Below are 72,089 nucleotides of genomic sequence, written 5' to 3' on the forward strand. Positions count from 1 at the left end.
TTTAGGCCTTCACACGTGTCAGACGATGTGCTTTTACACATTGTGAACAATCAGTCTGATATGTGTCCTCCTAAAGCATCCAGAAAGGGCCAGTAGGGGATCAAGCTGTGGGCAGACAGGAAATGCAGAAGCAATAGCTATGGAGGAGGAGATAAATGACACATTGAAAGCTCTGATAAAAATACCCTCATGGAGGGACACCGGGCTGGGGCTGCTTGGCAGGGAGGCTGCCAGGGTGGTGCCCCCTACTCCTCAGGCCCCCTCCGAGCCCGGCTGGGGTGGAACCACGACCAGCCAAGCCCTGGGGCTCTGGCCTTGGCAATGTTCAGCTGCCCCACCGGGCAAATCTTGTCATTAAAGCGTGGAATGTGGAAAACAGAACACTTCAGCTGGTACTTTAGTCTCATCTGAAATTCCGTGGGCATGTGTCTTATAAGCAGTATAAGCACAATTCTTAGAAGCAGAATTTTAAGCCAATCTGAGAGTCTCTGTTTTTCAATAGAAATTGCAAGCATTATTTTGACTGCTACTTGCTATCGAATGCTCAGTTCAGTTCAGTTCATTTCAGGCACTCAGTCATGTCTGACTCGTTGCGATCCCATGGAGTGCAGCACGCCAGGCCTCCCTGTCCATCACCAACTCCCAGAGCTTACTCAGATTCATGTCCATTGAGTCGGTGATGCCATCCAACCAACTCATCCTCTGTTGTCGCCTTCTCCTCCTGCCTTCAATCTTTCCCAGCATCAGGGGCTTTTCAAATGAGTCAGCTCTGCGCATCAGGGGCCAAAGTATTGGAGTTTCAGCTTTAGCATCAGTCGAAAGCTCAGTTGCTCATATGGAATGCTCAGTTGGTGAAACTGAAGGTCTTTCACTCAGAAGAGAAAAATCAAGCAGAAGAACCTGAGGCTTGCATGCTTCTGAGACGCTGGGAATGGCCCTGGCACTCCTGACCACACTTCTGGCTGGGATGTCACTGAGATCCCTGAAATGGAGCCTTCTGTTGCTGTGCCTGCCGAGTTTCCTGGTGATGTGGTACCTCAGCCTGCCAGTGTCAGTCTGCAATGTGATAGAATGTGTGAACTGGATGTACTTCTATGAGCATGAACCCATTTACAGACAAGACTTCTGCTTCACACTTCAAGAGCATTTGAACTGCTCTCATCAAAACCCATTTCTTGTCATCCTGGTGACCTCACACCCCTCAGATGTGAAAGCCAGGCAGGCCATAAGAGGTACTTAGGGTGAAAAGAAGTCTTGGTGGGGATATGAAGTTCTTACATTTTTATTATTAAGCCAACAGGCTGAAAAGGAAGACATTAGCATTAATGTCTAGCATTATCCTTAGAGGACAAACACCTCCTTTATGGAGACATAATATGACAGGATTTTTTAGACACATACAGTAATCTGACCTTGAAAACCATTATGGCATTTAGGTGGGCAACTGAGTTTTGCCCCAGTGCCAGGTATATCATGAAGACAGACACTGATGTTTTCGTCAATACTGGCAATTTAGTGAAGTATCTTTTAAATTTAAACCACTCAGAGAAGTTTTTCACAGGTTTTCCTCTAACTGATAATTATTCCTATAAAGGGTTTTACCAAAAAACCCATATTTTATACCAGGAATATCCCTCCAAGGTATTCCCTCCTTCCTGCAGTGGATTCTGTTATACAGAATCTAGGAAATGATGAGTCACGTAAAACCCATCAAGTTTGAAGATATTTATGTTGGGATCTGTTTGAATTTATTAAAAGTGGACATTCATATTCCAGAACACACCAACCTTTTCTTTTTATATAGGATTCATTTGGATTTCTGTCAGTTCAGACACATGATTGCAGCCAATGGCTTTTCTTCCAAGGAAATTATCACATTTTGGCAGATTATGCTAAGGAATAACACATGTCATTATTAATTTGACATTCTACCCAAAGCCTAGAAAAGGGAGGGATACTTTGTGGAAAGTGTTAATGTTAGACTGTGAAATTAATGAAAAACTCGTGAGAAGGTCACTGTCTGGCTTACACAAAGCTGAAACTCATGTCGAGCCTATAGACTGGAGACCGGAGGGTTACACTTGACCTGTGGTTTATTTTGACAGCAATCAAGTCAAGCCTTTTAAAGGTGATATTCAGAGTAATTAAACATCTTACAAAGGAAGGGGAGGTTTTTGTTAATAAAACTAATAGGACCAAACAATTTGAACATGACATTCTATAGACTAGAGCTTCTTAAATGGGCCTCATTGAATTATAAGCTCATTTATCCATAACAGCAAAACAGTGTGGAGTATTATTCATTGAGCAATCTAGTCAGTTCAGGGTTTTGTGTATATCTTACATGGATTACTAGTTTTTTTTGAATATATAGGTCTGTGTAAAAGAAACTGAGGTTATTTCTGAACAAAATTTAATCTGTTTTAGGTCATTTGGAAGGTATTTCAAGATGTTGCAGTATTAAAGAGTTATCAGTTATTATTTAATAATACTTAGAGTTTTGCACTTTATGGATGTGTGAATGTTTTGGTTGTTTCAATACTGTATAAACAAAATAAATTTCTTTTCCAGTTACTTCAGTGATGAGTTTATGATGAATAGCTCCATTAATGTGTAGTCATTATTGTATATCAATAATCTCTTGGACTTTGATAAATATTTCATCAAGTTAATTTAGAGAAGAATTAAAGCAAGAAGGTCAAAATTATTGTCTTATTTTTAAAAACATAATCCCCGGTGTTTTTAGATGTCACTTCATTTGTCTTATTTTTCTTCCTGGAAATCCGGAGTAATATAGAATGCCAGGTAGCATATTTCCTTTAGGAAAGGACTCTGAAGCCAAAAAAGAAAAAACGAACGTGATGGCCAGAATATCGTGAAAAGGAGTATCCTATTTCAGTGCTTGAGTTGGAAAGAGAAGACTAATATTTGAGTTGCATTGTTAACTGCTCCATGTTTTTTCTCATTAACAATCAGTTTGAGAATAAAAAAAGAATAAAGAAAAAACCCACTGTTGCTCGTGTTACTAGTTTCACATCAAGAGGAAAGCCCTACTATGTGGTCTAAAATCAGGTCTGATTTCCATGTCGTAGAGAAACACATGGTTTCATAGGAGTGGTAACGTATGTCACCTTTGACCAGCTGGTTGGTCCAAGAAGAGCACTCCTTGCCCCCATATTCTTGGAGTTGTGTAGTTTCCCATTATGTCTGATATGGGACAAGTGATTCTTTTTCTCTAGATTACATGATGGCAAAAGATCAAATCTGCTGGGAGAAAATGTAAACTTGAAAGTATATAGTCAGTTCTTAGAACACTCATACCTTTGTAATTTTCCTGTAAAAAAGCTTAATTTGAATTAGAAGTGTTGTAATGTGTGATTCCTTATAACAAGGCTGTTTCCATTTCCCTCATCTCAGACCTGATCCTGTCACACTAAAATCATAAAATAAATGAAATATTCTGTAGAATCAATCCATGCCCTTGCTAATTCCCACCCATCTGGGAGTCACTTTCTCTAAGACACAGATGGTGGTTATATTTGTGGTAGGATTAGATTTGATTGAATTTGCGTAAGTTTATATTGGTGTTTGGGAATTTAACTCAAAGAAGTTTTAAAGAGAACTTGTGAAATAAAAGATAGCGTCCCTTCATTTTTAAGACTAAAAAAAGAAGTAAAATGTGAATAATTGCCAAGTTTTAGAAGACTGTTCCTTTTCAACTACAGATTGGTGCTTAAGAGATCTCTAAAGAATTAAATGATTATGAAAAAAAAAAAATTACCCTCATGGGAATGGGCATTTGACCCTCTCCTTCTCTTCTTTGCTATTCAAGAATTTGGGATGGCAGATGAAGAGGTTAAACTATATTTAGACTCTAGATCTTCAAAGATGGTATGTACTGAAGTGAAAGTGAGTGGTAGATGATTGGCATTCTTAAAGGAGTCCTACTGTGTATGTTACGGTAGTGTAAAAGCTCAGCCACTTTCTAAACAGTTTTATCTGTTTCAAGTAAGGACAATACACAGCTATTTGGAATCCCAGATTCATAAAAAGCTCATTGCTTTATGTTGGTGCCATATTCTGGAACCTAGATGGAAAAAAAAAAAAGCCTTGAAATGCTGATGTATTGTGACATTGGGGGATTTTTGAACTCTTTCTAAGTTACACAATACAGTACTATTAAGAACCATCCATCAAAGTAAAGATGCCCCAGGGACCACCAACTAAGCAATGAGCAGTCTCTTGACCATTAATTGTGACTGCCAGTTTTTGTTCCTTTTTCTTTTTTTTTAAACTTAAAACAAAATCCAGCAATGTTCAAATAGTACCAATCATCATAGGACTCAAAAATAAGAAAAGAAACTAAAGGAAAATGATACCCAGTTTTTCTCTCGTTTGGCAACAAATAAGCTTCAAACAATTTCTAAGGAAGTTATCTTCTAATGCATTAAGTAAAGCAGAGTGGCTTTTGAAGGAGAGTGCAAAAATGGCTATATTGATTAGGCTATTGGTCCATCCTAGACGGCTTGTCCCTGTGTGTTTCTAATAACTGGCATATACCTAGATATAAAATGTTGTAGAAATTGTGGTCCCTGCATGGCCAATTCTTTACTGCCTGAGCCATCAGAGAAGCCCCAACTTCCGGATGTATGCATGAAGTCACATTTTAGTCAAGTGACATTTATACCAGACTGTTTATGCATCTTTCCAGATCTGCTCAACTCCAATCCCAACCTTGTTCAGTGGTCACTGCTACTGTAGCCTCAACTCTAAATACTGCCAGTCGTCTCATCCTCTTCCAGGGCACAGCTTCCATGGTGACATCATAGCAGCACCTATAGAAGCTCTCTTGTCAAGGTTCAACTTAACCAGACCCATGGAGCCTCTGGCTCTCTTGGCAGGTACTTGGAGTGGCCAAGTAACATAGTCTGGTGGCGTGGGTGAGTTACTCTTCTATAAGAAAATTTTGACTAATGGGAGGTAGAAGGGAGCTGACACATTCTACGTCCTTCCTCCAGATTCCCTATAAGACATTTCTCAGACCCAGTGGCATTTTTCACATGGTCTTCTCACAGATGTCTTCTGTATCCAAGTGACTCACTATGCATTTTTGTGAATTTATAGCTTGCTTGTTAATGTACCAGTTTCTAGTATTTCTTTCCCTATTTCCTTTTTCGTGTCCCTATGTTGCCCTGGGATGGCAATCTCTAGCATTGTGTTTGCATGCAAACTTTGCCACAGTCTCTCGTTTTGACAGCTTATATTTTCTGTGTTTACCTTAAGTTGGAATTAAATACAATTTATGTAAGTATGTATGTAATCAACTTTTTATCCCTAGATGTCTCCAAGCTGGGAATGCCGAGAGTACCCAGTCTGTGGTAATAGAAACGGGATAGTTTAAGTCCATTGCGTATTTAGCTAATCATTAAAGCCATTGCACCAAAGGTATAACTTTTCAAATCTTGGAACTGATGTGGTAGCTCCAGGGAAAACAAACTTAGGGTTCCCTTCTAGCATGTAATAGGGTCCTTTACTTTGAAATACAGTTGATATTGGTATTAGTTTCCTCTTCCTATATACCAAGAGCAAAAGCTCCCAGTTAGGGATACCTTGTAGGAGACTGATGAATTTGGTTGGAAAAAAGTATAATCTTGTCTGCTCTTCTTTCTTAAATGCATGTGCTTTATCAAGAAGTAAGGGGTTTCCCTGGTGGCTCAGATGATAAAGAATCTGCCTGCAATGCAGGAGACCCAGGTTCAATCCCTGGGTTGGTAAGATATGAAGAAGGGAATGGCTACCCACTCCAGTATTCTTGCCTGGAGAATTCCATGGATAGAAGACCCTGGCGGGCTACAGTCCATGGGGTTGCAAAGAGTCAGACCCAACTGAACGACTAACACTTTCATTATAAGAAGTACAGTTTCAGTATCTATTTAGGAAATACCAACGGATAAAACCTACATGAACAAAAGTTTGTTGGAGTCCTCAATAAATTTTGAGTATAAAGGAGTCCTAAGACCAGCAAGTTAATAGATACCTCCAGAGCCTAGCATAATATCTGGAACAAAGGAAAGTCTTGTAGCAGAGCCTTCTGGTGCCAGTGTGGTAGCCCTTTAGCCTACTCCAGTTAACCACTATTTTATGGTGCTTCACAACTTACAAATAGCTAATAAAGAGGCAGAAATGCCAAGTTACCATGCATTGCTATGCTTGTATATCTTCTTGCTACTAAAACTAGGGAAATTATTACTTTGAGATTTTAATGCTTCAACAATTATTTATCTAACCTCCTCTACTGTAAGACTTTATTGTTTTTGATGTTGTTTTTCTTGGTATACTAATAGTGTAATAAGTTGCTTTCAACTACAAGTAGCAAAGGTCCTGATCTAAAAGTGACAAATATTTGGAGTGTACTTTTGCCCAGTAACAAGAAACCCAGAAGTAGCTGGTTGCAGTGTTGGTTTGAAAGCTCCACAATATATTCAAGAATTACAGAGTTTTCTGTCTTTTCTACCAACCACAGGGGCTGGTCAGAGCTCCAGGATGACTGCAGTAGCTCCAAGCGTGGTATCCTCACATGACAAAGTCCAAAAGCAGAAAAGGAGACTCAGGGTCTCTTCCCTGGCTTCTCTCCTTTTTCAGAAATAAGGAAACATTTCCGCAACTTTTTTCTTACGTTTCCTTGATCATGACTGGGTCACTTAGCCACTAATAGCTAGTTGCCAAAGAGGCTGGGTAACCAGGTATCAGCCTCACTGAGTAAAGATTCTGTAGGGGGAGTGAGTACCCACAGGGCAGGCAATCTACAGTATTTGCCACAAAGGCATATTCATGTTTGTTGCATGGAATTCATGGGAATATATGGTTAATTAAAAACAGACTAGAATAAAGGATGAGACAGTGACATGGATGATGAATATTTCTTGCGATGACTGGAGTCAAGTTAAAGAGTAGGACCATATCTAGATTACCAAATCCTCAGTGAATTTGTGAGCATTTGGAAATTGAGGCAGGGGGAGGTTTCATAAGATGATAGAAATAATGACAGGCATAACATGACACTCCTGATGAAGGTGATCAGAATAGCTAAAGATCCATGCTCTATCTGTAGACAGGGCAGAGCCAGGATGTTAATACTGAGTTCAATGCCAAATTCTGAGGTCTTCTGGGAGAATAGGCAGATTCCTCTCAAATGAGTGACCAAGAAATTAGCATGTCCAGGTTTCAGTTCAGGGAAAAAAGTATAGAGGTAGTCTGTTTTGCTGTGATGTATATAGAAAACTTATTTATAGGAAAGATGAGAGTTCCGGTCAGCAGTGGACATGGTTGAAAGAACAATATCATAAAGAAGATGTGGCTTGGAGGGTGTAGAGAGAAGCAGGCAGGAAGGAAACCAGGATAAACACATGGGCAAAAATCAATTTCCGGCAAGGTTTCTACTCCAGACCCTGGCAGGAGTTCAAGAGAATGAGACGTCAAGATAAAAAGGAAGCTTATGGATACATTTAACCAGCTTTATAAGTTATGACCCTCTAGTGTCAAGTAAACCAACTGTAATTTTTTTTTTGTTCTTAAAGAGAGAGGATGTTGAACAGACTCTTGCCCTAAGAAGTCAGCTGGCCCTCGGAAAGTGACAAGAATCTAAGGCTGGTAAACTGCCAGAACTCTCCTATCTCTGTTTCTGTATGTTCAGATCATTTTTCTCTGCTCTCCTAGGCTATTGATGGAATACAGCTACTCCACACTCCACACTTCTTTTTTTTTTTTTTTTTCACTAGTTGGAGGCCAATCACTTCACAACATTTCAGTGGGTTTTGTCATACATTGATATGAATAAGCCATGGATTTACACGTATTCCCCATCCCGATCCCCACTCCCACCTCCCTCTCCACCCGATTCCCCCGGGTCCTCCCAGTGCACCAGGCTGGAGCACTTGTCTCATGCATCCCACCTGGGCTGGTGATCTGTTTCACCATAGATAGTATACATGCTGTTCTTTTGAAACATCCCACCCTCACATTCTCCCACAGAGTTCAAAATTCTGTTCTGTATTTCTGTGTCTCTTTTTCTGTTTTGCATATAGGGTTATCGTTACCATCTTTCTAAATTCCATATATATGTGTTAGTATGCTGTAATGTTCTTTATCTTTCTGGCTTACTTCACTCTGTATAAGGGGCTCCAGCTTCATCCATCTCATTAGGACTGGTTCAAATGAATTCTTTTTAATGGCTGAGTAATATTCCATGGTGTATATGTACCACAGCTTCCTTATCCATTCATCTGCTGATGGGCATCTAGGTTGCTTCACACTCCACACTTCTTAAGTTTACATTGTTATATTTCCAACCACCCACTCACATGCTGACTTAATTCCATGTCCTAGGAGAATATCTGATTGGTCCTCTTTGGTTTAGACAGGGTCTATCCAACCTCTACTAATGCCAGGGAGACAGAATTATATAAGTATGGCTTCTATGAGTTTATTCCTAAAATGGGAAGAAGGGACAGTTTAAGAGAAGAGGATTATTAAGTGCTATGCAGACACAGACATCACTGGAGAAGGAAATGGCAACCCACTCCAATACTCTTGCCTAGGGAATCCTGTGTACAGAGGTGCCTGGTGAGCTACTGTCCATAGGGTCGCACAGAGTTGGATGCAACTGAGGTGACTTAGCATGCATGCATCCATTGGAGAAGGAAATGGCAGCCCACTCCAGGGTTCTTGCCTGGAGAATCCCAGGGACAGAGGAGCCTGGTGGGCTGCCATCTATGGGGTCGCACAGAGTTGGGCACGACCAAAGCGACTTAGCAGCAGCAGCATGCAGACATCACAGCTATCTATTATAGCACTGAAACCAGAAACATTTGAAATGGTATGACTTGATATAGCTTTGTCTTCAGGAAACTCAGGTGATTACTGAGGTTGGCAGTGGGATTTGAGTCTATTCTGTCCTTACATTAGATTTCCATTTCATGCAAAGGATGACCTAGAAAGAGAAGTCAAACATGGAACAGTTAAGTCTAACTCCCAAGAGTCTGTCACCTGTGTCACATTGAGGAGGAGTTTGGGTAAGAGAGGTGAGGGAGAAATTGGAAGGAAGGGGAGAACCACACAGACATTAAGAACAGAGGTGATACTGATGCCTTCACCAACAGAGATTTCCTACTGGGCAGTCTTGCTACCACAGGGAAAAAATGTGTGGGTCTCACCTTAAGGATCATACAATATATTAATACTAAAGGCAGAAAATGGTATTTTGGAAGGGGTCAATAACTGACTCCATAATCCTGAAGGTGTGTGTGTGTTCAGTCGCTTCAGTCACGTCCCATTCTTTGTGACCCCATCAACTGTAGCCCGCCAAGCTCCTCTGTTCCTGGGATTTCCCAGGCAGGAATACTGGAGTGGGTTGCCATTTCCTCCTCCAGGGGATCTTCCCAACTCAATGATCAAACCCGCATCTCCTGTGACTCCTGCATTGCAGGCAGATACTTTACCACTGGGCCACCAAGGAAGCCCAATCCTGAAGATATCTTTTAGTAAATGCCATAGAGAAAACATCTTTTAACTTTAAATTTCCCTGGTGGCGCAACTATAAAGAATCTGCCTGCAAATGCAGGAGACCCAAGAGATGCAGGTTCAATTCCTGGGTTGGGAAGATCCCCTGGAGTAGGAAATGGCAACCCACTCCAGTAATTTTGCCTGGAGAATCCCATGGACAGATGGCTATAGCCCACTGGGCCTCAAAGAGTCAGACATGACTGAGTGCACACACACACACAAATATATTCTTAAACACCTGGGAGGAAATCATGTAGTAAGATAGCAAGAAACAGTAGGGAAAAACCCTGGATTTGATATAAGTCAGACTTATATCTTTGTGTAAGACATTGAATAGGTCAGACTTGGAATTCTAGTTAGACAACTTGAGTTACCTTGAGAAACCACTTATTTCTTTTTTTTCATAAACAAGGAAACTAATAGATTAAGATCTTTTTGACAGGACTTCACATCGTTGTGAGGATCAATTGAATTGTCATAATAGCAGGGGGGAAATAACTGAACTCTCTGCACATTTAGGAATGACCCAGAACTTGAAGGAGAAATGTTATATATGAATGAAAAGGGAAGACTGTCACTTCAGCTAATAGTTGCTTCTATAGCAACTGAATGCTCTGGGGTTGGGGGTATGGATGGTGAGTACTGAAAGTGCAGGACCAGTCTTACCCATAGCAGGTGTCAGCTCTAAAACTTTATAAGAAGTATTTTTCTTAACTGCCAAGCAGGGCTCTTTGCAGGAATTTTGGAGTCACAAAACCAAGTAGAAACACTTGCAAACTTCAGTAGTATAGATGGGACCCACTTGGTCAATAATACAGTTGACCCTTGAACAACTATGGGTTAGGAACCCTGACTCTCCCTGCAGTTGAAAATACACACTTAACTTTATAGTCAACCCTCCATACCTGTGTCCTGGATTCTACCAACCACAGACTATACTGTAGTAATAATGCCACAATACTAATAGAACTGTAATACTATTTAGTGGGAAAAAATCCACGTGTAAGTGGACCCATGCAGTTCAAACCTGTGTTGTTTGAACTAGATAAGGGTCAACTAGACAAGGACCTCACAGAGCAGCCTGATGGTTTGGGATAGAGAATTTTGTCCTCAAAGACTGAATTTGGGGGGAATAGAGAGAGGTGGAGGGAAGGGTGGAAAAGCCCACACCTGATGTCTCTGCACCCATTGTGCTCGGAAGCCTGTGAATGGGGATGATGTCCTAGAAGTAAATGCTCGGGGACTTTTGGAGCCTCCATCTGATTGATCTAGAGGTCAGCTGGGCCGCAACAGGAACATCCAAAAACAAACAGGCTTGCAGTCTGCAAGAAAGAACCTTGCCCAGGGAGATCTGTTTGCTGGTCTCAGCTCTGCCAGGAGCTATTTGGGTTTGTTCAGGTGAGCCCCTTGAGCCCGCTTAGGATCAAGCCATGCACACTTGTTTTCATTTTATATTTACAGTCAAGGATTTCAGGATCCTTGCTTAAAAAGTGAGATAGCTGGAGTGGATAGAGCTTGAAATACTCAGGCCAACAGAGTCTCCTGTGATTCTCTGAAAAGTTTACTGGCCAGAAATAGGGTCTTCTCTGAGAGTATCCCTCTCAGGCAAGTACTGTAGGACCATAGAACTCTCTTCCCAAGATGCCTCAGGACACTCTTACACCCCCCTCTCCCCACCCCCACTCCATCTTAGTCCCCTTCTAGCACCCCAGGCTGCGGTGACATGAGTGGGGTGTCCACACCAAGATGTTTGGTGAATGATCTAACCACTGGACAGGGACAGGCCCAGAAGTGCAATCTTGCTTTGTTTATTTTATAAAAGGAAAGAGGCAGGAAGGGTTGAAACAGGAGAGCTGGAGAGGCCAGAACATTATGTTTAGAATAAAGGCTTAAAACTCCACCGTGAGCCAAAAGGGGAATCCCACTCTTTTTGCATGAGCCTAGTTCCTCTTTTACATATTTGAAACAACAGTATAATTAGCTGAGGACACTGAGCAACCTCAAGGCGTTTGGAAGTCCCCTCTGGCCCCCAATTCAAAAGGAGGCTCTTGATTTGGTTCAAAGTCCTGACCATGAATGTGCTGAATCAGGCTCTGGATGCCTTGTGTCTGCCAGCAGGAATGGGACTCTTGGAGGTACCCATTAGCAGGAAGCCTTATTCACTTTCTGGTAAGGAAAATAAAGGGAATGACCCTAAATTTTGGATTATACAAGCATGCTCAGATGATGGTCTGTCAATTGCTGGTTGTATGGTTCAACTTCTGCTTCAATCATTGCCAACTCTTTGTCAATCAAGGGGCTACATCCTCATTTTTTAAAAAATATTTAAACACACAAAAAAAAGAGATGCGAAGAAAGTCAGACCAAATGAATTTAAAAGAAATCTTGCTTGAATCACTATCTAAACATTCGAAATTATGAAATTACATTAACATATCATAACCTTAGTTTCTACCCCAAATCTTCATTCTGAGTATTGTCTATATGCCCAGAGACTTATGTAGAGCAGCAAAGAAGTAAATGTTGCTTCCAATCCTTTGAGAAATTAGATTTCTTAGGGTAGAAAACCGAGGAGAAATTGATTGATCGCAGCAAGGCAACTTGAAAAGGACCCCAGTAGACCATATAAACATAGGGGTGGGCACGTGGTCTCCTCCAAACATGAAAGGGCTCATCTAGGAGTGAGTGTACATCCCTGGTGGAAGAGCAGAAACAACTGTTCTATCTAGAAGAAAAAGATAGTATCATTTGGGGGTACCACATCCAACTCCCAAGTTAACTGAAGCCCCAGAATATTGTTCAGTTGGCCAAACCCAAACAAACTTTTTGGCCAACCCAATAAATTATGAAAAGGGTAGCAAGAGATCATGATTTCCTGTGGGTACAACTGACATCACACTTTTGCTCATGTGCTCCTGATTCTTTTTTATTACCTATGTTAAAGAGTACCTTATGAGTATGCTGTTTTGTATGAATCATCCCCAGAGATGACTGTGGGTCAAGTCTCTCTGATGGTCATCTGACCTTTTGCCCATTATGGTCATTATGCCCACTTTGTTTAGAGGGTTAAGTGTGGTCACTTGGCCTCTGCTCTTCCTGGATCCTATCATCCCCATCATTTCCAGGGAGCCCAGGTCCATAACAGCATCTCTTACTGTCCGTTCCAACTTATAGAGCATACCTTTTCATCAAGGTTGGTGCCTTCTTACTACTACACTCATTATCACCTTGTTAAACAGAATGTCCTACAGACCTGGCTTAGGAACATGATTAGCTCTTATCTGTTCAGTTTCTCAGTCATGTCTGACCTTTTGTGACCCAATAGACTGCAACAGGCCAGGCCTCCCTGTCCATCACCAACTCCCAGAACTTGCTCAAACTCAAGTCTATCGAGTCAGTGATGCCATCCAACCATTTCATCCTCTGTCGTCCCCTTCTCCTCCAGCCTTCAATCTTTCCCAGCATCAGGGTCTTTTCCAATGAGTCTGTTCTTAGCATCAGGTGGCCAAAGTATTGGAGCTTCAGCTTCAGCATTAGTTCTTCCAATGAATATCCAGGACTGATTTCTGTTAGGATTGACTGGCTTTATCTCCTTGAAGTCCAAGAGCCTCTCAAGAGTCTTCACCAACACCACAGTTCAAAAGCATCAATTCTTCAGCACTCTGCTTTCTTTATGGTTCAGCTCTCACATCCATACATGACTACTGGAAAAACAATAGCTTTGACTAGATGGACCTTTGTTGTTGTCAAGTCTTTTGCAATAGATCTGTTTTAGCACTATTCCTTCCTTAATAGGCTATCTAGGCAGTTCTGCCACCTCTACTTCATTCACTGTGAGCCATCACCTTTTCTATGCTTCCAAAAGCCATCCAGTACTGTCTCCCAGTGTTCTTTCCAGGACATTAAGTCCTGTGTCAAGAGAGAGTTCATTTATTTTGACCAAATCCCTCTTACACAGATTTATATTCTTCCCAGCTGGCCCTGGTGGCTCAGACAGTAAAGAATCTGCCTGCACACTGTTTATAATAGCCAGGACATGGAAGCAACCTAGATGCCCATCAGCAGACGAATGGATAAGAAAGCTGTGGTACATATACACCATGGAATATTACTCAGCCATTAAAGAGAATACATTTGAATCAGTTCTAATGAGGTGGATGAAACTGGAGCCCATTATACAGAGTGAAGTAAGCCAGAAAGAAAAACACCAAAACAGTATACTAACGCATATATATGGAATTTAGAAAGATGGTAATGATAACCCTGTATGTGAGACAGCAAGAGAGACAGACTTTTGGACTCTATGGGAGAAGGTGAGGGTGGGATGATCTGAAAGAATAGCATTGAAACACGTATACTATCAGCTGTGAAACAGATCGCCAGTCCTGGTTTGATGCATGAGACAAGTGCTCGGGGCTGGTGCACTGGGATGACCCAGAGGGATGGGATGGGGAGGGAGGTGGGAGGGGGGTTCAGGATGGGGGAACACATGTAAATCCATGGCTGATTCATGTCAATGTATGGCAAAAACCACTACAATATTGTAAAGTAATTAGCCTCCAACTAATATAAATAAGTGGAAAAAAAAAAAAAGAAGCTGCCTGCAACACAATCCCTGGGTCGGGAAGATCCGCTGGAGAAGGAAATGGCAACCTACTCCAGTATTCTTGCCTGAAGAATCCCGAAGGACAGAGGAGCCTGGCGGGCTACAGTCCATGGGGTTGCAAGAGCCAGACACAACTTAGTGACTATACCACCACAGGTCTGGTGGACAGGAAATTAGGTAGGAACAGATGCTGAGGAGGGCAAGTGTCTTATCAGGCATGCATCTAGTTTGAGGCTTCTGCCTAGTCTTCAAGGAAGGGAGGACATTCCACCTTTGAACAAAGGGCATGAGCTACTTCTGGAAGCCCAGAGGGCTCAAAGGGAACAGAAGATTCGAGTTTCTCAAGGCCATCTCCACAGATACTCTCATTCCAAATTTCAAAGTCTTAGGTGCATGCTAATTCATTTCACTCATGTCCGACTTTTAGACCCAGTGGACTACAGCCCTCCAGGCTCCTCTGTCCGTGGGATTCTCCAGGCAAGAGTACTGTAGTACTCTTGCCAGGCCCTCCTCCAGGGGATCTTCCTGTCTCAGGGATCCAAGCTGTCTCTCTCACATCTCCTGCATTGGCAGGCAGGTTCTTAACACTAGCACCACTAATCCTTCCCTATTATGGCCTCAACTTTGGTGCAGGATTATTTTTTTTCTAACTATTTATTTGGTTGTCCTGGGTCTTAGTTGTGGCACACGGGATTTTCCATCTTTGTGGTGGCACATAGAATCTTTAAGTTGTGGCTCAAGAACTCTCAGTTGTGGCATGTGGGCTCTAGTTCCCTGACCAGGGATTGAACCCTGGCCCCCTGCATTGGGAGCTTGGAGTCTTAGCCACTGGACCACCAAGGAAGTCCCTGATATAAGATTCTTGACTAGGCAGGAATTCAAATTTTTCCAAAGCTCTGCTTCTGATAAAATTAACTCCTGTGTTTGATCTTCAGCTATAGTTTCAAGACTAGGCTGAGGCAAATGAAGCTCCTATGGTACAATTTAAGGAGATGCTCATACTCAAGGTCATGCAAGTACTGATGAACGACCTTGAGTGTAAATTTTGTGCTCTGTGGACCTCTATTACCACCCTGGCCTGGACCCTGTTCAGCTGTATCTGCTGTTCAGCTGCAGAAGATATGGGTCTTTTTAAATGTTGTTGAGGAGGCCATCTGACTCTTGAAACTTGCCTTAAAATCATTGATGAATACATCCAAGTCTGTCTGTCTTTCTTTCTCTTTCTCTTTCTTTTAGTTACTAAGTTATTTCTGACTCTTGCGACCCCATGGATAGTAGCCTGCCAGGCTCCTCTGTCCATGGGATTCTCCAGGCAAGAATACTGGATTGGGTTTCCATTTCCTTCTCCAGAGGATCTTCCCAATCCAGGAACCAAACCTGGGTCTCCTGCATTGCAGGCAGATTATGGACTGAGCTATGTGGAATGAGTGTTTGTTGCTGTCTCTACCATAACCCCTCAAACACCCAAGGCATTGTGCCAACTGGAGCGTCCCCTTCCATCTCTACCTCATTCCAGTTAGTTTTAGCAATCCCAGAGCTCCAGCATGCCAGGAACTATTACCATGTCACATCCTCAGTGCCATACAGACAGTGAGCAATCCAACTTCAGAATCCCATCCTTAGGGTCTGCTTCCTCTACCAACTGTCTTAGTTTGAGTTCCTTAGAAGCAGATCTATGGTGGGGATTCTTAAATGATTAATTGGGTGAATATTCTTAAGAAAAAGAGAATGAGGGAAGCAAGATAGAGCAGATGAAAAAGCTAAGCAAGAATGCGATTTCACTGGAATCTCACTTAAGTGCAATCCTACAGGAATGCTGAAGCATAAATTGCATCATAAAACTGGTTGCACCTCAAGGCAAGATGCTGCTGCTGCTAGTAAGTCATGTCCGTCGTGTCCGACTCTGTGCGACCCCAAAGACGGCAGCCCACCAGGCTCCTCTGTGCCTGGGATTCTCCAGGCAAGAATACTGGACTGGGTTGCCATTTCCTCTCCAATGCATGAAAGTGTAAAGTGAAAGTGAAGTCGCTCAGTCGTGTCCGACTCTTCTCGACCCCATGGACTGCAGTCTACCAGGCTCCTCCGTCCACGTCCATGGGATTTTCCAGGCAAGAGTACTCGAGTGGGTTGCCATTGCCTTCTCCACCTCAAGGCAAGGGGACTGGCCTTTTATGCCCTGAGCTTGTCTTTGGCTAAGGTCTGGCCCAGGTGAGGGGCTGGAAAGAGGAAGAAGGGATAGTGTAGACTCCTGTGAGTTTCTGTTTGCCCAGAAGCAATTCTCTGGGGAAGGAGCAGCCATGAACTTCACTGGCCAACATTCAGAGCATCTAGAGAATGGATGCACCAGCCAGTAAAGGAACAGAGCACCAAGAGGATCAAGAGCACTATCTGCCTTAGAAAAATTATCTGTTTGACTGAAACAGAGGGCTTCTATTATACCTGAGCTCCCCTGGTAGCTCAGATGGTAAAAAATTTGCCTGCAATGCAGGAGACCTGAGTTTGATCCCTCATTGGGAAGATTCCCTGGAAAAGGGAATGGTTACCCATGCCAGGATTCTTACCTGGAGAATTCCACAGAGGAGCCTGGCAGGCTACAGTCCATGGAGTTGCAGAGTTGGACATGACTAAGTGACTAACACATCAATACAAGTATACCTGGACTGCCAGAAACAGTACTAGTCACAGGACTTATTTCAGGCTTAACACTGCTGTTAGCTAGCTGGAGGACTGCTTTGGCCATGTTGTTTGACCTCAGTTTCTAAATCCTTAAAAATTAAAAAGAAAATACAGCAGACTCAGAGTTTTGCTGTGGTTTCTAACCTCATTGCTTGTGGTGAGGGGGATGGCTGGGCTATAGCATCACAGTCACTAAGACTCTCATCTGTGGCCCCCTGGGCAGGGATACAGGTAGGAGGGGATGCTCTGGCTCAGACAATGGACAGAGATATCATGACAATGATAAGTTTAGGGACCATGGAACCTGATGGTTAAGTGACACTGATGCTCTCAAGGAAGAAAACGACAGATTCAGTTCAGCTAACTACCAACTTAGTCTGAAAGCTAAAAGGCCTCCCCAGGCAGCCTTTAAAGAAAGATTGTTTCCTGCAGTTTCAGAGCAGACTGTGATGAAAACCAGATCCAACATCTGGTTATACAAGAGCAGAATTATAAACTTGTTAGGGAGAGTACTATTCACCACACAATAGACCAATTATCAAGAGGTGAGTTTTTGGGATAAGAAATAACGACTTTATCTGGAGAGGCAGCAAACTTTCTTTCTTGCCTGAGTTAGATAGAATTCAGACTCCATTCATGCTAAAAAGGGAGGGAGTAAAATCAAACATTTCCTGGTACCCATCGGCCTCTGGAGGGCACATGTTAGTTTCTTCTGCCCACAGTGATCACAGGTGGGCCTGGTTTAATGCTGATTGCCTGGGAAGCAAGGTTCCCAGAAATGGGCTATTATGTATTATTCAAGTTTAGAGGCAACATCCCTTTAGCGATTAACTGGTAACAGAACACAAAGGGTTCTTCTCTATTACAAACTTACAGTCCCAGAAAATCGCATATGCCAAAGTCTGGTCCTATGAGAAAGGAGTGAGTAAAGATCTGTGTTAGGAACATCTAGAGGGATGCATTTAAGAACTCCAGTGCCCACATTCCTCTGAACACTCTGGGGATGATAGATTTGCCCCATGGATCCCTGGTGGAGCATATAGGACCCCCACTAGCTGGAGACATGCAAAGGGCTCACCTGAGGCAGATTCCTTACAAGATAATGCTTGTATTAAATGTTGATCCCATCTCTCCTCATGGCTTCTAGACCAATAATGAGGATCAAGAGCCAGCATGGCCCAGTTAAGGAGGTATTACCCATGCTTCAGGAGCCAGAGCAAGAGAAGGCTCTGTAGCAAATTCAGATTTGGTCCTTCAGCCCATTGCCATGGGGACAGGTAAAAGTACCAGACAGTCAACATTCCCAGCAGTGGTCCTCAATCAGTGAGGAACAGGAGCAGATGGGTGAATACCCCCAGTTTTCTTGTCTCTCAGTAGACAATGCAAGTGCATCCCATGCAGTTCTTTGAGGGTCTCCAGTGGGACTCAACCCCAGTTGCCCACAGTAGTAACCCAATTGCTAAAGCACCTTTTATTTGTTTGTTTGTTCGTTTTACTCATTTCCCTGTCTCATCTTTTCTTTCTTCACTGTGCTCACTGGGGTCCCCTCCAAAATAAACCAGAGCTTTCAAATCCTTGTCCTGGCCTCTGCTTTCAGGAGCACTCGGTCTAGGACAAAGCTCGCGGTGTCTAGAATTCAATGAGGGAGGGGAAATGGGATGAGGTGAAGTGAAGAAGCAGGTAGGATTGTGCAGGGTTTCATAGTACTCTATTTTATTTTTTATTTGATTTACAGTGTTGTGCCAATCTCTGCTGTACAGAAAAATGACTCAGTTATACACATACACATTCTTTTTGTAGTGCTCTAAAAGCTTGCATTTAATTCTAACAGCAATGGGAAGTCAGGATATGTTTAGACAGATAACATGAATAAATTTAAGTTTCTAAAATAAGATTATGCTGGCAGCTTTGAGGAGAATTGTTTCAATGGAACAATAGTGGATGCCGGAGGGCCAGTTATGGAGAAATGGCGATGCTTAAGTGAGAAAAGTGGTAGTAGAGAGAAAAGAATGAGCTGATCCTAAATACCTTAGAGTTAAATTCTACAGGACTTGCTGATGGGCTGGTTATGAGGATCAAGGGAAAAAGATTGAGCCATTCATTGAAATGAAGAAGATGGGACAGGGTATGCTTCAGATTAAATATTTCTTCTCTATTCTTTAACTTTTCTGCCTAAAGAAGTCCAGAATCCAGGAACTTCTGGCCAGATTGAGTAGGGTGGGGTGTAAGAACTCAATGGGGCCTCCCTGGTAAGAATCCGCCTGCCAATGCAGGAGACAGAAGAGATGAAGTTTCGATCCCTGGGTCAGGAAGATCCTCTGGAGAAGGGAATGGCAACCCACTCCAGTGTTCTTGCCTTGAGAATTCCATAGACAGAGGAGCCTGACAGGCTACAGTCCATGAGTTTGCAAAGAGTCTGACACCACTGAGTTACTAACACAACAACAGCGGCAGCAAGAGTTCACTGGACACTGCCTGAACTTCTTTCACAAGATGGAGAGTTAAGTGGGCTGCAGATACCTGTGTTAACATTTTTTTTTTTCTGTCCTACTTCCTTCCTAGGTATAATGATAAGACACAGTTGCCTTCCCCAAGTTCATGTTATTATATAATTACAATTTCTTCAGGACAAAAATAGTTGCAAACTTTAACTTGACTCTTAGCCAGGTTCTTGAGCACAGACTACTGGAAGTACACATTCTAAGAATGGGAAAATAATTACAAATTGACCATGTAGTCTTCATGCAGGAAGAGGAACAGTCAGCTTCCCGGATAGCACAGATGGTTTGTACATTATTAACTCTTCAGGGCAGAAGGACACTGGAAAATGGTCCAGAAACCACTGCTTTCTAGACAAAACATAGAAGTACCTCAAGCAGTCTGCCTCCCCAACCAGCTGTTTAAGCCTCCCTCTCCACTGGATCCATGATATCCTGACTTCACAAGAAAGAAATAATTCCCTTTTCAACACTAGGGAAGACAACAGTCCTGCTGGCATCAGCTATAGGCCAACAATCACTAAATGCTTATATTTCAATCACTAGAGATGTGGATTAAATGGATAGAAATTCTAGAGGCTTAGACATAGGAGTGGTAGGCCATGCAAGAAACTCAGCTTCTGGAAACTTGTAGGCATTCACACATGTAACTTTCACTTTGGTGGATCACACCACCCGTGGAGAGGTTGGGGAGGGGAGGGCTGCTTCAGGACAATCCCCAGTGAGCTGAGCCCTTCAGGTTCAGTCTCTTTCAGGATTTCTTTGCTGCGTGGTGCAGAATGGCTAATACTGAACTACTAGATGACTAGGAAGAGGCCAAACACCTCCCAAAGTCAGACGTGTGTTCTTACAGAGTAGACTGAACATCCCTCAGTTCAGTTCAGTTCAGTTCAGTTGCTCAGTCATGTCTGACTCTTTGCGACCCCAGAATTGCAGCACGCCAGGCCTTCCTGTCCATCACCAACTCCCGGAGTTTACTCAGACTCATGTCCATTGAGTTGGTGATGCCATCTAGCCATCTCATCCTCTGTCATCCCCTTCTCCTCCTGTCCCCAATTGCTCCCAGCATCAGGGTCTTTTCCAATGAATCAACTCTTCACATGAGGTGGCCAAAGTACTGGAGTTTCAGCTTTAGCATCAGTCCTTCCAATGAACACCCAGGACTGATCTTTGGGATGGACTGGTTGGATCTCCTTGCAGTCCAAGGGACTCTCAAGAGTCTTCTCCAACACCACAGTTCAAAAGCATCAATTTTTTGGTGCTCAGCTTTCTTTATAGTCCAACTCTCACATCCATACATGACCACTGGAAAAACCATAGCCTTGACCAGATGGACCTTTGTTGGCAAAGTAGTCTCTGCTTTTAAATATGCTATCTAGGTTGGTCATAACTTTCCTTCCAAGGAGTAAGCGTCTTTTAATTTCAAGGCTGCAATCACCATCTGCAGTGATTTGGGAGCCCAAAAATCACTGCAGGTGGTGATTGCAGCCATGAAATTATGGAGAATCAAAGATTGTCCTCAATGCAGCCTGAGTGGAGTAGGTGGAGGCAGTGTTGCACATTGGAGGAGGAAAACTGCCCCGAGTGGAGTCTCCTTTTACAAGTACCCCAGCAGGCAGAGGTCTGCAGCTCTGAGCAAGAGCTATCTTGAGGACAGTGACCCTCCATGACCTCTGTCCTATGGGAAAGTGGCAAAAGATCATTTCAGGCAAAGATCCTCATCTCTGAAGGAATGGTTTAAATGTGGCTTTGGTTGTTTCTCAACCTCCTCCAGAGAGAGTGTCCCTTCCGTAATAGAAGAGTAGATTCAAGAGGGGCTGGTGGAGCAGAAGGCTGGCTCTGTCATTGAAATGGGAAACCGGAGTGGAGCTGTCCATGTAATAACTTACACATCCAGTAATGAACTTGGTTAGGGCAGCATCCTGTGTGGATGGCAGCTTCCCTGCTATCTTCCATTCTTACCATTCAACCCAGTTCCCATTTGAATGGTGTCCCATAGCTTTAGTATTTTCACAGTATCCCCCTTAATCTGCTTGGCTTCATTAACATTTTATCACTACTCAGTCTCTGCTTGAGAGAGTTGCCAGGGAGATGTTGTCCCTCCCCCTCAGCTGTCCATGCACACAAAGACAGAGACATTCTTCTTGTTCCAAGCTAGGTGCCACCTTCCCCATCTTATCGTGAGCAGAAACTCTTGGCCACATGTTTCTTGTTACCTGATCATGGCCTGTGTAAAATTCAGATACCTTGAGTTTGAATCTCCTCTGTTCCTTCTGTACCATCTATGTTCTTGAATCGATGGAACAATTTATGGAGAAGCAAGATCATCAACACCACTTGAAGGTCATCTTAGTGTGACCACTACAATTTCATGTTCAAAGCAGAACAACCATAAATAGAATATCTGGGGATTCTTGTTTCAGAGTTTATGGAGTATAGATCTATTCATTTTATTTAGATTTTGAATGATTTTAACCTGACATGATACTATTCCTAAACAGGAGCAAAAGTTATTGCAGTATCTCTTGTGTTCTCTAGGCCAGGCCCTTAATTTGGGGTCCCACAAAGCAGACCATGGAGGCTAGAATGCAAGTCATTTAAGAGGTAGACAGAATCGTGACAGGACCATGGGGAAGGGAAACAGGGAAGCAAAGTAACCAATGAAGAGCGCATATCAAGCCAGGTACCACTGAGGGCAACTGGAGAGTAATGCCAAGCAGAAATTTTGTGCCATAGGGGCCACCATAGTTTATAGTTCCCTGGGACCTTTTCTGTATTATTAGGCAAGAGTGCTCCTACTCTGGAGACCAGGAGTTCTGAAATAGTGGAGCAGTGAGAAGATGAGATTTGTGAGGATGAGATGCATCATGTTCCCTAGTGAGATATTGGAGTAAAGCCATTTCTGCTTCCAATTCTCGGCTCCTGGTCCAAATGTGCTCCCTGTTGGAGTCACCGTGCCATCTAGAGCTCTCCTGATAGTATGTGCAGTGTATTCTGGAGAAAGGTACCTCATCTGAGCTGGAGCCTCAGTTCTGCCTTCAGTAAGCCTTTCCAAAGCTCTCTGAGAGAGGCTGATTCTGGGTGGTGCAATGTCGTGTGCCTAGGGAATCCCATGATCAAGGCTCACTCCCGTATCTCCTTCACTGTAATGGGAGACCTTAGTCAGATACTGTGTTGTGGGGATCAGGAACTCTGTGATACTCTGGATAGTGATGTGGAATGAGGTTCTGAGGGTAAGAAAAGCAAACCCACAGCAGGAGTGTCTATTCCTGTGAGAGTGAGTCACACGTTTTTCTGAGATGGGAGGGTTGAAGTGTAATTGATTTACCTCCAAATGGCTGGCTGTTCTCCTTGAGAAAAGATCTATCTCAGGGACTCAGTGTTGGCCTGTGTTGGCAGCAGGTTGGACATTCAGAAGCAACAATAGCAGCAATGGCCTTATTGAGTGAGAATCCATGTTGCTGGGTCCACTCTTAGCCTCCTTGCCACTGTGGGCCCTCTGTCTGTATGCCCATCATGCTGTTTCTGGGTTGGCAGATGACAACGGCTAACAAACATCAACCAACTGGTAGTCATTTTGGCTCGATCTGGGGACAGGGCAAGTGATTATGACTTTTTATTGAGGTAACCACTCTCAGCTTTCTTATCCATTTGTTTGTTCTTCTTCTTATAGGTAGTGACCAGTGCCCTCATTTATTTGTGTGTATATTGCTTCTATGAATGCCTTGTTCTGTTATATATCTCAGAACTCTCAAGGTCATTTCTGCGTGGCTGTCATTGCCTAGTTTTGTAATAATCATGGCACCCTGACTTTTACTGGTTGAGGGCTGCCACCTAGCCTCTTTTGCTTCAGGAGCCCCACCATTCCGTTATCAGAAATGAACCAAGACCTTTCAATGCACTGCCTACTCTCTGTAACTGGCTTTCAGAAGAGAGTGACTTTGGGACTTTTTACTGAGGCTGGTGTCCCTCTTGCCAGTAAACTACTAACGACCTTGGTGAAAGAGGGTGTTTTGGGCTGTTCCATGGAACATCATTCCATGTTTCCATGTAGGTCTTTTATCATCACAAAACATAGTTAATCCAGTATGCCCATGGGCTGTCTTGGGCTTTTTTAGTTCCTTCTTCTACTGTCTGTCATTGCAATTAAGGTGTTTCAGCTTGACTCTGCCTGGGCCCTTGCATTTTCCAAGCTGCTAGAAGCCACCATAGAAGTAAATTCACCATTGAAGCCCTTACGAGGGTGTTAAATCCAGTATCAGTGGTAGTGCCACCAAATCAACAACAACAACAAAACCTCTCCCTTATCTTGTCTAATGACCTGGTTCTCTAGACCAAACACTCTCAAGCTTAAATCTAAATCCACGGTGCTCTCCTGACCCCTGCCAGTTCTTGGCTAATTTGTGCAGACCCATTATCTACCTGGCTGTGTTTTGCTTAATCCCAGGTATCTGCCTGGCTGCCAGAGGAAAATGAAAGCACATCTCTGTTGCCTTATGGAGGGTGGGGATAGGCTTGGGATAAGAGTTAGCTCTCTTTATAGGAAAGGGAAGCATGGGCTAGCCACAGTCTGAAGTCTCTAAAGAATTCAGGGGATATGAGGAGTAACAGAGTTCCATCCCATACTAATGGTCTCAAGTGCATACAGCCAGCTCTTGACCTTGGTATAGGAGAACGGCCTCTGTTGAACATTCCGTCAACGTTGTGCCTCTGTGCTCAGTCGTGTCTGACTCTTTGTGACCCCATGGACTGTAGCCCACCAGGCTCCTCTGTCCATGGGGATTCTCCAGGCAAGAACACTGAAGTAGGTAGCCATTTCCTTCTTCAGGGGATCTTCTTGACCCAGGGATCAAACCCACGTCTCCTGCACTGCAGGCAGATCATTAACCGCTGAGCCACCAGGCATCTCAGCAACTCTACGAAATCAGAGTTTGGTCATCCATTTCTTTTGCTCTAAGGGCTGTTGGAAGGCATTAAGGGCCTTTGGATGCTTCTGAAGTTCTCTGGACTCAATCTCACAATTGATTTTTTTTTTTTCCCTTCATACTTTTTAATGGGTTGTTCACTGCCTCAGCTTGTCACTCTCTCTGTCTAGTGGTTCCCTGTGACTTAGCACCAACCAGACAGTGTTACTGTTGTTTTCATTTTCTTTCATATCTACCCATGCCTGCTTCTCAAATGGTTGGACGATTTCTCTGGCTGGGAGAAATGCTACTAGAGCGTTCCACCAAGTCAACTCGGAGAAAACTTCAACAATTGGGCTGCCTTGTGCACAGACAGGAGTCAGCAGGCTCCCAGTCCAGGGCTAGATGGTAAGGACTTTGGGGTTTTTTAAAGACCAAACAGTATCTGCAACTCTCTTGTTGTAGTGCAAAAGTAGACAATATGGAAATGAATGCACATGGCTGAGAGCCAATACAACATTGAAAAGAAGAAAACAGGTGGTTATATCATTCCAACTCTATGACTCTGGTAAAGGCAACAGTATGGAGACCGTAAAAAGATCAGTGGTTGCCAGGAATTTGGGGCTGAATAGAAGAAGCACATGGGATTTTTAGGGCAGTGAGACTATTCTGCCTGATACTATAATAGTGAATACATGTCATTATGCCTTAGTCGAAAGACGTTGAACACACTGCAGAAAAAGTAAACCATATTGTAAACTATGGCCTATCTTTAATAAGACTGAGCCAATATTGCCTCATCAGTTGTAACAAATGCACTGCCTTAATGCAAGATGTTAACAATAGGGTCAAGTTCGGGGGAGACGTGAGAGGATTCTGCTCGATTTTTCTGTACACCTACAACTGTACCTTAAAAAGTCTATTAATTTTTTTTAAAGTCTATTAATTTAAAAATACCTGAAGTTAAATTAAGACTTTTGCATACAGATTAAAACAACAACAAAACAGGTGGCAGGTGAAATCTGGCCCTTGAGACTACAGTTTTCCCAACCCCCTCAAGCCCCCTCCCACACACACCCCCAGTGGTTATCCATGTGTGACCTAACAACCAGCATAACGTTTGCATTGCCAGCAGGGAAATGAAGGATCCAGGTCCCACCACCTATCTTGCTTTCTCAGACCATCCTTGGTACTATGTCAGTTCAGATACCCTGGGAAAGAGACACTGAGATGGAATTTGCAGTGTAAGAGGCTTGTGGGAGGGGCGGGTAACACCTATGAGAAATGAAGGGAGAGGAAGCAGGATTGGCAGGGAAGGTTTTTGCACCACATTACATAGCCAGAGAGATATTGGGCAACTCGAGGGGACTCTGGAGCAAAGACTACCTCCTGAGGAGGTGGCTGGTCAGAAATGGCCAGGCAGGCCCTTGTGTTTGCCTTGTACTGACCCACTGGCTGGGACCTGCTTCAATATGGGGTTAGATCCCAAAGCCCTGCAGAGAGACTGTCAGCAGCTGCTCTCCTCAGAGCTCCTTGGTAAGCTTTCTTGAAAGGTCTGAGAGGGCATCCCCAGGATTAGTTTCTCTCTCTTTTTTCTTTCCAATATCATTGAGATATAATTGACATGTAACACTGTACTACTTTAAGGTACACAAGATAATGATTTGATATGAGTGCCTATTGGAAAATGATTACTGCAATCATGATTATGTAATATCCATCCTTTCGCACAATTACAAAATTTTTTCTTGTTATAAAAACTTTTATGATCTACTCTCATAGCAATTTTCAAATATACAACACCACGATGCTAACTGTAGTCACCATGCTGTGTATTACATCCCCAGGAGTTAATTATCTTATAAATAACTGAAAGTTTATGCCTTTTTGACAACTTTCACGCGTTTTGCCCATGCCCTGCCCCACCCCCTCCTGTCTGGCAACCACACATCTGTTGTTTCTATTAAGTTTTTTTTTTAACATTCCACATAGAAGTAATATCATACAGTATTTGTCTTTCTGTTTGTCTTTATTTTACTTAGTATAATGCCCTCAGGTCAATCCAGGTTGTCACAAAAGCCAAGATTTCCTTCTTTTTCATGGCTGAATAACAGATGACCCTTGAAAACATGGGTCTGAACTGTGCTGATCTACTTATATGTGGATTTTTTCAATAAACATGTACCATAGTACCACACAATCCATAAGTTGGTTGAAGCCTTGGATGGGAAGCCATGAACAGAGAGGGCTGTTATACACAGATTTTTTTAATTTATTTTTTAATTGAAGGATAACTGCTTTACAGAATCGTGTTGGTTTCTGCCAAACATCAACATGAATCAACCCTATGTGTATATATGTCCCCTTTCTCCTGAACCTCCCTCTCACCCCACCCCACCCCTCTAGGTTGTCACAGAACCCCTGTTTTAGTTCCCTGAGTCGTACACCAAATGCCCATTGGCTATTTACTTTACATCTGGTCGTGTAAGTTTCCATGTTACTCTCTCCATACATCCCACCCTCTCCTTCCTCCCCAACCCTGCCCCTGCGTCCACAAGTTTGGTCTCTATGTCTGTGTCCCCATTGTTGCCCTGCAAGTAATTTCATCAGCACCATCTTTCTAGATTCCATGTATATGTGTTAGTATATGATATTTGTTTTTCTCTTTCTGAGTTACTTCACTCTGTATAATGCACTCTAGGTTCATCCACCTCTTTAGAACTGACTCAAATGCACTCCTTTTTATGGCTAGTGATATTCCGTTGTATATATGCTTCTTTATCCATTCATCTGTCAGTGGACATCTAGGTTGCCTCCATATTGTAGCTATTGTAAATAGTGCTGCAGTGAACATTGGGGTACATCTGTGTTTTTCAATTTTGGTTTCCTCAGGGTGTATGCCTAGTAATGGGGTTGTTGAGTCACATGGTGGTTTTATTCCTAGTTTTTTAAGAAATCTCCATACCGTCTTCCATAGTGGCTCTATCAGTTTATATTCCCACCAACAGTGAAGGAGGGTTCCCTTTTCTCCACACACACTCTCCAGCATTTATTGTTTGTGGACTTTTTGATGATGGCCACTCTGACTAGTGTATACACAGAGTTTTGACTGCAGGGGGGTTGACTCTAACCCCCATGTTGTTCAAGGGTCAACTGTATTCCATTGTGTGTTTTCTCACTCTCTCTTTACCCATTCTTCTATCCATGGACATTTCCATTGTTTCCATGGCTTGGCTACTGTGAATAATAATACAGTGAATATGGGCATGCAGATATTTCTTTGACATAGGAATATCATTTTTTTTTCACATATATACCCAGACATCAAATTTCTGGATCATAGAGTAGTTTTTCTTTTTAAATCTCATGTATTTTATTTAAGTCTCTGTGTGATCTTATATCTGAAGTGAGTCTCTTATAGGCAGCATAATTGGATCTTTTCAGAAATTTATTTAGCCATGCTATGTCATTTGACTGGAGAATTTACTTCATTTACATTTAAAGATGTTTTCAATAGGAATGGACTTACTATCAACAGTTTGTTCATTGTAATGTCTTCCTTCTTATTCTTTTTCTCTTCCTTTGTAATTTAATAATTTTTCTGTAGTGGTATGCTTGGATCTCTTTTTCTTTATCTTTTGTGTATTTGTTATAGATTTTACTTGTGGTACCATAGAACTTATATAAAATATATTCATAACAGTATATTTTAAGCCAATAACAACTTAAGTTTGAACACATAGTGTAGCTCTGTAATTTTACTTTTCCCCCCTCCATGTTTTATGTTTTTGATTTTTTTTATATATGTATATTTATATATATATAGATAAATGATATTTATATCATTTAGCCTTACATATCCATTAACAAATTACTGTGGTTATAGTTACTTTTACTACTTTTTAAGTTTTAATCTTCATACTAGATTTATAAGTGATTTACTCTGTTACAATATTAGAATATTCTGAATTTAACTATATATTTACTTTACTGGTGAGAGTTATCCTTTCACATGTTTTTCAGTTACTAATTAGTGTCCTTTAATTTCAGCTCAAAGATGTCCTTTTAATATTTTGTAGGGTGGGTTTAGTGCTTGTCTAGAAAACTATCTTACCTTCAATTCTGAAGCACAGGTTTGCCATGAAAGGTATTCTCAGTTGGCAATTTTTCCTTGCACTTTGACTATATCATGCCACTCCCTTCCAGCCTGCAAAGTTTCTGCTGATAAGATCAGCTGATAGTTTTGTGAGGTTCCTATAATGGACATGGGTTTGGGTGGATTCCAGGAGTTGGTGATGGACAAGGAGGCCTGGCGTGCTGCGGTTCATGGGGTCACAAAGAGTCAGACACAACTGAGCGACTGAACTGAACTGAACTGATAAATGTAACAAATTGTTTTTCTCTTTCTGCTCTTAAGATTCTCTCCTTGTCTTAACTTTAGTCATTTTAATCATAACATTTCCTAGCAGAGTCTCTTTGTGTTTTCTTATTTTAAATTCTCTGGGCTTCCTGGATCTAGATGTCTGTTTCCTTCCCCAGGTTAGGGAAGTTTTCAACCATTATTCTTCAGGTAAGTTTTCTGACCCTTTCTCTCTCTATTTTCCTTCTGGGATCCCTATAACGCAAATGTTGATCCACTTGGTGTTGTCCTCTAGGTCCCTTAAACTATATTCATTCTCTTTATTATTCTTTCTTCTGTCTGCTGACGAGATGAATTCCTCTACCCTATATTCATGTTTGCTGATCCTTTCTTCTACTTTATCTAGTCTATGGTCAAACTGCCTCTATTAAATTTTTCAGTTCAATTATTATATTCTTCAGCTCTGTGATTTCCAGTTGGTACTTTCTTATATTTTCTCTCTCTCTTGAAATTCTCACTTTGTTCATGCATTGTTCTCCTGACATGGTGAGCATCTTTATAACCATTTTTTTGGGACTCTTTGTCAAGTAAATCACCTTTGTTTCATTAAGGTCTGTTTCTGGAGTTTTATCTTTTGTTTTGAATGTGTTCCTGTTCATTCATTTTCCTTGACACTTTGTGTTGATTTTCTCACTTTAAATAAAACAGCTATTCCTCCCAGTCCGACAGGAACGGCCTCATGTAGAAGATGAACTTAATTAGCCCTAGTTTTTGATTGTTTCTCAAATATCTGCGGTTGTTCAAGCTGCCTCCTTTGTTTTAGTGGCTCCCAATATTTTTGAGTGTGCCAAGACCTGTCAGTGTCCCAGACGGAGGATCTCAGGCATCACCCACATGCTGGTTGATTGGAAGCTGGAACCTCAGGCAGCAGTTTCTAAAGTGTGCAAGTAGACTTCTCTCAGAGAAAGACTGGGAGCTGGATGTTTTTGCCTGCTCCCACTGCATTGAGTCCTAGGGAAGATAGCTGGCTAAAAGCTGGTTCTCGCTGGCTACTGTCCGGTGGGACCTGTGAACAGAAGACCCTCTGGCTACCATAGCCATGTGATTAAAGAGTGCGTCTTCTGGCCAAGAGACAGAAAAGTCAGTGCTCCAGACATATGCAAATGCATCTTTCAGGAAGATATTAGTGACCTGTAACAGGGCAGAGAAAGGATCCAGAGATGGCTCCAGTGGCCTCCCTGGTCTCCAGACAGAATCTCAGTCACCCTAGATGTGTGCTAGCTAAATTAGGAGATTAACCCTCAGGCTGTACTGTTTAAGAATGCAAATAGGCCTCTTTCAGGAAAACACTGTGGGATGGGCATTTCTAATTGCTGCCTCTGTACTGAGCCCCGATGGGAAGTCCACAGGGAGCCCTCAGGGGCCTGTTAAGAACTGTTTCTTTGTTTGCTATAATCTGGTGCACCTCATGGATGCAAGCCCTATTGACTTTCTGAACTAGGTATTTAGGGGGCCTCTATAGGGCTTCCCTGGTGGCTCAGATGGTAAAGAATCTGCCCACAATGCAGGAGACCTGGGTTCAATACCTGGATTGGGAAGATTCCCTGAAGAAGGGCATGGCAACCCGCTCCAGTATTCTGGCTGGAAGAATCCCATGTACAGAGGAGCCTGGCAGGTCCATGGGGTCACAAAGAGTTGGACAGGACTAAGCAACTTTCACTTTCACTTTCATCTCCCAGGTGGAAATCTTAAAAGTTGGGGCACCTGATGTTGTGTCTAAACCCTTCCACCTCAGGGAGAAACTGAAAGTTGGGAGCTCCCTTCTGATTGCAGGGTGGTATGGTGGGTATGTTTCAGCCTGTCCTTTTTGATGTAGGTTTTTTTTTCGTATTCACCAAATGTGTAGGAGCCACTCAGTTTCTGGATGTTTTTTCCAGAGGGAATTGTTCCATGTGTCTGTGGAAGACATGAGTTCAGGAGCTTCTGATGTCACCATCTTGGATTGGAACTGTCAACTAAAAAATAGTCACAATCTGAAAGTAGAGAGGTTTTCTTTTATTTGGTGGGAATGTTAAGGACTCCAAGCCCAGGAGACAGCATCTCAGTAGCTCTGAAAAAAACTGCTCTGAAGAGGCAGGAGAGGGAGTCTGGCTATATAATAGTTTGCAACAAAGGGGGCAGGCAATCTGAACATCAAAGATTATTCTTAAGTAGTGAGAGCTGGACTGTAAAGAAGGCAGAATGCCAAAGAATTGATGCCTTCAAACTATGGTGCTGGAGAAGACTCCTGAGAGTCCCTTGGACAGCAAGGAGATCAAACCAGCCGATCTTAAGGAAGATAAACCCTGAATGTTCACTGGAAGGACTGCTTGCTGAAGCTGAAGTTCCAGTATTTTTGGTCATCTGATGTGAACAGACAACTCATTGGAAAAGTCCCTGATGCTGGGAAAGACTGAGGGCAGGAGGAGAAGAGGGCATCAGAGGATGAGATGGCTGGACGGCATCACTGATGCAATGAACATGAACTTGGGCAAACTCTGGGAGATGTGGTAAGGAACAGGGAGGCCTGGTTGTGCTGCGGTCCATGGAGTCGCAAAGAGTCAGACACAACTGGAGGACTGGACAACAAGAGTAAGGAAAACTGGGTATCAAGCTAAGGAATTTAGCATTCTTCTGTGTATGGGAAGACGCAAGCCTCTGGCTCACTGAATTCGTTCCTTTCGTATGCACTTCAGCTATCTGGGGCCAGATCCTGTTTCCTGCCACCGCAAAGGGTGGCAGGTGTGGGTCTGCTTCCTGCATCTGCTCACCAGCTCCTCAGCAATCATGGTGAGGGTGGCAGTATCTGCTGGGTTGCAGGCATTGTGTTCCCTTTGGGGAGCCCTCATTCACATTGAGAGGCCAGACATCACTGATAGCTGTCACATTTCTTCTGGAGTGGCTTGCCATTTCCTTCTCCAGGGGATCTTTCCAACCCAGGGATCGAACTCAGATCTCCCGCACTGTAGACAGACGCTTTACCGTCTGAGCTACCAGGCAAGTCCACCGATATGGCAGGAAATACTTCATTTCACAGAACCCTCTGCACACGACACCAGTTTCTTAGGACAGTCTCCCTCAGCCTCTCAACCAGAATCAACATATAATCCTAGATCTACTTTATAATTGAGGCAAAAACTACCCTTTAAAAGAATGAGAGAAGAGCAGATGCAGAGAGCAGCAAAGACAGGGTAGACACCAGAATTCACCATTTTTTTCTATTCTTTTACTAATGGAGGAAGCTTAAGACATTGAATGGAGGTTCCCCGAAGTCAAGAATTATCCTCATCTCTAGTCTCTTCTTTCATCACTGAGTGATGCCTTACTGGTTTTATAGCTCATGATGTACTTTTCCCTCACCCACTTTTTAAAATTATAGGCTGTCTTTTCTCCTAGGTGATCCAAATTTCCTGAAGCTGGGGCCTGAGTCTTAGTTTGGGTTTCCGTAAAAGCAGAACCTGAGATAAGAATTTGGGATGACATCCTGTATAAACTGCCCCACACCTGGAAAACAGGAGTGTATAAAGGGAAGCATCAGATAAGGACAAAGGAAGCGCCACCATGAGAGGCAGTGTCGAAGTCCACTATACAGCTTGTCACCTTTCTGCAAAGGTATGCTTCTCAGTTGTTCCTGAAAAACAACTTCGCTCTTCCAAGCTGCACATAGAAAAGGGTCTGGACTGGCAAGAGCCAAGCCCCTCAGAAGTCCGGTGTGAACCTGGGGAGCACACCGCCAGCGTGAATAAGACATAAACACACACACACACAAAAAGACATAAACAGCTTCTCAGGTGTGAAGTCGTAAGTGGCTGAGGGCATGTACCACGGGCATCTGGAAATTGCTGTGGCCCACTTGCCTAAATTGTAAATATTCAAAATAGGTCCTTCCTTTGGTTTAAAGCTGTTTTGTTGAAACAGAACAAAATGGTGCATGTAAGGAATGCCACATTGTCTGGATGTGAGCTGCTCCAGTGGTTTAAGGAATCAGAGTAAGTTCAACAGCTTGGCAAGTTAAGGTAAATGTGGGGACAGGGTATTCTGAAAGCAAAGCACAAGAGACCCTTGATGTATGTTTTGTTCAGATCTGACCCCATGATGGGGCTTTCTAAAGGTACTATCAGGATACCCCCAAAGACCCCTCGAGTCACTAATTCCACGGCCAATTAAAATTTCCTTGTGTCCTCAGGGGCTGACTATTTTGCTTCATTGTCTGGCTTCCTGCCTGGTGCTGGATCCTCCCCCAGGGGCTTTTCCGTTTGCCTGACAACCATCTGACTCTGAAACACAAATATCTAAGAAGGTCAAGATCTGGTCTTCCATCTTGACATGAAGAGGGAACAGTACCCACAATGGGCATTGCAGTATTTTGGAGAGGTCTCAAGAAAGATTGATGGTCTATAGTTGGGTGTCTGGAATGACACCCCATGAAGAACAGCCAGGCTAGGAGTGGGAGATGGAACACCAGTTTCTTCAGCCGCATTGCCCTGAGCACAGTTCTGTGTGGACACAACAGTGCAGGTTTATTCACCTAGGTTTCCTGATCACCATCAGGCACCTTCTCACTCAGGAGTGTTACAGAGAGTTTACTTATGTTCAAAACCTCTACAGCTTAATGTGTGAACCCATGGGACCTGAAAGAGTATATGGGTGCAGTTTCTGCCTGCATAAAGTAGACTGTAACACGGTGTATGGACAAAGTTCACTGGACTGAATCAGGAGTTCTGGGACCCAGGGCAAGGCCAGCTCTCAGAGATGACTTACTTTGGACAAGTCGTTTACTCAGATGCTCCAGATGAGGTTGTCAGTGTTAGAACATGCCAGCAAGTCACTGATTACCAAATGGAGCTAAATAAAAACCAGTTAATAAGTATAAACCACTATTTTTAATAAGTATTGAGACTTCCTTGGTGGTCAGTGGTTAAGACTCTGCACTCCCAATGGAGGAGGTCTGGGTTCGATCCCTAGTCAGGGAACTAGATCTCACATGCCGCAACTAGAGATCCCACATACCACAACAAAGATGGAAGATTCTGTGTGCCATCACCAAGATCCAGTGCAACCAAATATAAATACTAAAAATATATATATTGATATTATATTAATATGAAATGAAAGTGAAAGTATTAGCCTCTCAGTCATGTCCAACTCTTTGCGACTCCCATGGACTGCAGCCTGCCAGGCCCCTCTGTCCATGGAATTTTCTAGGCAAGAACACTGGAGTAGGTAGCCATTCTCTTCTCCAAGGGATCTTCCCAACCCAGTGACCAAACCCAGGTCTCCTGCATTGCAGGCAGATTCTTTACTGTCTGAGCCACCAGGAAATAACTGGCACCCAAGGCCATTAAGTATTAGTTTTTAATAAGTAAAAGCATATTTAAAAAGTATTTTAAAACCACTGTTTCAAATCCATGGCTGATTCATATTAATGTATGACAAAACCCACTGGAAAAAAATAATAATAATAATAATAAAAATAAATAAAAAAAATAAAATAAAATAAAACCACTGTTTCATAATTATAAACCACCATTCTAAGTTATTTTCTTAGACTTATTTCTTAGAGTTTAGTTTCAAAGAAAGTTATTTTCTTAGTTTAGTTTCTAGATGAATCACCTAAAAGTTCACTGGGTTTATATTTTAGAACCAAAGTTGCTATGATATAGCAGGTTGTTTTCTTTCTGTGTAACATAGTATCTCTTATCTCATTAAAGTCCCCCCCCCCCATCACCACCATTTCCATTTTAGTAGACCCCCAAAGCAGTGCATATAAGCCAGGGACCATCATGCTTTTGGCAAGACAGCACCTCCAAAGAAGAGGGACCCATACTGGTAAGATTGCTGAACCACAGTAAGCAATACCCCTCCCAAGGCAACTAAAAAAGGTCACATGCCTTAACCAGAAAACAGAGACCCAAGAGGATAGGGACAGTCTATGTCTTACCCACCTGTTTCTAGCTATGCTCATTCAATATATGTTTGGGGCATAATCTATTTTGCAAGAGTTATTATTATTCTTCAGTTGCTAAGTTGCATCTGAGTCTTTATGACCCCATGGACTGCAGCATGCCAGGCTCCCCTGTCCTTCACTCTCTCCCAGAGCTTGCTCAAATTCATGTCCACTGAGTTTGCAATGCCATCCAAGCATCTCGTTCTTTGTCACCCCCTTCTCCTCCAGCCCTCAATCTTTCCCAGCATCAGGATATTTTCCAATGAGTTGGCTCTTCACATAGGGTGGCCAAAGTATGGAGCTTCAGCATCAGTCCTTCCAATGAATATTCAGGATTGATTTCCTATAGGATTGACAGGTTTGATCTCCTTACTGTCCAAGGGACTCTCAACAGTCTTCTCCAACACCACAGTTCAAAAGCATCAGTTCTTCAGTGCTCAGCCTTCTTTATGGTTCAACTCTCACATCCGTACACAACTACTGGAAAAACCATAGCTTTGACTATACAAACCTTTGTTGGTAAAGGGATATCTCTGGTTTTATATATGTTGTCTAGATTTGTCACAGCTTTCTTTCCAAGGAGCAAGTATCTTTAATTTCATGGCTGCAGTCACCATCTGCAGTGATTTTGGAATCCAAGAAAAGAAAATTTGCCACGGCTTCCACCTTTTCCCCTTCTATTTGCCATGAAGCGATGGGACCGGTTGTCATGATCTTCGTTTTTTGAATGTAGAGTTTGAAGCCAGCTTTTTCACTCTCTTCTTTCACCCTCATCAAGAGGCTCTTGAGTTCCTCTTCACTTTCTGCCATAAGAGTGATGTCATCTGAGTATCTGAGGTTATTGATATTTCTCCTGGCAGTCTTGATTCTAGCTTGTGCTTCATCCAGTCCAGCATTTCTCATGATGTACTCTGCATATAAGTTAAATAAGCAGGGTGACAATATACAGCCTTGATGTACTCCTTTCTCAATTTGGAACCAGTCCGTTGTCCAAATCCAGTTCTAACTGTTGTTTCTTGATGTGCATACAGGTTTCTCAGGATGCAGGTAAGGTGGTCTGGTATTCCCATCTCTTTGAGAATTTTCCACAGTTTGTTGTGATCCACACAGTCAAAGATTTTAGTGTAGTCAATGAAGTAGACGTATATGTTTTTATGGAATTCCCTTGCTTTCTCTAGGGTCTGAGGGATGTTGGCAATTTGATCTCTGGTTCCTCTGCCTTTTCTAAACCCAGTTTATGCATCTGCAAGTTCTCAGTTCACATACTGCTGAAGCCTCGGTTGAAAGATTTTGAGCATAACCTTACTAACATGTGAAATGCGTGCAACTGTACGGTAGTTTGAACATTCTTTGGCATTGCCCTTGTTTGGGATTGGAGTGAAAGGGGAGCTCAACAGAGCCATGTATGCTGGTGCTCTGAAATGTGGTCCCCTCCACATTGCCATTGACAGAACCAGTCTTTCCTCTGCCCCCCTGGGGTTCGTACTCTTCTGAGACCTACACCTGTTAGTCCAACTCTTGCCTCTTCTCTGGTTTATGTTTGCTCTGCTTTCGCCTTTCAGCCTCTCCTCCCCTTCTTGGGGTCCTCTGTTAATCAGCCTCTGATTGGGCCGATTAGGTTAAAGTGGCCATTCTCCTCCCAAGAACTCTATCTTTACCCGTAGTTGTGGGACCCCAGATGTCCTAAGACTGCATGAATCAGTCACATGCTGGTCCTTTCTTCCCAGGAAGCCCTCTCAGAAGCTACCCGGTTGCGGCTGCATCCAGCCAAGGTGTCTCAGGCTCCGTGAGCCCTGCTGTGTGATGAGACACTGCCATCTCCTGGTCGAAGCCCTGAACCTGGTCCCGGCTGGTGTGTCCCAGCAGTTCACCCTTGGGCTTGTTCCATGCTTCCTGTCCACACTGCTAGCCAGGATTGCAGAGATACTCCTGACCCCACCTCCCCACATCTTATAAACCTTCCAGCTTAGAGAATTAACTGCTGGTATTGCCCTGTGTTGTTGTTGTTCAGTCACTAAGCTGTGTCCAACTCTTCGCAACTCCATGGGCTGCAGCATGCCAGGCTCCCCGGTCCTTCACTGTCTCCTGGAGCTTGCTCAAACTCATGTCCATGGAATCGGTGATGCTATCTAACCATCCTATCCTCTGTCACCCCCTTCTCCTCCTGCCCTCAATCCTTCCCAGCACTAGGGTCTTTTCCAGTGAGTCAACTCTGCATCAGGTGGCCAAAGGATTGTAACTTCAGCTTCAGCATCAGTCCTTCCGATGAATATTCAGGGTTGATTTCTCTTAGGATTGACTGGTTTGATCTCCTTGCTATCCAAGGGACTGTCAAGAGCCTTCTCCAGCACCACAGTTTGAAAGCATCAGTTCTTCGACACTCAGCCTTCTTTGTGGTCCAACTCTCACATCTGTACATGACTACTGGAAAGACCATAGCTTTGACTATATAGACCTTTGTCAGCAAAGTGATATCTTTGCTTTTTAATACACTGTCTAGGTTTGTCCTAGCTTTCCTTCCAAGAAGTAAATGTCTTTTAATTTCAGGCAGTAACTGGCAGCAGTCACCATCTGCAGTGATTTTGGAGCCCAAGGAAAGAAAATCTGTCACTGCTTCTACTTTTCCCTCTTCTATTTGCCATGAAGTGATGGGACCAGATGCCCCATGGACCCATCTAAAGTCCATATCTCCCTCAGAGTCCAAGTACATCCTCCCCATAGAGGGACATCAACTTTGGATCCTAGACCTCATTGTTTTATCATCAACTGAGCTGGTCAAATGAGTCATCTGAAAGGGATCTTGAAATTCACTGTTTTAATTTGGATGCATACTTGTCTTCATGTGGATTTCTAAGCAGTCTCTATTAGTAACCAGGTTTAGATCAGGTTTTTATACAGTAGCTTTTGGAGTTAGATTTCTGATGGATGATTCCATATGCATAGAAAACAATCTCTTGTTAAGTTGTTAATCTGTTTAGTAGATAAACTCCGGCAGGCATAAAAAGCCTACTTTGCCAAAAGAGAAACTGGCTAAATGAGATATTCAACATCTCTATTGAAGATAAGGAGCTGAGACCAAATGTGCTAAATATCCTCTATCATCTAAATTCTTTAGCCAGCTGAACGTGTAGATACTATCCTCTCTCAATCTTCATTCCTAGACTTTCTTGGCACAGGGGATCCTCAAGGGTGGAGCTAGCTCTTTCCTGGCTTCCCTGGTGGCTCAGACAATAAAGAATTTTCCTGCAATGAGGGAGACCTGGGTTCGATTCCTGGGTCCGGAATATCCCCAGAGAAGGAATTGGCAACCCACTCCAGTATTCTTGCCTGGAAAATCCCATGGACAGAGGAGCCTGGCAGACTACAGTCCATGGGGTCGCAAAGAGTCAGACACAACTGATCAACTAATACTCACTCACATGGAATCACCAACTCTACTTCAGGATGATAATAGGGAAAGATTTCTGCTCCTTTGGTCAGAAATAACCAGATACCCAAGGGCAGATATAGTCCCTGAAACCAAGCAGGCTCTCAGGAATTAAAAAAAAAAAAAACTGCCAGACAAATGTGTCTAGAACTGGGTAAAATGAGCCTTTAGCCTGAAGGTCTAAAAGTATAGGAAGTTCTTTCCAGCTTAGAACAGATTATTGAGTAGACTTGGGACATTAAAACTTTGCCTTAGCCTGTGTGGACCTCCAAGTCTATCCCAAACAAAAGAGAGATGGGGATTCATCTGAATCAGAGGCTTTAGTTAATCTGCTTAGTTACCACATGTTGGATATTAACTTTACCCCATGCTCATTTGATTCTTTAAAGGATTGGATAAACTTTGAACAAGCAAAGCAGTTCTCCTCTGCACCCTTAATAGAGATTAATTTCAACTTATCTGCTTCCACTTTCCAAAAGACTAATTGAGAAAAGTGATATTTGTGAAGAACTGATTAACGGTCAGGCAGCACATCCAACTCTTGTTATTCTACATTCCAGTCTCAGATTGAAAAGAACCCTCATGTACTTGGATGATATTTTCTTGGCCTTACACACAATCACGTTTACTGTGTTATATTTTGGTGTCACGCCTTCAGCTTTCATCAAGGAATGCTATTTTTAAAAAAGAAAGAAAGAAAGGAAAAACAAGCCCAGGCTAATGAAATCCCTCACTCTCTTTGCTCCAGCAATATGGAAGAGGTTGCTCACTGTATCCCTCAGCTCTTGCTCTAAAAATGTCCTCATGAAAATTGTCTAACAAATTTGCCTGCTCAGAGAGTCTTGGTGTCCCTTAGGCATCATTTTTCCTCAGTTGATAAGAGTGTAATAAATAACTCTTTTGGTATGTTGCCAATCAGGAATTTAGAGCCTTATTCAAAGGTCAGAGATGCAGGCAGAGCCTTATTCAAAGGTCAGAGATGCAGGCACCAGTGGGAGGACATGGCTCTGATGGGATTGTTTCCTCTATGGGGTTGGAGACACCAGACACAGAAGGCTAAAACATCTCGCTTTGGGCTGTCCAGAATGAGATGTCAACCGTGGGACTCCTGGACTAAGTGATCAGCAGAGATCATTTTAGAGGAATCTTTCCCTGCTAGTCTATGAAGTCACTGATATTGGGGCTTGTACAGGGTACACCATCAAGGTGCCTAGCTTGTAGCTATGTTACACTCACCAGAAAGGCCAAGTTATTGGCCTGTCCCCCACAGATTTGTTTTGGTTTTGTTTGTTTTTGCCAAATATTGCAGGGAAGAGGACACTGACTTCCAGCTATCTGCAAATGTTCTATCTCACTTGTTCCTGGACTAATTATCTCAAGCTTTTCTCCTCCAACCTCCTCACCTGGCCATTGCAAGCTGCTGCTTTTCTGTTACCGACCCTGATAAACTCATCACTTGTCACTCTGCTGGACACAGCTGTCTCTTGGTGACCCCCATGACCGTATTTCTCCCAAATTCAGGAAGGCAAAACAACAATTACATGTCAAAAATGTCAGTCTTTCTACTCAGTAGCAGGGTCAGAATTCAGACTGACGCCCTTGAGTCTGGGCCCAAGGTAGAGGCTGCTGCCCTGGGCCCCAGCTGCTCAGAAAGAGGTGTTTCCACAGTGCCATTTTGACACCAAGAGGGTATTTGTGCATTCCCTATCACTCTTGTCGTGCCCACATGGATCGCACCCCTACCAGCAGAAGTACTCCCAGCCTCCTTACTCCCCCTAGTCTAAAAATACATCTCGTCCCTCACCCCAGAATTAATGTGGAAATGCCTTTCCCCAGTACCTAGGACTCATGGTGTGGCCTCACAGGATTACTGTGGTGTGGTCTTGTGGCATTGAGCTTCCCTCATAGCTCAGAATCTGCCTGCACTGCAGGAGACCCCGGTTCATATTCCTGTGTTGGGAAGATCCGCTTGGAGAAGGAATAGGTTACCCACTCCAGTATTCTGGCCTAGAGAATTCCATGGACTATACAGTCCATGGGGTCACAAAGAACTGGACATGACTGGGCGACTTTCGCTTTTCACTTGTGGCATTTGTGGTACTTTGATATATTTCCCCAAACCTGGCTCATTCCACATTGACTATGGTTAGATTGTTATCCTACAAAAGGTCTCCTAGAGATGGGCCAAGGTTTCAACAAAACAGAACTCTCAGTATGTAAACATGTTTATATGTAAATCCAATACTTCCTACATTAAGTATATCATAGTATCAAAATATTATGTGATTTTAAATTGATCGTTATATCAACTATGATTTACTTTTTTTGGATCATCGTTTTGATTTGGATCATAATTTTAAAATTAGTACATTGACACAATAAGCAAATTCTAACACAAGAATGAACACTATTAATTTCCATCATAAACTTGACTGCCATGAACCCCCCAACAGAGAGTATCCTTTCAAAGATATTCCAGGTTTATACAATTTGATTAATAAATTGTTATTAAAATCTTGTAAATTCATGATGAAATTATTGAATTTTCTGTAGTATCATCTAACTTTAATATCTTGGAATGGGATACTTCTTTAGCAAGAGTAGCTGACATAATTATTGGCAACCAGCCTGTAAAATTATACAGATATTATTTATGAACTGGTCAGTTGTGGTAGCCCCATCATTTTAAATATCCTTTGCCTCTTATCACAGTCTTCTTGATTTCATACTTTGGCATACATTTTCCAGAAGATTAAAATCTTAAACTTACCCTTAGGGCTTGATGAGTAAATGAACAATAATTATAAAATATACTTGATTAATAGAGTTCATCCAAAAGTAGAGTGGTGCTCAAAGTTAATTTATCTGGAATCCCTTTAATGTCTCAAGTTGTGTAATATTAAAAAGTAATGTGGGTTGTGATTCTTATCAACATTTTGTTATTGCCTGATTAAATATCAAGCAAGCCCTAGATTTAAAGTGATACCAGATGATGATTAAAAGCAATCCCACTGTCTAATGAATTCCACAACCATGGGATTAAAATCCCCTCAAAGCCAAGTCAATGGTGGAGCTACCAACTTGTCCCCACTATCTAGGACAAATAACCCTTGGTCTTCCTCACACTGGACATTCTGGCAGGATAAGCAGGGAGGTACAGTAGCTCAAGGACTCTTCAGTAGCCTTGCCAAACTTTCCTTAGAGTTGCACTCAGTTTAAGAAGCTTCATGCAACCTTACTTCTTTCCACGGGAGATTAGACATGCAATGTAGCCTACTGGCTCTCTCAGCTTTATCCAGCTCTCTCTCCATTTTCTCTGATAGGAGTTTTCTCTAATGTCTGACTTCATCCATATATAGTGGGCTATGTCACATTCTTCAGGGTGTCCTTCATGTACCTCTTGTCCTCAGATCTTGTCCTTATGACCTCAGATCTCTTTGAGACAGACTGCAACCCTCTGGCTGCCACTCTGACCATCTGCTGATGACAGTGAGTGTGTCCCCTAGGTTTCTGATGCTTATGCACTATAGCCTGCCTCTATTGTTTCAAAATCTGATCATGCTCTCTGCTCCCAGTGGTGCCAGTCTTATAGTGGAATCTCCTACTGTCAACTCTGGCTGGGACAGCCACCACCAAACTTCTTAGTGATGCCGATGCCTTTCTCATTAGCTCATACTCAGTGCTTTGGTAGACAGTGTCTCCACCATGCCATCCTATGAAGCAGTTTAGGCTGGCTGAAACTCTTCAAAGGACTGACATCTTTATCTGGTCATAAGGGACCCTGATGCTACCTAGGGTGTGACCCGAGGGAACGACGCAAGTGCAACAGTAATGAATGACCTGGAGGTCTGGGCTGTCTATTTTGCTGTCTGTCCTCCAACCCCGTTCATGCTTGATCCTAGTTGTACCATTCCATCCATCCAATCCAAAGAATTTGTGGGTTCTGGTTTGACCCAGTTTATGAAGGGCAATGTTGGCTGCGTCATCACTTGATATGCCATGTTAGATGCTCTGTCTACAGCAAGGCCCAATAGTGAGCCAGAAGCCGTTTTTCAAACAGTGTGTAATTCTCTGCTGCAAATAACCTTGTCCAGAACCCTAGTAGACTGGGTAATGATTCTCCCATTGAGACTTACGTGAATTCCCCATGGCATCCTTCTGGTCCAAGAAACTTCCTTTGGGGTAGAGTTCCCTTTCTCCCTAATCAGCCTAGCACACCGCAGCTAGGTTATGCTATGACTGAAATCTAATTGACTGAGTGTAGGTCTGGCAGGGGGTTGGGGTTCTGCACCATCATGAACCCCATTAATTAATCTTTAATAGGGAAGACTGCCTCTGGAGAGGGAAATGGCAGCCCACTTCAGTATTCTTGCCTGGAGAATCCCATGGACAGAGGAGCCTGGTGGGCTACGGTCCACGGGATCACAGGGAGTTGGAGATGACTGAGCAACGAAGCACAAGGAAGACTGGAAACGTTCTGCAGGATCATGGGTTCTAAGGGATCCAGGAATTTGAAAGTGACCGCATTCTGTCCCAACCAAAACCTTGACCTTGGTCTTCCATACTTGCCTAGCTGAGAACTGAACCTTCTTCAGAGTTCTGCTACCTTTATGATTAAGTCCAGGGCCTGGTCCTCCATTTACTCTGCCTTCTGGTGGTGACTGAGATGGTAAAGAATCTGCCTGCAATGTGGGAAACCTGGGTTTGATCCCTGAGTTGGAAAGATCCCCCAGAGGAGGGCATGGCAACCCACTCCAGTATTTTTGCTGGAGAATCCCCATGAACAGAGGAGCCTGGTGGGCTACAGTCCATAGGGTCACAAAGAGCTGGAAACGACTGAGCGACTAAGCACACAGCACTGTTGAAAGAGAAAAGAACCTCTTCAAACGCTGAGTGTGAAAGCCAGAAGCCTTCTTTATAGTATCTAATTATGGATTAAACACTCAACTTTTGGTTATTTTCCCAAAATACTAATTGTGTTTAGCAATATGTGGTTAGTATCTCCCCATACTTCTCAAATGCCTGATCCAGTGCACCCACTAGTTCATTTCCTTCCACTTCACCATCAGTGAACTTTTTAACAATTTCAACCTTTGAATAATTCAGCCTTGTACCAGGAGTTATCACTGCCTATCATCAGTGATGGAGTCTATACTAGTTTTTAGAACTGCTGTAACTGCAAACTGGGTGGCTTAAAACCACAGAAATTTTATTTTGTCATAATTATGGAGGCTAGATGTATTCAGAAGCAGTGTGTCAGCAGGGCTATATTCCCTCTGAAGGCTCCTTGGAAGAATCCTTCCTTGCCTCTTTGAGTTTCTGATGGCTCCAGATGTTCTTGGCTTGTGGTAGCATCACTCCAATCTCTGATTCTATCTTCAGATAGAATGGCCTTCTCTGTGTCCTCTTTGACATTGGATTTAGAGCCCACCCTAATCTACCATAATCTCATCTCAACCCTTAACTAAAATTATACCTGCAAATACTGTTTCCAAATAAGATCACTTCCTGAGCTTCTGAATGAACATGAATTGGGGGACAGTGTTCATCTCACAGGGTCCTCATGGCCAGCTGGCTGGTGACAATGTTTCTTAGCACTGACTTTCTTGGATCATTCCTAGGGACCCAACTTGCAACAGCTGGGTCCCCAGGGGCATAATATGCTATTATTATTATACAAATAACAGCATACAGGAAGTTTATTAAAGCTTGCTCTTAAACTAAACACATGGTAAGGACTGGATAGAAAGAAGGATTCGGCATAAGGGGAATTTGGACTGCCCTTGGTTACATAGCTTCCCTGCTGTCTTCAGACAGTAAAGAATCTGCCTGCAATATAGGAGACCTGAGTGTGATTCCTGGGTTGGGAAGATCCCCTGTAGAAGGGAATGGCTATCCACTCCAGTGTTCTTTCCTGGAGAATCCATGGAGAGAGGAGCCTGGCAGGGCTACAGTCCCTGGGGTCACAAGAGAGTCAGACATGGCTGAGTGACTAACACTTTCACTTTTCACTTTCTTTTTTTTTAACTTTTCACTTTCATAGTTTTGAAAGGCCTCACCAGAGTTCTCAGGAATCTCTGAAGCTGAGAGGATCCCTTGCTGTGGTTCTGAGTTGGATCAAAGGGGCAGAAGCATTAATGAGTAGGATAATTGGTCATTGAATGTGGACTGTTCTAGGGAGACTGTGCTGTCAGACAAAGTGCTTCTCTTCAGGCAAGACTTCAAGACTGACAGCTGAACATTCTCAGTAGTGGGTGAAAAGTACTTCACTCCTGAAGTAGGTATCTGGGTGACATAGGACGCCATCCACCTATCATTGATCAAGGTTGAAAATTAACTTATTTTTATAAAACTGAAATATTTTAGGCTATTGTTTTCATTTCCAGAAAGATACACCAGAAGTGGGGAAAGCCTAAGAAATCTTGAAAAGAAATAAATATTCGAGATGACTGAAGGCAAGTTTTGAGACATACACATTGGAAGCTGGAGGGAACACTCACCCAAAATGGAAGTTCCTCCACCTGAAAACTGGGAGGATGGAGATTGTGCACTGGTGATAGAGGAGTTTAGGGGAAAGATGTGGGAAATGCCTTAGCACCTCTCTCTCTGATCTGTCTGTCTCTAAGAAAGGTGTGTGTTATCTGTTCTGCTTCTCTATACCATAAGCTTTTCAGGGGCTGGACCCTGTTAGGGAAACCTGCCAGAATCCAGCTTAGCCTACACTGAGTGGGTAAATTTAACTTTGGGTGCAATATTCACAAGTCTTTTTGACCAAAAAGCTAAACTGCATTTCTCTCAACAACTTTATCAGCTAAAAAAAGATTAAAAAAAAAAAGTAATCTCTACATCAATCCTCCTATGACCCAATCTGTTCTGAACTCAGGTGAAGAAGAGTGGTTCTATTCATAGGTCCCTCCTTCAAACTCCTACATGGTCATCAGTATTGATGAAAGAAACACTTTCTTTTCCTTTTCACTTTTGAAACTCTAAAATGTTGCTGTAGTGAAAGTTGCATCTCAGTCCAATAACCATGTGTATCCACTCAGAGTGAGGCACAGACAATTGAGCCTACTCCTGCTTGAAAAGTAGGCAGGGACTGAAGAGTTGTCTCTCATTAGTTTTATAAATCATTTGACACAGATTCTAGGGCAAGCTTCCAGCTATGACTCCAAAAGCCACACCATGGATTTTCTTTTTAGATACAACTGAAATAACATTATAATTAGTTTCAGGTGTACAAGGCAACGATTCGATGTTTGTGTATATTGCAAAATGATCACCACAGTAGTCCAGCTAACATCTGTCACTATACATTGGTACAAAGAATTCTTTTCTTGTGATGAGAACCTTCAAGATCCACTTTCCTAGCTACTTTCAAACAAGGAATACAGTATTATTAACTGTAATCATCATGCTATAAATTACATCTCCATGACTTACTAACTAGAACTGGAAATGTGTACCTCTTGACCCCCTTCACCCATTTCACTCACTCCCACCTCCACTCTGGCAACCACCAACTTGCTCTGTTTCCATGAACTCAGGTCTTTGGTTGGTTGAAGATTCCACCTGTAAGTGATAACATATGGTATTTGTCTTTCTCTGACTTATTTCACTAAACATAATACCCTCCAGATCCACCCATGTTGTTGTAAATTACAAATTTTTATTTTATTTTTTTTGGATGAGTAGTATTCCATTGTGTATGTATATGTGTATGCATGTGTATATATATGTGTGTATGTATCTTTTTGAATAAGTGTTTTCATTTTCTTTGGATATGTACCCAGAAGTGGAATTATTGGGTCAGATGGTAGTTCTATCTTTCATTTTTGAGGAAACCCCATGCTATTTTCCACAGTGGCTACACCAATTTACATTCCCACCAACAGTGTACAGTTCGGTTCAGTTCAGTAGCTCAGTTGTGTCCAGCTCTTTGAGACCCCACGGACAGCAGAACGTGAGGTTTCCCTGTCCATCACCAGCTCCCGGAGTTTACTCAAACTCATGTCCATTGAGTCGGTGATGCCATCCAACCATCTTATCTTCTGTCGTCCCCTTCTCCTCCTGCCTTCAATCTTTCCCAGCATCAGGGTCTGTTCCAATGAATCAGTTCTTCACATCAGGCAGCCAAAGTATTGGAGTTTCAGCTTCAGCATCAGTTCTTCCAATGAATATTCAGGACTGATTTCCTTTAGGATGGACTGGTTGGATCTCCTTGCAGTCCAAGGGACTCTCAAGAGTCTTCTCCAACACCATAGTTTGAAAGCATCATTTCTTCAGCACTCAGCTTTCTTTATAGTCCAACTCTCACATCCATACATGACTACTAGAAAAACCATAGCTTTGACTAGGTGGACCTTAGTCAGCAAAGTAATGTCTCTGCTTTTTAATATGTTGTCTAGACAGTGTACAAGGGATCCCATTTATCCACATTCTTGCCAATGTTTGTCTTTTGTGGTCTTTTTCATGATAGCCATTCTGACAGAAGTGAAGTAATATCTCATGTGGCTTTGGTTTGCATTTCTCTGATAATTAACAATGTTGAGCATCTTTTCATGTATCTATTGGTCATCTGTGTGCCTTCTTTGGAAAAATGTTTGTCCAAGTGTTTTGTCCATTTTAAACTGTGTTATTTGCTTTTCTGAAATTGAATTATATGAGCTTTTTATATATTTTGGATATTAACCCCTTACCAGTAATATCATTTTATAATATTCTCTCCTAGTTCATTCATTGTCTTTTCATTTTGTTAATGGTTTCCTTTGCTGTGTAAAAGCTTTTAAGTATAATTAGGTCAAATTTGTTCTTTTATTTTTGTTTTCTCTGCCTTTGGAGAAAGATCCAAAAAATGATATTACTACAATTTATGTAAAAAACCTAGACAGCGTATTAAGAAGTAGAGACATTACTTTACCAACAAAGGTCCATATTGTCAAAGCTATAGTTTTTCCAGTAGTCATGTACGGATGTGAGAGAGTTGGATCATAAAGAAGGCTGAGCACTGAAGAATTGATGCTTTCAAACAGTGGTGTTGGAGAAGATTCTTCATAGTCCCTTGGACAGCAAGGAGATCAAACCAGTCAATGTTAAGGGAAATCGATCCTGAATATTCACTGGAAGGACTGAAGCTGAAGTTCCAATACTTCAGCCACCTGATGAGAAGAGCTGACTCATTGGAAAAAACCCTGATGCTGGAAAAGACTGAAGGCAGGAGGAGAAGAGGATGACAGAGGATAAGATGGTTGGATGGTTTCACCAACTCAGTGGACACAAGTTTCAGCAAGCTCCACAAGATGGTGAAGAACAGGGAAGCCCAGAATGCTACAGTCCATGGGGTCACAAAGAGTTGAACATGACAAAGTGACTGAACAACAACAAATGCCTACTTATGTTTTCTTCATGAGTTTTATGATTTCCAGTCTTATATTTAGATCTTTAACTTGTTTGGAATATTTTTGTATATGGTGTGAGAAAATGTTCTAATTTCATTCTTTTACATGTAGCTGCCTAGTTTTCTCCTCAATACTTAGTGAAGAAACTGTCTTTTCCCCACTGTATATTCTTGCATTCTTTTGTAGGTAAAGTAACCATAAGTGTGTGGATTTATTTCTATTTTATCTCTCTTCTGTTCCACAGATCTATGTGTCTGTTTCTTTCCAGTACCATACTGTTTTGATGACCATAGCTTGGTAATAGGGCCTGATGTTAGGGAGCTTGCTACTTCTAGCTCTGTTGTTCTTCTTCAAGATTCTTTTGCCTATTTGGAGTCTTTTGTATTCCAAACAAATTTTAAATTTATTTGTCCTAATTCTGTGAAAATACACTCAAAATGATTTTAAAGACTCAATGCCATAAAACTGGGGGAAAATAGATGGAACACTCTGACATAAATCATTAACAATATTTACTTGAATCAGTCTAAGGCAAAAGAGATAAAAGCAAAAATATACCAATGAGACCTAATTAAACTTAAAAGCTTTTGCACAAAGGAAATTATAGACAAACAGCTCATACAGCTCAATAACAACAACAAAAAAAAACCCACAATTTTTAAAAATGGGCAGAGACCTTTTGAGAAATGTCTCTTCAGAAGACATACAGATGGCTAACAGGCAAAGAAAAAGATGTTCAATATCACTATTGGAAAAACGCAAGTCAAAACCACAAGGAGGTATTGCCTCATAACTGTCAAAACAGCTATCATCAAAAAGTCCAGAAACAACAAATGTTGGTGAGAATGTGGAGAAAGGGAACCATCTTGCCCTATTCATGGGAATGTAAATTAGTGCAGCCACAGTAAAAAACAGTATGGAGATTCCTTAAAAAGCTAAAACTATAACAACCATATGATCCAGCAATTCCACTCTTGGGTCTGTATCTGAAAAAATACAAATGCTAATTTGAAAAGATAAACGCACCCCAATGTTTGTGGCAGTGCTATATACAATAGCCAAGACACAGAAGCAATCCAAGTGCCCATCAATATCTGATTGGATTAAGAAGACGTGGTATATATGCAATAAAATATTACTTAGCCATAAAAATTGAAATACTGCCACTTGCAGTAGCATGGATGAACCTGGAGACTGTTATGCTTAGTGAAATAAGTCAGTTAGAAGGACAAAAAGTCTAATCCCACTTACATGTGAAATCTTAAAAATTCATATGTATATGCAAAACAGACTCACAGATATAGAAAACAAACTTGTGATTACCAAAAAAGAGAAGGAGGTGGGGAGGGAAATATTAAGTGCATGGGATTAACAGATACAAACTACTATATATAAATATATAATAGATAAGCAACAAGAATATACTGCATAGTATGGGGAATGATACCTATTATCTTGTAATGACCTATTATGGAGTGTAGTGTGCAGGACTAAATCATTATGCTGTACACCTAAAACACAATATTGTAAACCAACTATACTTCAATTAAATTTTAAAAATAAGGACAGTAATGGATTGCAATCCATTGAATTATATAAGTACATACTAATATAAACACACTAGAGAGAAGGAAATGCCTGCCCTTACAGTTGAATATCAACTAATTAATGTAAAAGAAATGCGAAAAATACCAAACCGTTTGGCAACCATTGCAATGCTGATTGATTTAAGTGGGAATTATCAACGGATACTAAGGCTGGTGGGTAGATATTTGAAATTGGGCCAGGATCCCATTTCTTATTAGAAAACTTACCACAAAGGACTTCCCTGGTGGTTCAATGGTTAAGACTTTGCCCTTCAATGCAGGGGGTGTGGGCTTGATTCCTGGTTTGGGAGCAAAGATGCCACATGCTTCTCAGCCAAAAGTCAAAACATAAAAGAGAAGCAATATTGTAACAAATTCAATAAAGACTTTGAAACTGATTCACATTAAAAAAAATTTAAATATAAATCTTCCCACAAAATATTCTCAATCGCTAAACAGGAAATGGCAGGCTTCTCCCTATGTAAATTCACCAGACACCAACTTGAGCAGGTGATCAGAGTTAACGTAAACAGTAGTGGGTGGGTCAATGTCATGTGCCTCCTGAGGTGATAAACTGAGAACACAGCATCACTTCTGAATAGTATTTTCTATCAGTGTTAACATCCTAATGTAAAGCCACAATGCAACCATTCATAAGTAAGAGAGAGTCTTTGTATTCTAGATTTAGAGGTGAAGGTGCATCATGTTAGCAACTTGTTTTCAAGTGGCCCAGAAAACAAGTAATGGCAATAGAGATTCATACAGAGTTGCTTACACAGCAAATACATTAATAATTGGGAAATCTTAATGAAGGGGATATGGCAGTATTTTACTGTCATTGCAACTTTTCTGTACATTTGAAATTTTAAAACTTACTGAAATACCTTTTTAAAAGTCACATTTATAATATAAAATGGTTTGATGATTGGCATTTTGGCAAGGAATTGGAAAAACAACTGCATAGATTTCTAGGTGGGAACGTACATAAAATTGCTGTTTCTTATGGAGGGCAGCTTGTCACTATCAAATTTTTTTAAATGCATATATGCTTTGACTCAGTAATTCTACTTTTAGGAATTAATGTATACATCTACAGATGTATACATCTACGAATATGGGATATACTTCAAGTTGCATAAAATGCAAATAACCAAGTGCAAAGTTGTGTGAAAATATAACCATTTGTGTGAAAAAGGACCCATGCATACATGTTTACCTATAATTACTGATAGTATCAGAATAGAAAAGAAGCTGGGTGGCTAGGTGAAACAGTAGGCAAGATACTTTGTCTATCATTCTAAAAGTAAAATAATAATAATAGATACAGGAGAGGTGGAGAATTGAGGCTGTTTTTAGAATTCATCTTAGATTCTACCTCTTCATGGGAGGAACCTTAATTTCCCCATCCCTTGAATCTGGACCTTGGCCAGTTGAGTGTGGTAGAACTGACAAGGTGCCAAGTCCAAGCCTGGGTATTAGACCCATGCAATTGCCATGAGAACTTGCCCAGGGAATCTGGTTGGAAGATGAAATACATAGAAGAGAGCCAATAACCCCAGCTGAAATCATTCTTGACTAGCCAGCACAAGCCAGTCAACCAGAGTAAGTCTAGCCAGGACCAAGTGAACTGCCAAGCTAAACCCAGCAGAACCAGCCAGTGGACCCATTGTCTTGTGATAATAATAAATGGCCATTTTAAGTGACTAAGTTTTTAATACATCATTAGTGTAGCAACAGATTATACCCAGCATGAACCCTTTCTTATTGGGTCCTAAGTGAGCCTTGGTGTCTAACATTACTTACCTCCTGCTGCAAATCTAGAAGTCCAAAGGTATACTCAACTTTTCCTTGTCATCTTGGCAACCAGGCATGGGCACATGACTGGGCTTAGTTAATCAAATGCAACTTTGACCCTGCTTTGCTGCATCCACTAATGAAAGTGTCAAAATTCTCCAGTGCCTTATTTCTTGGTGCTGTTTGTTCCAGATATACTGATTGTGGAATTGCCAGCCACATGAGGTCCTAGCACTAATGCCTTTATCTTCAATTGACTCTTGTGGGGAGCTTTCAGCTCTGCCCCTATTTTCACATTTTCTCAGCCTGATCCTTCTGCTCCTGAAAATAAGAAGGTATTAAGTAGCTCATGGAATTAAGTTTATTTTCTGTTTACAAGAGCCAGTGGGCCTTTTTGCTTTTAAATGGAACATCATTCATTTAGACTTTTGAAGTTGATTAGTCAGGAATTTGCTGGTGTGGACAGTCTAAACTACCACACTGGTGAAGTTAGCAAAAGAAGCTAGGGGAGAATTTTAGGAATGGGGATAGTATTAATGTTCCTCTATGTTATTCTCCTTTGAAACATAAACATCTCAATTACTGTGATACAGTACAAAGCAAGACAGACATCATTTATTGTTGGCCTTTGCAGTGGAAATACATTATACCAAGACTTAAGTCCTAGCAACATTTTACACTAGGATTGACCAGGATTCAAGCTTTGAACTCTATCTTTAACCCATTACTTCAGGATTGTTTTATAAGTTTTGATTACTCTCACAGTGTCCTGAAAAGAAATTTAGAATCCCAAGTTATTAGTACACTGAAATGCCTTCTATTGTCCCTGAAAAAGTGCCTTGGACATGGATATATCAAGTAACTCAGGAAATCTTGAATCAGACAAGAAATTTGGCTAACTACCAATTTTCCCATCTCTTGGCTAACTTTGTCTCCCAATTAGTTTGAGGCTCAACAGAACTAGGACCCTGGCTAAGTTTCAGCTGGCATTGATTCAATCTTTAAATCTCTCAAATCTATCCTGTCTCATCCCACAGTTTAGGCCCTCATCTCTCATCTAGATGATTACTGCAATGTGAGACAAGATTGGAGGCAAGAGAGACTGAGTTTTTTCAGGGGACAGGCCTTCTGTGATTTGGTTTTTCTTACTTCCCACTGCAACTCCTGCCAATCCCAGGATAGAAAATAGACATTTGTCTGATTGTACCAATTATTTTCAGAACACCAAGCGCTTACATGCTGTTCCCTATGATTAGCATGCCCTCCCTACTTGAAAAATGTCTACTCATCCTTCAATTTTCAACTCAAGAATTACCAACTATGTCCATCTCCAAGCAGAAAAGACTCTTCACCTTCTCTTATGGCCAAGCTATCCATTTAACCTTATCCCTACAGTGGAGTATTAACTTCCTTGTTGTCACTCCCATTGTTCAGAGTTCTTTTGTATCCCCATTACATAGGCTAAAGTACTAGAGTACTCAGATTATGCCTATAGGCAGCCTTGGATAAATAACCATGAAAAGAAGGAAAAGAAAAGGGGGAAAGGAAGAGAGGAGAGAAGAAAAGAATCTGAAGACCCAGGGCCTCAATTTTCTGTTCCAAAAAAAACTTGTAATGTTCATCCTCCCAACGAAAACGTCCCTGACATTTAAGAACCATACTTAGCAAAAGAGTGACAAGATGAAAATACATGACAGTTACTGCCTTGGATTTCAAAATTTACTCAAGAAATCTATCAATCACATTAATAAGAGTCCTTTCTTCCTTATTAAGTATATAAGCTGAAAGGCTGGCAGTGTTTCATGGAAATTTTATGATCACTGGCGTCAGACATGGTTTAAATCTGGCCTTAGATAAATTTCTTGCCCTCTGTATCTCTCAGTTCCTTGAACTGAAAGGATTGTATTGCACTGCTAGTGATCTTTCACACACCCACACACACACACACACACACCCTTAAATAGTTTTGTAACTTTTCCAGTGAACAGGCTTACAAGAGCAATGAATTGGGCACAACCAAGATTTTCATTACATGGAAAAGTGTTTTTTTTTTTTTTAAATCACATTGTCCATACTATCCAGTTTTATATAGCATTTAAGGAATACTGAAGTATAACTGAATGTACTGACTTAGAAACCTGTCCATGTGCTGTTTCATAGGAAAAATATTGAACGTATGCAATTATGATCTTATTGATCACCTTGAAAAATATCTGTATATAAAGAGGTACATATATGTAAAGTGCTTAGGGGTACAATCATCAAGACCGAAGTGTGTAATATATGAAGGAGGAAGAAAGCACTACAAGAGAAAAATAATTTCAATAAACAATTCTATTTTAATTGATACAGTCCATTCAAGATGCCATAACAAAATACCACAAACTGGATGGCTTATAAACGGATATTTTTCACAGTTCCAAAACCTGGGAAGTCCAAGATAAAGCACTAGCATGGTCCCATAGCAACTGCCAACCAAGAAAAGTTTACCCAGCAAACTTATCCTTCAGAAATGAAGGGTAGATAAAGCTTTTCATAACAACCAACAGCTGAGGGAATCCATCACCACTATACCTGCCTTACAAGAAATGCTGAAAGGTGTTTTTCACATTAATGTGAAAGGATGCTAACTTCTAATGTAAGCTTATGAAAGTATTCATCACACGCGTAGAGGCTTCCCTGGATGCTCAGCAGTAAAGAATCCACCTGCCAGTGCAGGAGGCATGGACTCCATCCCTGATCTGGGAAAATCCCACGTGCCATGGAGCAACTAAGCCCATTCACCACAACTATTGAGCCCGCACACCCTAGAGTCCAGGATCTGCAACTCCTGCACCTATGCACCCTAAAGCCCATGCTCCACAATAAGAGAAGTCCACGCATCACGACTAGGGAGTAGCCCCCATTCATCACAACTAGAGAAAAGCAACAAGATCTAGTATAGTAGGTCTAGTACAACAAAGGCCCAGTACAAAATACACACACACACACACACACACATCACACTGGTAATGCTAAGTATATAGTCAAATTCAGAACACTTTTAATACTATAACCACTTAACTCTAATATGGCAGTTAAAGACCCTTGTGGCTCAGCTGGTAAAGAATCTGCCTGCAATGTGGGAGACCTGGGTTCTATCCCTGGGTGGGAAGATCTCCTGGAGAAGGGAAAGGCTACCCACCCCAGTATTCTGGCCTGCAGAATTCCAGGACTGTATAGTCCATGGAATCGCAAAGAGTCCAACACGACTGGGTGACTTTCACTCACTGCCCTACCTTCCAGTCAGTCAGGGTCCTGTCACTGCCCATTCTGGCCATGGCTAATGCCCTTGGGTTGTAATTTGACCAAAGCTCCCAAGGCAGCTCTGCTTCTGGCTAACCCACCTCAGCAGCTGGCACTGGAGGGCCCACTGCAGGCCAGGACTTCTGGTTTTGCTTCTTCCTGGCTGGAGGTGTTGCAAGATGCTGTGCCAAAACAGTTGCCCATTTGGATCAAGTAAAAGTTTCATTACAAGCTCATAGTCAACGCTGAAAACATTTGGAAGTATTTTCTGCATTGCATGCTATTTGCCAAAGGATGGATACCTTGGATTATATTAATATAAAGGGATTATTGCAATGATGATCTGAATAGTTCCCTATGGTGCAAGCCAGTTTATCTCATTTGAGCATGATGGAACATTTACTACTACAAAGATGAGTTTCTGGTCTGTACACAGATTAATGGCTGGATCTGTGGCAGGTTTAACCGCAGTTATCCATACTTACACTATTCACATGGCTAGAATATACCGAACACTCCAAGTGAAAGAGGAACATACTTATACAGAAGTTAGTCATGTTTTCAAAGCAGTTTGTGCAAAGGAAAGTGATTACCATGCACTTCACAGAGGCCTGATACCTGATGTATTGGGAATGATTCCATAGGCATGTGTTTGGTTGGTTGATTGCTTTTTTCTTTCTGGTACCTTTCTTGTGCTCCCTACATTCTTGGCAGAACTTCTGATAACAGTAAGTCCCCTACATACAGACCTTCGATTTGCAGACTTTCAAAGATGTGAGTGTGTGTTCACATGTCCAATCTTGTTAGTCTGTCCCTGGGTCTGGCGTACATTGTCACATGTGTACGTCTTCTATAAGTGGTTATGATTGTGTGTACTTCACTATATAGCGCTGTTGAGAGTACAGTAGCACAGTATCTTTATTTCAAGCCCAGGATGTCTAGAAGCAAGCATAAAAGCAGCGGTGATACAGCTGGTAAGTACTGTACTATAAGATTAAAAATATTTTATTTTTGTGTTTTTAAGTGAATTTGTTTGCAAAGTTTTATAAACCTATCATAATACAATACTACTATATAGCCAAATATATTAGTTGGGTACCGAGGCTTACTTTGTTGGACTTACAAACACATTGGACTTACAAATGTGCACTCAGAATGGAACTCATTCATTTGTAGAGGACTTACTGTATCCTAATGTCTTTGTTTCGAAAATTCACAAACTTACATTGCAGTGGTGTTACTGGAATAATAACACAGTGTCATAGTATTCTACCCATTTGTTGTAATTCTTTGGTAATTATAATTAGGAACTGCTCTTTCAGAATTTGAAAAGTGCCTTACCAGGAAAGTGACTATAAAGTATGTCTATGGACACCATGGAATTCAAAGGGATCATGGTTTCTCTCTTAATTATACACACTGTGTTCCTCAAGCAGTGGCTTTTACAATACATGAACTAATGAAGCAGTTTTTTCACCTCAACTAAAAAAAGTTATGATTTCTTAAACTCTTTGAGAGAAAAATGAAATCTTAATTTGTGAGAAGAACATTACTGTCACAGAAAACCACTGGTATTTTAGCACTTGGTTTTTTTTAATTCATCATAAATCAAAAGTGCTTACTATGCTTTCTGATGCTGCAAGTTATACCTTGGAATATTGGGGGGAAAAATTGTAAGCTGACACTGGCTAATCAATAAGGTTAATTGAAATCATTTTAAAATATTATTTGGAAGTAGAGTTAATTTAAAACGGGATTCAGAGGTTACCATTAAGGTTACTTAAAATATGAAAACAGAGCTACTACTATATGATCCAGCAATCTCACACCTGGGTATATATCCAGAAAATACAGCTTAAAAATACATAAACCCCAATGTTCAGCACTGTTTACAACAGCCAAGACATGGAAATATACCAAGTGCCCATCAACAAATGACTGGCTTAAGATATGTTATGTACCTATACACATATATATGTGTATGTGTATATATACACACAATGGAATTATTATGGATTTCTCAAGTGTCATGATGGTAAAGAATCTGCCTGCCAATGCAGGAGATGTAAGAGATGCGAATTCCATCCCTGGGTCAGAAGATTCCCTGGAGGAGGGCATGGCAACTCACTCCAGTATTCTTGCCTGGAAAATTCCATGGAGAGAAGAGCCTGGTGGGCCACAGTCCAAGGGGTCACAAAGAGTTGAACATGACTGAGCACACACACTTATTAAATATGTACACGCATACAATGGAATCATTACTTAGACATAAAAAAGAGTGAAACATTGCGACAACATGGACAGATTATCATGGTAAGTGAAGTAAGTCAGAGAAAGACAGATATTATATCCCTTATGTGTGGAATCTAAAAGTGATACAAATGAGTCCACATACAATACAGAAACAGACTCAGATAGAAAGGAAACTAATGTTACCAAAGGGGAAAGGGAAGGAGGAAGGGATAAATTATCAGATTCAAACCAGAGGATACAAAATACATAAGTAACAAGGATTTACTGTATAACATAGTGAACTGTATTCAGTGTCTTGTCCTAAGCTAAAATGAAAAGTAATATGAAATATGTAAAGTCTTTATATGTATATTCAGCTTTTCCATATATCTGAATCATTTTGCTGTACACTCAAAACTAGTACAATATTGTAAATCAACTAGAATTTTTTTTAAAAAAAGGTTACCTTTTCCTTTATCATGCTATTCCAAGCTTTTAATTGTAATCATGATGTTCAAAGACTGACATTGGTTCTTATCATAGACGGGCTTGGTTATATCGCAGCAGAATGAAGAGATTGGAAATTTAACTTATATAAAACATAGCTTAGAAGCCAACATTGAAGTATTATTCTTAATATTGCTCTTATGTAATTCTGTTCTACTCGATAAAAGGACATTTTCTCTTCGTTTTCTTAATAAAAGTTGTATTGAAAAAGTAGCCGTGCAGAGAGACTTAACATGGTAGCTCAGATGGTAAAGAATCTGTCTGCAATGCAGGAGACCCAGGTTTGATCCCTGGGTTGGGACGATCCCCTGAAGAAGGAAATGTCTACCTACTCCAGTATTCTTGCCTGGAAATTCCCATGGACAGAGGAGCCTGGCAGGCTACAGTTCATGGGGTCACAAAGAGTTGGACATGACTGAACAAGTAACCCACACAGACTCAACAATAAGAATTCTCAGGTATTGTGCAAATGTTATTTCCAGTTTCTATGAGTGATTTAAAAGTATTTTTTAAAAGTCAATGTATTTCCCAAAGGCAATAAAAATACTGAGTATCTTTGCTCTTGAAATAGATTAGTTATAGATTTGTTTTCATTAAATATTTTGGTATACACCAGATCATCTAAGTGGACTGTGAAATACCCACTAATATAGATATGAACATCAAAGAATGTTTCTAAGGTATTATGTCATGATACATCAAATAGTTCTTCCTTGTGAAATAATTTTAGTGCAATATAAACTGAAGTAGAAATGCAACCCACTCCAGTATTCTTGCCTGGAGAATCCTATGGACAGAGAAGCCTGGCAGGCTACAGTCCATGGAGTAGCAAAGAGCCGGACATGACTGAGTGACACAAACACACACAGAAATGTAAACCATGATTTGAATTGCTGTGCTTTGAATTAAAATGGTTTAAAATGTAATAATTCCATTTATTGCGTTGAGTTCTTTTTATGTTTTATTTTATGCATGACAAAAATGCAAGGGAGAACAGTTATGATTTAGGCTTCAGAAATAGCAATTTATAGTTTGCTAATGTTAAAAATCGTAAGTTGAAAGTCTATTTCTGCTTCAATTTTTTATTTTTTGCATAAAATATTTTTGTCATACCTTGGTAAGAAACTAGATGAACTGGTTTCATTTGCAGACTTGTAACGATAACCCTGTATGCAAGACAGCAGAAGAGACACAGATGTATTGAACAGTCTTTTGGACTCTGTGGGAGAGGGCAAGGGCAGGATGATATGGGAGAATGACACTGAAATATGTAAATTATCATACGTGAAACGAATCTCCAGTCCAGGTTGGATGCATGAGACAGGGTGCTCGGGGCTGGTGCACTGGGATGACCCAGAGGGATGGGATGGGGAGGGAGGTGGGAGGGGGGATCAGGATGGGGAACACATGTATACCCATGGTGGATTCAAGTCAATGTATGGCAAAACCACTACAATATTGTAAAGTAAAATAAATAAATTTTAAAAATAAAATAAAAAATAAAAATATGTATCTTTGTATGATTTATAAGTGGGTCTATAGATAAAAATACATGTGTTCCTAGAACTATTTTGTATATTTTCATTTCTGGGTTACAATATATCTAAATACTGTTATCAAATCTTGAGATAATTTAAATGTATAAAATAAGAATCTCAGGCTACCAATTAAAGGACTGCAAATTTTTAAAATAAAATTTAACATTCTATGTCTGTTATAGAATACATAGGATATTAAAAATAAATTTTACTCAAAATAGTCACAGGACAAATAAATGAATAGCTATAGCTACATAAGTCTTAATAAAAAATATGCAATATAAAAAAGATGTGATTTGTGAAATTAAAAACAGAATGTGTTTGGGGGAAGTAAAAGGGTAGAGTTTTCATATGCAATCAAAGTTAAGTTGCTGTCAGCATAAAATAGACTATTATATCTATAAAATATTTCGAGGAAGCCACAGAGTAACCACAAACAAAAACCTGTAGTAGATAGACACAAACCTATAGTAGACATACACAAGATAAAGAGAAGAATATCAAAGCATACCACTATGGCAGATAATCAGTTCAAAAGGAAGATAGCAAGAGAGCAATAAAGGAACAAATGAAAAACGAAATCACAGAGAACAGTTAACAAGTTGGCAACAGCAAGTCCTGACCTGCCAATAATTACATTAGATGTAATAGATGATTCTCCAATCAAAAGGCACAAGGTAACTGGATGAACTAATAATTACAAAAAGAAAAACTAGACCCAAGCATAAGCTGCCTACAAGAGACTCTTCAGCTTCAAGGACACATGTAGGCTCAAAGTGATTTCATGCAAGTGGAAACTGGAAGAGGAGGGTTATTCTTATATCTAACAAAACAAACTTTAAGTCCAAACTGTAACAAAGAAGGCCATTGTGTAATTATAAAAGGGTCAACCCATCAGGAGGCTGTAATAACCATAAATACATATGCATTCAACTTCAGAGGACATAAATACATTGCTGCTGCTGCTGCTGCTAAATCACATCAGTCGTGTCCGACTCTGTGCGATCCCATCCCTGGGATTCTCCAGGCAAGAACACTGGAGTGGGTTGCCATTTCCTTCTCCAATGCATGGAAGTGAAAAGTGAAAGTGAAGTCGCTCAGTCATGTCTGACTCTTAGCAATCCCATGGACTGCAGCCTACCAGGCTCCTCCATCCATGGGATTTTCCAGGCAAGGATACTGGAGTGGGTTGCCAGTGCCTTCTCCATAAATACATTAAGCACACACTAGTAGATACTGAAGCTGAAGCTCCAATACTTTGGCCGCCTGATGCAAAGAGCCTACTCACTGGAAAAGACCTTGATCCTGGGAAAGATTGAGGGCAAAAGGTGAAGAGGGCAGCAGAAGATGAGATGATTAGATAGCATCACCAACTCAATGGACATGAATTTGAGCAAACTCCACAACAGAGTAGAAGACAGAAAATCCTGGCGTGCTGCAGCCCATGGGATCACAAAGACATGACTTAGCGACTGAGCGACAACAGATATGGAGGAAGAAATAGACAACATACAATAATAGTAAGGGACTTCAATACCTCACTTTCAACATATGGTAAGTCACAAAACAAGTCCCAGAAAATTTTAAAAGATCGAAATTATACCAGGTATCTTTCCTGTTCACAATGGCATGACTAGAAATCAACAGGGAAATGGAATATTCAAATATGTAAAAATTAAAACAGCCCTGAACAGCCAATGTGTCAAAGAAACAAGAAGTTAAGAAAATCTTGAAATGTATGAAAATGGAAACATGCATGTTCAAGTAGGGGAGTTTATATTGAAAAATGCTTACATTAAGAAAAAGTCTCAATTTATTACTCAATGAACTGGAAAAAAAAACAATCAAAGCCCAAATTGAGAAGAAAATAAAGATCAGGATGAGAATAAATAGAGACCAAAATAGAAATTATCAATGAAATAAGAACTGGTTTTTCAAAAAGAAACAAAACAAACCTTTACCTTGTCTAAGAGAAAAAGGAAGGTTCAAATATGATCAGAAATGGTAGATATTACAACCAATACTACAGAAATATAGAGGATCATGAGCAACTACTATAAGCAAAAATATGCCAAAAAACTGTGGATAACCTAGAAAATTAAGAGACCTGAGTCCCTTGGACTGCAAGGAGATCAAACCAGTCAATCTTTAAGGAAATCACTCCTGACTATTCATTGGAAGGACTGATGCTGAAGCTGAAAGTCCAATACTTTGGATGTTTTGATGCGAAGAACTGACTCATTGGAAAAGACCCTGTGCTGGGAAAGATTGAAGGCAGGAGGAGAAGGGGACAACAGAGGATAAGACGGTTGGATCTTATCCAGGCATCACCGACTGGATGAACATGAGTTTGAACAAGCTCCAGGAGTTGGTGAAGGACTGGAAAGCCTGGTGTGCTGTAGTCCATGGGGTTGCAAAGAGCCAGACACGACTGAGCAACTGAACGGAACTGAACCTAGAAATGCTGGATAAGTTCTTAACACACTTAAACAACTGATGAAAACTAAATAAGAAATGGAAAAAATGAACAAACCAATAAAAAGGAGACTGAATCAATAATAAACACAGGAAAGCCCAGGACTGATTGCTTCACAGGTGATTTCTACCAAACATTTAAAGAATTAATGCCAAAAAAATAAATAAAGAAAGAATTAATGCCAATCCTTCCAAACTTTTTGGAAAAAATAAAATTTTCTAAAAATGAAAACTCATTTTAAGAGGCTAGCATTACCCTGATACCAAAGCCACATAAAGGCATACAAGGAAACCACGAACCAATATCCCTGATGAATATAGATGCAAAAATTCTAAAGAAAATATTTGCAGACCGAATTCAAGAGCACATTAAGCAGATTGTTCACCATAACCAAGTAGGATTTACCCCTGGGATGCAAGGATGGTTCAACATAAGTAAATCAATAAATGTAATACAGCACATTAATAAGTGAGAGATGAAAATCATATGTTCCTCTCAATAGATTCAGGAAAAGCATTTCAGAATTTAACATCCTTTCAAGATTAAAAAACCACTCAAAACTTGAGTATGTAAGGAACATACCACAACATAATAAAGGCCATATATGACAAATCCATAGCTAACCTCTTATTCAATGAACAATATTTTAACGCTCAGCCACGGCAGGTCTCTTTGCAACCCCATGGACTATACAGTCCATGAAATTCTCCAGGCCAAAATACTGGCTCCCTGAGAGCTCAGTTGGTCTATACCTATAATACAGGAGATCCTGGTTTGATTCCTGGGTTGGGAAGATCCCCTGGAGAAGGGAAAGACTACCCACTCCAGTATTCTGGAGAATTCCATGGACTATATAGACCATGGGGTTGCAAAGAGTTAGACATGACTGAGCAACTTTCACGTAAGGCAGGTCTGCTATGCTCAAGTCAGGGCCCTGTTTGAAAAAATACTATCTACATTTCCCCATCCAGAATCCCTTGAGGGGGTTGGTTCTGCAGACCCCCTGAACTCTTAAGTATACAGAGGTGGCCCACTCTTCCCTAGTAAGAACTAACACTTCACACTTAAGTACTGCGTCACTAAAGCCATCAGGAATGTGTGGATACATGGGAAACCAGCATTGCTGAGAACTTCCTTCTCCTGCAATATCTGATTGTGTTTGAAAGTCAGAGCTGATAGTAGAAGTAGTGACATGGGATCATATATATCGTGGGATCATATATATCCATAGGGCAATAGCCCCTTCTGGTAATCAGAAACTCAGGGTAAATGTCTAGGCCACTGGGCAAGTGGTCTAATCCAGCAAAATACTAGCCAAAGGGGCAGGTAATCTAGAATGTGTAGTAATGGAAGAAAAATGATGAAAATTATGTATGACCTCAGGACCATGTGCAGCAGTGAGGGTGAGAGCTAGTCTACTGACCCTGTTACAGGTTTCCCCCTAAATTGTGACCACCTTGTACACTTCTCACATCTATTTGAGTCTCACTTTAAGTTTATTCTTACCTGTCACATCTTCCGGATGATTCTTGGACTCTATCCAGAAGATGCTATTGGCATTCCACCCAGATTCAGTTGAAGACTTTTTAGCATCTCTGTCTCTCCCAATCTCAGTATGCATTGTTTTCCAGTTGTCCACACTCATCTCTCCTGAGGCCTGTCACTGGACTCCAGACCTGGACGTGTCTGCGAGTTTGCGTCCCTTGTGTTAGCCCTCAGCCAGTGATTGCTGTTCCGCATGGGCCCACAGGAAGAGAGGAACCTCTGTGTAAATCTACCCATATTTAGACCTGTATCAATTTAGTATATGCACTTATAAAGTTATGCATTGTTAACATGAAGCACAAGTTTATTAGGGCATCCTGTATTATATGGGGCTTCTCTGGTGGCCAGCAGTGCAGGAGGTTTGCTCCCTGGGTCGGGAAGTTCCCCTAGAGAAGGATCTTCTCTGGCAACCTACCTTTCAGTAGAACTAAAGTTTCCCACTTTCTCCCTCTCTCATGACCTTATTAACCACTGGCAAACAATTTGACCAATTTCACAGCCCATTCGTGCCTTAAAGGAGTACATAGGTACCACAAAGGGCAAGGTCAATATTGAGAAGTTTCCTAGAGGGGGTGATGCTTGCCTTTTCCAGAATGAGATGATAGCACCTAATTTATTGGGTCAGCATGAAGATTAGTTGTGTTTGTGTACATGGCAAATAGTATACATCTAAAAGGTTTAGCCATCTCTTATTTTGCTTTTATAGCATATTCATCTTATGGCATTTATTTACATGGCCCTCCTATTGCAAAGAATTTGAGTTGAATCTCCTTAGTTTAGGGTAGTGAACTAGTACACTGAAATGAGGGCTGTTAAGATCACCAGCAGTGTTGAAATGTGGTTCCAAACACCAGTCAGAGAGGCACCACTGAGAAAATTTCATCCTCCCAGTTCAATTATCTGCCTTAAAATCCACACATATAGCAGCTCCTGAGAACCAAGGGAGCTCTAAGGAGTCTGGTGGTGATTTGTCATTCTCTACCCTCCTCACATTAGATTTCTCTTTTACCATCTTAATGTTATTACCCTCTGACCAACAACTTTCTGCAGCAAAATTCATAAAGTCTGGGCAACAATCATCATGGCTCAGGTTTAAGAATGGCATTAAGACCTTCTGAGCTAGTTGTCTATCAGGAGAAGATGAAACGATGGTTCATTCATACTACACAATACTATTATGTACTTCATACATACCGCACATAACTACACAATATATTAAGGAATAAGCCAATCTTCATTGAAGAATGATCATGATATATGGAGTACAAAAGGAGATTACATTAAAAATGTACATTATAATTAAACTTTTGCAAGTTAATTCTTATACTTCTCAAATCCTTTATGTTCATTTTACATTTGCTCAGTCACCTGAACCATGACCTTAGGTGACTTTTTGACAAATGAACACCTGTTGAGTGGGATGGGGAGGTGGATAGTGAGAAAGGAGGGACTTTGAACCTCAAGAGAGAAATGCATTAAGCTTTTCTACAAAGAAAGTGTTGCTTTTCTAATTCTAAACTTTTGATATAAAAATATTCATTCTGACTGTTGCCACAGATGTTCACATTTTAAGTATGTTGTTTTCAGATAGGAAGGTAACACATTGTGCGTTTAGGTACTCAACTCCCATTACTGGCAAAATAGAGAAATGTATATCACCTGATTGTAATCCTGGCATCATTCCCTATGAGATGGTAACTCAGCAGAATTGCTTAAGGATTTTCAGGAGTATTCCTTGAGCAGTCATCATTGTAAATGTTCAAGTATCACCACAAGATGGCAGAAGAGGATTAATCATGGGACGTGGGTGCACACCAAGCCGCTTCAGTTGAGTCCTACTCTTTGTGACCCCATGAACTGTAGCCCACCAGTCTCCTCTGTCCATGGGATTCTCCAGGCAAAAATACTGGAGTGGGTTGCCATGCCCTCCTCCAGGGGATCTTCCTGACCCAGGGATCAAACCCACATCTCTTGTGTCTCCTGCATTGGCGAGCAGGTTCTTTACCACTAGCACCACCCGGGAAGCATAGCAGGTGCCAAAGGCTCAGACCTGTAAGGTTATAGAAATCCTTTTCACTTTCCCCCTGTGTGGTTGGAATTACTCTTATTGAAAAAAACTTTTTTAATCTTGGATGTTATGTACCTAAACAAGAGGATGTGTTCATTATGGTTCAACCAGAAAAGCAGCCAGTAGGAGATATATATTTTTGCAATCAAGATATTGATTGCAAGGAAATTAGTTATACAGTGGTAGTAAGGCAGATCCAAAATCTATCTAAACTCTGTCCACAGACATCTTGAGAAATGCCTTAACCTTCCAATCATTTAAACTGGTTGAATCAGGCCCATAAGATTATCTAAAACAATCTACCTAACCTACAGACAACTGACTGGGGAACTTTAATTACTCTATAAAATCACTTGCTTGTTGCTCATGCTCAGCGATGTCTGACTCTTTGCGACCCCATAGACAGTAGCCTGCCAGGCTCCTTTGTCCATGGGGGTTTCCCAAGTCAGAATACTAGAGCAGGTGGCCATTCCCTTCTCGAGGGGATCCTCTAGACCCAGGGATTGAACCTTTGTCTCCTGCATTGGCAGGCAGACTCTTTAACACTAGTGCCACCTGGGAAGCCCTAGCCTATAAAAAGCTTCACAGAAATATCCAGTGTTTAACTGAATAACTGGGGACTGTAGCCTAGCCAAGCTGACACTCCGAAAGACCAGCATGGTCCACCCCTTGTCAGTTTGGCACTTGAGCAACGTAGGGGTTAGGGGCAGCCATGCTCCATCCAGTCAAAAATGCACATATAACTTTACAATTGGCCCTGTTCACTACAGTTCTGCATCTGCGGATGCAACTAACTGGTGATCATGTAGTACTGTATGCTTGTATTCAGTGCTGTAGTATGTATTTAGTGAAAGAAATCTGTGTGTGAGTGGACCTTCACAGTTCAAACCTGTGTTGTTCAAAGGATCAGCTGTACATCACTTTAAGCCATACTAAATCTTGAGAGACAACACCAAAATGACAATAGAGGAAACTCCACTCTGTCTCCCCAACAGAGACCAACCATTAGGCAGCTATCCACGAACAGACAGCTCTAGGAGAGCTCTGGGGCCCACTTAGGAGTTTTTAGTAATACAATAGAACAGAAACCTCAATGGTAACTACACAAATAGAAGGATGCTTCCATCAATCCATCCCTTAGGCTGCTGTTGCCCAGCATGAAGTGCTAAGTCCTCAACTAGAGTTTCCCTTTCTGGGAAAGGAAAGCAGGGTGAACCATCAGTTTCTGCAGCCTTTGGGGCACAGCATGAATGTCCCGCTTCATCCCACCCCACCCAGAGACTGGCAGAGCTGAGATGTAGAGATGGTAGAACAAAGGCAGCAGGTGCTATCAACAGCAGTCATGCAGCAGAAGCAATGGTGTTCTCAGTGACCTGCTCTGCAGACAAACCCAGTTGACTTCACCACTGAAGAAGCTGACAGCCAGGAGCCTTTACAGCCCCTGCAGATTCTACCCCACAAGAAGTTTTGTTGGCTGATGCAGCTACCCGAGTCCCTCCTTGCTCCCCTCGGCAAGGCTGGGACCCACACCAGCAGACACCCAAGGTCTCTGCAGCCACACAAGTGTAAAATGCCAGCTGCCTGAGTTCCTCCCTGCCATCACTGGAGACCAGCAGTTGGTTCGGGCTTGTTGTTGTTGTTAAGTCCCTCAGTCGTGTCCCACTCTGCCACCCCGTGGACTATAGCACGGCAGACTTCCCTCTCCTTCACTATTTCCGGAGTTTGCTCAAACTCATGTCCATTGAGTCGGTGATGCCATCCAACCATCTCATCCTCTGTCATCCCCTTCTCCTCCTGCCTTCAATCTTTCCCAGCATCAGGGTCTTTTCCAGTGAGCCAGCTGTTTGCATCAGCTGGCTGTGTGTAAATGAAAGAAACCAACCTGAATCCCCCCAGGACGGCCCCCACTGCCATGCCCACACTCAGGGCGAGCCCTCCAGCTGTACTCCTGGGTGCCACCACCCTGACGCCTGTAATAAGCCTCCACAGCTGCGTGCGTGCCCTGATTTGGGGCGTGTGCAGCCACAGGTGAGTGCACGGGAGCCAAAGCCCCCTGAAGCTGCCCGTGGGCCTTCTGTACCTGGCTGGCACCACCACGCCCTCCTGTAGCAAGGCCCTCCAGCTGTCACCTGCACATCCCCAGCCCAACACCTGTCACCCGCCTCCACCACAGTAGGTGTGACCTGGGGAAGACTGACAGCCACGGGCCCTGCAGCTGCTGGTGAGCCCAGAGCTGGTCCCAAGCCCTTGCTGCCCCATCACTATGGGTTGGTTGTAAGACAGAGGTTTAAAGGCTTGCAGCTGGCGCCTTGCCACTACATGGGCACATTGGGGTTGCAGGCCCCAGCAACCGAGAATGTACCAAGCACTGGCTCTGCAATGAATGCTATCTACTCTGGTCCCTGGCTGCCAGACATGGAAGTTCCCCTAGAGTTCCAACAGTGCTGCAGCCTCAGAGTCTCTGCAGTGCTCGTCAAGGACCCATCAGTGATGCTGTAGATCCCAGCACCCCAAGCCGAAGAGATATCAAGCAGCAGAGGAACATGTTCCAGACAAAGAAACAAGATGAAATCCCAGAAGAACTAAGTGACATGAAGATAGGCATCTACTCCCAAAGAGTTCATATTAATAAAGACAAAGAACTCAGGAGGAGTGCAGAGTGAGAAGCTAGAAGTTTTAAGCAAAGAGTCAGAAAATACAAAGAATAACTGATTTAAGAATACAATAACTGAAATGAAATATACACTAGAAGGAATCAATGGTAGAATAAATAAAAAAAGAACAGGCAGAGTCATGGAAATCACTACCACAGAACAGAAAAAAAAAAAAAGAATGAAAAGAAATGAGGACAGTTTAAGAGACCTCAGGGACAATATCAAGGGCACTAATGTTTGCATGAAACAGGTCCCAGAAGGAGAAGAAAGAAAGAGAGAGCCTGAGAAAATATATGAAGACATAATAGCTGAAAATTTCCCTAATCAGGGAAAGGAAAGAGTCCCCCAAGTCCAGGAAGCACAGACAATCCCATATAGGATGAACATAGTAGGAAGACATTTTGGCTCCCAGAATTGAGAGTTAAGAGCTTGACTTGTACTTCTCTCCATCTCTCCAAGAGACAGACCATGTCATTTCATGAGTCAGAATTGTTACCGGCATAACTGACCTATCACCAAGAAGCTGGGCTACTTTTAAATGATGGGAGCAGGGAATAACGTATATTAAGCCCAGGTGACCCTCTTGACCATCTCCTCGGACTTCCTTCCCTTGCTTCACTATAACTCAGTTACAGTCAGCAGCTCGGGCTTGATGAGGATCTCCTAGTGAGGGTTCAGACCCCACTCACACCACACCGATCTTCAGATGAGATGATAGCCAAGAGTAAAGAGAATTTTGAGAGCAGAAGGGAGAAGACAGGTATCAGTTGTGACCCAAGATCAAGCCCCCCAAAGAGAGCTATATTTCACCCCACTCACACCCTCTGAAAGGGAGGCCTTGGGAAGCATGATGGGCTGCTCTATGGACCTGATAGAGAAGTGGATCTGTGAGCACAAGGGGGCCCCTGGTGACCATTAGAGGCACACCCCCATGGGTTGTTTCCAACCAATGACTGAGTGCAGCAGGGACCCTGGGGAAGGTCCATCCCTGGGAGACCTGGGTCTCCTGTGGGGTCATTTCTGGTCTCTTAGTTGCCATTGATGACACCAAGGCACTTAGTACTGCAACACAGTCTAGCTCATGTCCTATCCAAAATTTATTCCCTCTTTCCTTCACAGGGTTAGACCTGCTTTGTAATTGATGGCTTCAACAGATACTCTGGCTCCCCCTAAGTTTCCACTACAGGCTTGTTTATCATCACACACACAAAAAAAAATGTTTCCAAATATCAATCCCCTCTTTGCATCCACATAGCACAGAATGCAAAGCAGTATAAACATTTAGGTCCCACTTAAAATACTAACAAATATATATAAGATACCTTTATATCTGTATACCTTATGCCTGAAGATGCCCCCAAAGCTGCTCCATTCAGAGAGACAATGATCACCGGGGGAAGGAGGTAGCAGGGATACTCCTGAATGACCACATCACTGTGGATATCCATGTATCCTGTAGTGAGGGGATAAGTCTGAGATAAGGATACTTCTTTCCCAAAGCTCATCAAGAATAAAGATTAGGAGATAGGGGAACAATTTGCCAAGTTTCATCATATTTTCTTGGGTCCATTGCTTTTCAAATCTTCTGTTCTTGCCTTCTCATGTTCCACCATATGCAATTTCATTTTTCTGTTGACCCAGATGAGCTACATCTGGGATGGTTGTGAGTTGTCAACTTGTGGCAGCCATCAATATCTCCATCCTGCCTCAAAAAGAGGCAGATAACTGAGCATCTGAAATTTAAGTTGCTATAGGACTCAGCCTGACCAGGGAAGCCTGGACTCAGATCTGTTTCTGTAGATGGGAGGCTCACTGGATCCAGGTTGACTGTTACCTAGGCAACTCTGTAGATCAATGCTAGCACAAGGGTTGATGTTAATACCCATGAGATTTCTCAACTAATCCTCTCTTTGGCATACTTTTTTTTAAGCTTTCTCCTGCCTTGCTGTAAGTTTTATCATTTCCAGACAGAAAACCCTGAAGTGGTAGTGGATTACTAAATTTCCTTAACTTGGAATATTGATGACAGATTGTTTCCAAAGCACTACTAACTACCTTGTCTCTGTCAGGAAGCATCTAACAAAAGGCTTCCTGTGTGCTGTTTTGGATCTGTCAGGAACCCTCTGGCCCTTATTAATTCCTGAATATTCAGAAATTAAGAGGAGAGGCACACCTTTCCGGGGGCTGAGGAATCCAGGCATTTCTCATTACGGTAATAAGTACCCTCTTCTTTTTTATAAGCCATGCAGTAAAAGGTGATTGTTTGCAACTCTCTCTTTGATAGGGATCGTCTTATGTTTTGTAAGTCTGGAATTTTCATCTTTATCTTTGCTGAGAATAACCACCTTGTAAGACAGTATTGCTCCATCAGAGCTTGGGTCTCTGTGTCTTTCTTTCTTTCTATTCTTTCTGTCTTTCTCTATCTCTCTATTTCTGGCTAATTCCTTGGAGCGTGGAGGCCCACTGAGCTCACTTTCTTGCCCCAGCTTCTAAGACCGTCTCGAGAAGGTGCACATGTCCCCAGAGGAGGGCATGGCAACCCACTCCAGTATTCTTGCTTAGAGAATCCCAAGGACAGAGAAGCCTGGCGAGCTGCAGTCCCTGGGGTCGCAAAGAATCAGGCACGACTGAAGTGACTTAGGATGCATGCATGCATCATCCTTTGAGACCTGTCAGTTAGCCTCCATGATCAAGGGCAAGGAGACAAAGTCTTAACTACCATTTGGTATTGGTTTACCTACTCAAAGACATGAAGTTCAGCTTTATGATCTATTTCTAAGTTAACATGAGATGGGGGCAACATAGTTCAGCAATACCTCCTAAGGAAATTGTAGATAAACTACAATAGTTACTCTGAGTTTTCTCATTCACACGGCCCCAAAGGTGACCCAGTAACAAAATCTGCAAAACATCTAAGGCAGAACAGTGCTTGCATTGCATTTCCAGTAAGTTTCCCAACTACACATCCAGCCACTTGGGCAGTTTTACAGAAGACTTACCGAGTTTAAACCTATCACACAAGGAGCTGAGGCATAGAACTAATAGGGAACATGTCTCAATTTCAACTACAGCTGGATCAGGAACCATTAAACCAGTTGATAACTCCTGATCCCCTGGGCCGGAGGAAAACGTGAAGATTCAAACCTTCCCTCAGAGGTAAGTAGGTTTCCAACCCTCTTTGGGGGAACTCAGCAGTTAGCAACACAGCCCTAAACTTCTTACACTTCATGCCCTATTCCAGTGTCTACAGATCCATGTCCATACCAAGAGGGCCCCTGTAATAGACATAAGAGCCAGATGAGAGCTGGGAAATATTAATAGTTCAGGCACATGTAAAGGGAACTGTGAGACAGATACAGCCAAGGTCACTTCCTCTGTTCTCCCACCCTGCACTGGGTCCCCTGGCAATCTCCTGTGAACCCTGAGGGCAGAGCCTAGACTTGCACTCAGGCCTCCAAACCTCTTGCCCACCAGGAACAGAAAGGAGGACTTCTCCCTAACCACGAGGCAGGGTCATGTCCCATGTGCACCCATCACATAGAGATGCTGCCCAAGGTTCTCCGACCTCCTTCGGGGAATGAGCTGCCTCAAGTCCTGTGAGGTCATCACATGTTACACCCTATGTGACTGTGCCTTCAGAGGGCCTTGATGTCTCTCAGGAAATCTGATATTCTTCTCAGCTCCAGACCAGAAAGAAAAAAAAGGCATTTAGTCCCATCATGTCATAACCGACTGTGCGCTTCCCAGAATAGCTTCTGATGTGTTAAATCGAGTATTTAAAAAACACAACTAACTCTTGCCTCTTTCATTCTTCACATACCTTCTCTGCCAAGGTTTAATTTCTGCTAAGGACCACAGATCTCAGACTTTAGGTCTTGGTGCACAAGCAGGTAGTATTCGTAATGGTGGCAGATGAGATTGCCACATTCCAGTGCCACATGCGTGGATGTCAGCGGTGGCCACTCAGTCCTAACAACCAGTAAATAACTGAGACTGAAGAGAAAAAAAAATAGACAATCCTTCCTGGATGCTCACAAGAGGGGAAGGTCCAGGGCAAACTGCGGCCCCCTAGATTGCAGAGACAGGTAAATGGAGGGAGCTCCTGCTTACTTGAGCAGGGACTCAAGGGAAAAACCCAGGGAGAACCAGCAGGGGGAGGAAAACCTGAACTATACTTGATCAATTTCTGAAAGTTCAGTGCAGACACACTTGAGATTTAAGAACCCCAGTGGGGCCCAGCCATGGGAGGCCTTCAGAATATCACGAGATTTCCATGGACAAGCTCATGGGGTTGCAAAAAGTCAGACACAACTGAGCAATTTTCACTTTCACTCTCCTCCACAGGACCTCAGCTGGGTTCCCACAGCAAAAATCCGAGTACAATCTGCTCTTGTGTCTGGCAGGGAAAGGAGAAAAAGCCATTTAGAAAGGTCAGTGCATTCTGTTAATAAGACCTACCCTCAGGGAACTAGTACACCAGATTCTCACCTTCACATGAGAATTTATGTGACCCAGAAGGGAAATACCCAATTCCAGCTCACTCAAGCAGCTTGGTCCACCCTCAGAGGGAGAAAAACTACTGATTAACTCTTGTGAAGGTCATAGTTCCAAAGTACAGAAACTGAAAACGTTAGACCTCATCCTATGATAAGGAAATACTTCTCCTCCCATATGTTATCCGACTAATCAAAGCGCTACTCACAGTATTTTTACCCAATACATCATGCCTTGCTATCACACACACAAAAATTGCAAGGTATAGCAAAAGACAAAATGGTAGAAGAAAACTACATTATCTTTTATATTATATCTATTATACCCCCCTTTTCTTCTGTCAATCCCCTGCAAGGCATGGTTTACACCATATGGGCATTCCTCAGAACAAGCTTTCCAGAGAAAAATATACTCATAATGGGCAACACGTGGGCACACTGGACTTCAAAGTAGAACAAAATCCTGAGAACTTCAGCAACAAAACCGAATCATTCTTA

General features: G+C 41.9%; 2 pseudogenes; both read left to right on the forward strand.

Moving 5' to 3' along the window:
• The first annotated feature begins 919 nt into the window (after positions 1–919).
• On the forward strand, positions 920–1,919 carry LOC133058504 (UDP-GalNAc:beta-1,3-N-acetylgalactosaminyltransferase 1-like; annotated as a pseudogene).
• Positions 1,920–25,717: 23,798 nt separating this feature from the next.
• On the forward strand, positions 25,718–54,722 carry LOC133058679 (solute carrier family 25 member 16-like; annotated as a pseudogene).
• Positions 54,723–72,089: the final 17,367 nt, after the last annotated feature.

This window comes from Dama dama, chromosome 6 (assembly GCF_033118175.1).
Source record: "Dama dama isolate Ldn47 chromosome 6, ASM3311817v1, whole genome shotgun sequence".
Taxonomy (NCBI): domain Eukaryota; kingdom Metazoa; phylum Chordata; class Mammalia; order Artiodactyla; family Cervidae; genus Dama; species Dama dama.